At 57.3% G+C, this 68,172-nt stretch overlaps 2 protein-coding genes and 1 long non-coding RNA gene across 4 annotated transcripts; 2 read left to right on the top strand and 1 right to left on the bottom strand.

Annotated features, from left to right (window-relative positions):
- Nucleotides 1–11,636: 11,636 nt before the first annotated feature.
- PHF24 (PHD finger protein 24) lies at nucleotides 11,637–24,826 on the bottom strand. The gene is made up of 8 exons (XM_064438652.1): nucleotides 24,420–24,826; nucleotides 19,069–19,441; nucleotides 17,933–18,118; nucleotides 17,385–17,463; nucleotides 17,093–17,295; nucleotides 14,059–14,225; nucleotides 13,731–13,832; nucleotides 11,637–13,614 (listed from the first exon to the last, which is right to left on the bottom strand). Exons 2-8 carry the CDS (start codon nucleotides 19,435–19,437, stop codon nucleotides 13,518–13,520), a joined length of 1,203 nt encoding a protein of 400 aa, XP_064294722.1. The 5' UTR covers nucleotides 19,438–19,441; nucleotides 24,420–24,826; the 3' UTR covers nucleotides 11,637–13,517.
- Nucleotides 24,827–31,602: 6,776 nt separating this feature from the next.
- On the top strand, nucleotides 31,603–49,206 carry LOC135310491 (uncharacterized). Its single transcript, XR_010370573.1, has 3 exons — nucleotides 31,603–31,757; nucleotides 38,321–38,481; nucleotides 39,113–49,206. It is a non-coding gene; the product is annotated as an uncharacterized LOC135310491 (long non-coding RNA).
- A 7,455-nt stretch (nucleotides 49,207–56,661) lies between these two features.
- On the top strand, nucleotides 56,662–61,878 carry LOC104049024 (C-C motif chemokine 19-like). Of its 2 annotated transcripts, none has more exons than XM_064438229.1 (4): nucleotides 56,662–59,988; nucleotides 60,609–60,729; nucleotides 60,847–61,027; nucleotides 61,347–61,878. In XM_064438229.1, the coding sequence occupies exons 1-3, from the start codon at nucleotides 59,922–59,924 to the stop codon at nucleotides 61,010–61,012; spliced, it is 354 nt and encodes a 117-aa protein (XP_064294299.1). In that variant the 5' UTR covers nucleotides 56,662–59,921; the 3' UTR covers nucleotides 61,013–61,027; nucleotides 61,347–61,878. The 2 variants fall into 2 exon arrangements, with proteins under 2 accessions (XP_064294299.1, XP_064294298.1); XM_064438228.1 differs by having other exon boundaries at nucleotides 61,342–61,878.
- Nucleotides 61,879–68,172: the final 6,294 nt, after the last annotated feature.

Raw genomic sequence — 68,172 nt, 5'->3', positions numbered from 1 at the left:
CCGCCCTGGCCCAATGGTAGGTGGTGCTCAGATGGATGCAGGCAATGTTATGCTGGGGGCAGAGGACTCCACTGGTGCCGCAGTGGTGCTGCATTGCTTCCCTCCCCACCCACAGCTCATAACTACCAACCACTCTGATTTTGCTGCTTCCTGAGCATCCCATCTCCTTGGTCCAGCAGGATTATGGATGGTAAGTAGGTAAAGCCATAAAGATCCCTGTACAGAAGGAGAAGGGAAAAGAAGACTTCCAAGCACCCCGAGTGCTGGAGGATGCTGAGGTGCTCCAGTCTTGTCTTTGCAAGCAAATGGAGACATGTGGGGCTGCCTGGCCCTGGGCATCTTGGCTTATTCTCATGGTGCTGTGTGCTTGCCAGCCCTTGGCCCGGCCGTATGGCACTATACCAGCCCTGTGGTGGCTCTGCGCATATCTAGGTCACTGCCTGCAGTTGGCAGGGAACAGCCTCGCCTGGAGCTTTTTATCAGGAGCCTGAGACAGCCACCACTGTTGAGGTTGAACTGGGAGGGGATGCCGGAGTGAGTGAGCTGGGGATGCTGGCTGGGACTGGCTGAGCATCTGGTGCCCCGGCTGGGGGCTGGAGTAAGGATGTTTTTCCTCTCTGCCCATTTCTCGCTTGGAGACAGGGTATGGGGAGATGGGACTGGGACTGGGGGTGGTATATGAAGTGGCCAGTGGTTAGCAGTGTATTATGGGTCACCATCTGCAAGTCAAGCAGTGTTCTCATGTTTCTGGCCCAGAGGGCAGTCCTTGGAGGTTTCTGTTTAACCTGGTCTCCCTGTGTGCCCATCACCATGGTATCTGGGCACTTTCAGATATCTGGGCACATTCATCCTCTTCTGCATGGCAGAGATGTCTGTAGTGGCTGCTCTGTGCATGTTTTTTTTGCTGGATGAATTGCTCTGCTCCTTGGGGAAAGGAGTTTGGTCTTGCCTGGGTGGCCTTGAAGGCATCCACTAACCTGCTCTCCTGCTCCTTCCATGCTCGGGGCTCCCACTCATTGCCTGCATCACTCAGGTCTGGTAACACCACTTGGGCTCAGGCTGTGCTTGCCACATCTCTCTCTGAAACACTGACTTGAGGGGGCACCCCAAGAGCTGAAAGAGCGGAGAGACCCCCGTGCTCTCCTCTCAGCCCAGACCAATGGACAGGGTGGGGGGTTTGGTGGTTCCCCAGCCTGCACCAGCGCTTTCCAGCAGCCTTGTCAGCTGGGGCTCCAGAGCAGCCAGACCCCTGGGGATGTGAAGGTGTCTGGAAGCCGTGTGCAGCTGGCCAACTCTGGGGCCACATCTGGAGCACTGAGGCTCTAGTTCCCAAAGCCATGTCCCATTGCCCATGGTGAGGATTGCAGAGAGTTTTCAGCCTGGCATGTGGTACCCAGAGCTGCTGCAAGGCACCCAGATAAAGGGGGTTGTGGTTGTCTCTGGCAGGACCTTCGCAAAGCAAATACATCCGATCCCGGGCTGGGAGGTGGGTGGGTGAAGGTGAAAGCCAGGCGCTGGAAACCCCACCCTCCAATTTGTGGGAAGAGAGTGAGCAAAGGGAAAAGTTACAGAGCCACGTAATTAGGGAGCAAATGAGGAGAGCAGCAGCATCTCCGCGTGAGAAGGGGATGGAAGAAGTAACGCTTAAGAAAATGCAGCCCCAAACTAATTCCCTGCTTTGCTTCAACCTTCAGTAAGGGCAGAGGTACTGAATATACAGCCTGAAGGAGGGTGGGGAGTGGGAGGGAGGCGGGGAGGAGAAATTGCTGCTGCTGGAGGGGAACAAAAACATAGAGTGCTCAATGTGCAGGGCTTGGGGAGAGGGGCTGAGCTGCACCACCAGCCCTGGGATTGCTGCCGCACACTGTGACAGTGGTAGGGCTCCTCTTCGGCAAACTGCCGTCCTCAATGCATTGCTCAGGCTGGGGTGGTGTTGCATGGCCTGTGTTTGTGAAGGAAGAGCAATCTGGGCAGATGCAAGCCCCTGTGTCTCATCTCAAATTCTAGATAAGGTTGAGGAAAAATAATATTCAAAGTCAAATGGAAAGAGCAGCCTTTGAGGGGGCAGGTAGGGACAGGGCACAGGTTCTGGGCTGTGGATGCTGATGCTTTTCCTTCCTCAAGGCGCGTGGTCCAGTGCCCACATCCCTGGGTCATGCTGATGTGGGCAACAGTCCCCACTGCAAGAAGCCCTCCCTGTCCGACGTAGACATTGGCACGTGCCTGCGGCAGTGTTTAGAGGGGGAACTGAGCAGGGTGCCCGTCCCACAGGTCCCAAGGTGCCTGTGGGTACATCAGCATTTCCCTCCTCTACAAGGGGCAGGAGGATAGGATGGGGGACATGCCGTGACAGCTGACCATCCTGGATACCAGGACCCATGGTGTGAGCACCAGGACAGGAAAGGAACCCTGGCAAGGGCGCAATCCTGCACTCGTGGGTGCTGCCGATGCCGTGCTGGCTGCGGCGGCTGCACCAAGGCTTGGTGCTGCTGGGAGCCTGCCAGGTGAGGGGGTGGGGGGTGGAGATGGGATGTTTTCTCGGGCACCTCACAGGGCTTAAATGAAGAAGTTATTCTAGGAAAAGAAATTAGCTGAATCCGCTCCATCTCCCGGCTCGGTGCGGTGCCTTGTCCCACGCTTGGCTGGAGTTATGTAAGGACACAGCGGCAAAGCGGGGTCGCACCAGGGAGCAGGCAGGCAGGCTGCAGGCATTGCACTGCCCCACTGCTGCCTGGCCACGCCTGTGTGTACCCTGTGTGTGCCAAACCCCCAAATGGGGTCTGCAGAGCCATGCACTGCGGACCGTGTGCACATGCGTGTGGGCAAGTGTCGTGTCTGCCCAGGCTTGCACACAAGTGTGTGCTGTGAGCCTGTGCGTCCCAGGGGAGTTTTGCCAGGTGACAACTCCAGGCCAGACCTTCCAGCTTAGAAATGGAGGTTTCTGTCCATGCACAGACCATGTGGATGTAGCGCTGGGCATACACATGTTGCATGCCATGCACGTGCATGTCCCCATGCCATGCATGTGCTGTGCCCTGCACGGCTCCTGCCAGGTCCTGCTCAAGCTTTTGGAGGGACCCGCCTGGCCATGCTGAGGAGTTTTTGCTACAGCTGCATCCCCTGTAGAAAGGTCTTTTCCGAGCTGTGGGGGCAAACATGGGTGGGAGTGCTTATGCTGTGTGCTAAGGGGGCATCTCCCACATGCGAGTCTCTGGATTTGGGACAAAAAAGTGGCAGAGGAACTTCCACCCCCCAGAGAACATGAGTCACCCCATCACGCCATGAAAGGGGTCACATGCAAAATTTGCTTCAACCAGGGTTTCCCACCTGCAGAGCTGGGGGTCGTGTGGAGGGACACGCACGGCCGGACTGTGCTTGCATTTCAGAGCAGGTGGTGAAGGTAGTGGCTGGGGGGGACCCCTGGAGGGTGTGGGGTGGGCGCACGTGTCTGCCGCACATGCCTCCCTGTGCGTATGCTTGCATGTACGGGCATAGCTTCCGGAGAGGGTGAATGAATGAGGCAATTCACTATTTCAGCACTAGCTCCAGTGAGGCTTTTCCTTTAGAGGCAGGCGTGCGCCGGCGCGTGGGCTCCTGCCTGCGTATGCGTGTGGGCTCCTGCCTGCGTGTGCAGGTGGGTGTCGAGGGGGCTTCGGGAGATGTTTGCCACGTCAGGGAATTCACTCCGGGGGCTGGCATGTGCCCCCGCCTCACTCACTGCCTCGTCTGCTTGGCGCAGCATTGTGTAATTTCCGATGCCCCCACCGGATCTCCTTCCCTGGGAGAGAGGGATGCTCCAGCTGCCCTCCCTGCCCACTGCTGGGGACGCAGGGTGAGGAGGGCAGCGTGGGGATGTTATCCCCTGCCTGGGGATGGCAGTGCCTTTTCTCACCCCTGCAGAATGGGCTAGCCCCAAGCAGCCAGCCTGCTCCGGCAGACAGAGGGACTGGCTCCAGAAAAAAGTCCTTGGCAGCCAAAAACCAGAGGGACCATTTTCCTGGATCGCCCAAATTTATGCACCTCAAACCAGGTATTTGCTGTGGAAGCACTAAGAGTGGGGTTTGGGTCTCCCTCCACAGGGGACCTGCAAGGGACACCTGCGTGCTGGCGCAGCTTTCTGGGTGTCAGGACCTGCGAGACCTGGGCTGAGACCCACTGACTCATCTCATGCAATATTGGGCAATGGGGAGAAACGAAGATAAGGCTGGAGGAGCCTCTCATGCCCAGCACCTGCAACCCATTGGAAGTACCTGGGGGAGACAGGTTAGCTTTACTGCTTGAGGAAGCAGAGAGACAGCTGAGGCAATGGGTGATCCGCCTCACATTTTTTATCTCTCCTACAGCAGCCACATTTCCATGCTGGTAGTGCTGTTTCCATGCCGGTACAGCCGTTTGCATGCCGGTACTGCTGTTGCCAGGCTACACTGAGGGTGTTGGAAGAGGATGTCAGGTTGCTTTGAGGATGAGGGAGACAGGAGATGAAGCCGGGGTGATGCAATGTCCTCTGAATCCCACCTCGCTGCCAGGCCAGGGACCTGCTGGGCTTGGGCGGCTTGGAGGGGGCCAGGTGGTGACAGGCGTGTCGCTGCCCGTGGGAGCTGGTGCGATGGGTGGCAGTTCCCAGGAGTGGGTCCTGCTAGGTTGCTGGCTTTAGGTGATCCCCCGGCATTGCTCAGAGCTCAGTTGTGCTGGAGGGATGCCCTGGCAGCAGCCCACTATATCCATGGTGGTGTTTTAGCAACTGGATTTATAGTCATCAAATAAAGAAGCCAGGATTATTTGACAAGCCCTGTCGAACACATGGGCATGAAATCACACAGGGTTATAGCCCCTTCCTTAATTTCCTTTCCTGCACCATCCTGGGCTGTGGTCCTGCTCTTGTAGCCTATAGATGTTCAACTGACGGGGCTCATACCCAGCCTCATCCCCACTCCCTGACCATAACACCCACATTTCCATTCTGCGCCATTGAAGTGAGCCAGAGCCCCTTGAGGCAGTCTTGGCTGCAAGTCTCTGTGGCTTTCTGAGTTAGAAATGCGCTCCCCTTGCAAACATCCTCCTGGGCTGGAAGGTCTGGAGGGCACACAGGATCCTCGGCTCTGCTCCCCATACAAGGAGCAACCTGCCGGCTCCCACAGATTCATGTGCCAGGTGAGTTGGGATGTTTGTGTCCCAGTTACACTGCAAAAATCTTTGCCGAGCAGGGAGAAGAGTTGCAACCTGCAGGTCAACAAGGCAGGGTGGCACAGCTGAAGTATCAGCAGGACTTGTGAGTACATGTGCTTGACTTGCTCTTCTCCATCCTACTGTCAGCCCCTAAAGCACAGGGTGACCCCAGGAGTTAGGTTTGGTACCAGTTGGCTGTGGGAACGGCTTATGTGGTGGGGTCCTTTCCTTCCTGGGAGAAGGGATTGACCCTAGAGGATGCAGAGCCCCTGGGTCTTAGCATTCCCTCCTCCTGACTTTCATTTTTATTGTGCACTAGGTGCTTATGTGAGAGCACTGCTGTGCGGGCTGGAGCTCAGGAGATATGCCACATAGGGGGGTATTTTTACCACCTTTCTCTCCCCAGCGATGGAAATTCACCTTGTGCGCACTGAGGTGAATTTTTGCAAGGCTGGTGCCTGCCTGTCCCCGAGCAGCTGGCCCAGCACAGCATGGTGCGGCCCATCCACAGGCATGGGGCGGGCCCCAACGTGGCAGCAGCATGGCCCCGAGACCATCAGAAATAGCTCCCACCCATAGACCACTGTCCAGCTGCTGGCGTGTCGCAGGAGGGCAGGGATGGGGCTGTGCATGCCTGGGGACCTGCCCTGTGCAGGCAGCTGCTGGGCGTTTTTCCGTGCATCGGGGATGCTGGCTGTCCTTCAGTGCCAATGGCAGGTCTCCGAGCCAGTGAGCCAGTGTCTGGCTGTGGGGTTGGGGCCAAGGCAGGACACCCCTTTGACTGCAGGTATTTTCTCCCCAAAAAGTGAGTCGGCAGCTCCCAGTCCCACAGTGCTGTTTCTCACCAGTCTGGTACCCAGTGTCCCTCCGGCACAGAGGGAGAGCGCTGCCAGAACATCCCACCCAGCCTCCAGCTTCCCTCCACCCATCTCCTTCCAGCCCCCCTCTCTCCACCCCCGCGCTCCAGCCTGAATAATTCCTCCTCTGCCTGGTGGTGTGCAGACTGCTCTCCTGTCCTTCCCTTAGTCATCGCTCAGCCAAGTGAGACAGATATAGTTGTGTGCGGCTCCTCGCGGATCAGTCACTCCAGCCCCCGGATCCTTTTGCTGCCAGGTCGCAGGGTGCCCCATGCCGAAACGAGGTGCCTCCCCCTTTACTACCCCCATTGTTGCTGCCAGAGCCCCTAAACTCTGGCCTGGGGAGCAAGCGGCTGCATCAATGCCAGGTAGGTTGGCAGATAACCCAGACGGGACTCTGTGTCCCCATCCAGCTGTGGGCTTGGTGCCTCTGCCAGTGCCAAGCACGGTGCTGTCTTTCTGGGGTGGCTTGGGTCCAAATCCCTGCTTTCCAGGTAGCTTGGCTGCCTTCCTTCTTCCCTGGCCAGCCAGGGTACGCCTTGGCCCCGTGGGTCTCCCAGATTAGTCCTGGACTGATGCCTGGTTACCAGTGTCTGCTTCAGGTGCCTTGACTTGGAGGTGTGGGGGGGCAGAGGGGACCGCATGTGCTGGCTTTCAGGTTCAAGGGCACAACCCAGATGGAAAGGGGATGCTGGGGTGTGCAGCACACGTGTTGTGCAAGAATGGGTGCTGGGGCGCACTGAGACATGCATGGCACCCTATAGCCCTGCACCTGTGCTACCCGGAGGGACCGGCAGCATCTGCTCCAACAGCAGCCGTGGGGCCTGGAGCTGTGCAGCTGAAATGAGAAGGAAGAACCTTTGCTGCACCCCAAACCATTTGCCTCCCCACCATATTTGGCAGCTGATGGCCCCTTCCATGCCAGCCCCAGCACTAGATAGTAGCTGCTTAGGGGCCAGCAAGGCGCAGGTGGCTGTGGAGAGGGGAACAGCAGGGCATGGGAGACCCAGGGAGCCCAGGGCTGGGGCCACCATCCCAGGTGCCACCTCCTGGTCCCACTGCAAGGCCAGGGCAACAGGCACAGGGAGGCACCCAGGGCTTGTGGTGTTAATGCATTGCTCCTATGTGGCCTTACACTGAGGCAGGAGAAGACCCGGACACCTTGCCCTGGTGCTGCGTGGGTTGCTAGGATGAGTCACAGCAAAGATGCTGCAGGGAGCAAGATGCTCACTGTGCTCAGCACCACGCCGTTCCCCCCCTCATCCCGGGGCCGCCTCTGCACCCCTTGCACCACGCAAGCACCCCGTGTCCCCGCGCACAGCTGTGCTGCGGGGAGGAGAGCGGGAGTGAGCATGCTGGGAACAGGAGGCAGCGTCTGGCAGCCCAGCGCTGTGTCAGGGCCGCCGAGCCAGCAACGTGGGGGTGGCGGGAGCCGGCAGCTCGGCATGCCGGCAGGAAGCCGCACACAGCCCCCCTGCGTGGGCTCCCATGGGTGGCACAGGCCGTGCGCATCTTCCCAGGAGAGGAGCACGCCACCTCCAAGCCGGGGTGCCTGTGCGGGGATGTGTCCTATTGAGGCAGCTCGTCTTGCTGCTCCTGGCAGTGTGCTAGGGCAGATGTTTGGGAGGGGACCCCATTTCCCACTCAGGTCCCATATGGCTCCCTCTGGGCTGCCCTGTGGACCCATGCATGGCTGGTCCCAGCTGGCACTGGTGGGCAGCACTGTCCCTACCTCTGTCACCACGCTCAACGCCTGGCTGCATTTCCATCGCTTGAGCATCATTCCCAGCTCTGTGGCAGTGTTGGGCGTGGACAGACCCTACAGCTGTTAGGGGGATGCAGTGGCTCTGTGCAGAGGAGAGGGGTGCCCAGGAGTCCTGCCACAGGACACAGAGAGGAGAGGGGTCCGGCTCCCTGTGTATCTCATGGGAACAGGGTGCTAGACCCAAGAGAGCCCTGGGTCTGTCCCTCTTCCCCAACGATCTTCCAGCTCCTGGGTGCTTCAGAGGATGGAGCCCACCCCAGACTGCAGGAGCTGGGGGCTGCCCAGGTTGAGTCCTGGCTGCTGAGGTGGGGTGCGTGGCCCAGCACTTGCCCACCACAGGGAGATAAACACAGAGGAGGAGGGTGCTATGGGATGTAGGCTGGGGTCAGAGTTGGGTTTGGAGCAGGAGGTGAAGGGAGTCACAAACCACCCTACCAAATGCTTTCTGGGGACTGAAATGCGTCCCTGCATCCCTCCTCTGTGTGCTCTGATGGCTGTGGGACCAGAAGGTGGGCATGAAGATAGAGACATGGCCGGCACTGTGATGCCAGCCTCTCCGCTCCACCAGTATGGCCTAGTGGCATGCTTTTGTTCCCCTCCGCCATGCCGCCCAATGCCCCTGCCGCCGGCGTGGCGGCCAGGCATGGCCCTGTGCAGTGTGCAGGTCTGAAAGTGGCACTGCCTGCTCCTGGCATGGTGCAGGGGCGACACCCTGTGGTCACTGCTCTTCGGGAGACACACACTTTTCTTACGGCCCCTCGCATCTCTCCCCAGCCTCCTCTCCCCTCAGTCCACCCAGAGGTCTCACCAAAGGGTACTGGTCCCTCTGGAGACCCTGGCTAGGGGTGGGAGTCACTTCTGGGCAGTCCAACCTCCTCATCTCAGCTCTGTGCCCCAAATCCCCTCATCTTCCCCCCTTCTTTCCCCTGCTCACATCTGGGGTGGGGAGGATGTTGATAAATGGGGACATTTGTCCCCACTCTGCATGGCCACTCCTGCTCTGGCCTGGAAGAGGAAGGAGGGTTGAAGGCACCAAGGTGGCACTGCCTCCAGGAGCTGTGGCTGTCACTGCCACACGCTGTCCAGAGAAACCCCTTTTCCTGCTGGCACTGATGGGATGGGGCTCTGGTATCTTGCCCTGGTGATGGCCGGGTGCTACGGCTTGTGGTGACACTGTCTCAGCCCAGTGGGTCACCCCTGTCGCCCCCGCCCCGTGTCAGCATAGCTCCCCGCACACATTCCCCAGGGTGGGCTGGCTCTGGTGCAGGGCACACCGTGGTCAACCCTGTCTGGGGCACATCAGACCTGATGGCACCTGGCCAAGCCCAGGGGATGCCCTGGGAACATGCAGAGGTGCCCGGGCTTGGAGGAGGCTGCTATCCTGCACCCTAGGGTACAAAACCGAGCACCCATCTTCCCCGCAATCAGAGGTTTTTGGGGTGGGTGGCAGCCCTGTGCAATGGCCATGCGTCCCAGCAGAGGGTGCAGCCTCCCCGCAAAGTGGGGCACTGCTGACCCCACCACCACCCCCGGAGCCCCCATGGACAGCGGAGACACCCGGAGCCGGGCAGGGTGGGCAGCACGAGGTCCTCCGGATCCCTTGCAGATGGCAGGGCCACCTCGGTGAAGGGTGGCTGATACACTGACTCGCTGCCTGCTGCAAAACATAGCACACAAGACAGACCTGGCACCCAGGAGCCCCAGGCCCCAGGCTGGCTGATGCTGGGCTGGAGTTCTGGGGCTGGGAACCCCCACTGGGACCACAGCACCCACTGTGTGGCACCCAGAGGTGAGTGATAGACCTGGGGCAATGGACACACTGGCTGCACAGACACTATGGCTGCAGAATGAATTTTACACCCTGGGATTTCCTTCCTTGCGAGGTCTCAGGGGTGGGCTCGACAGCTGGCTCCTGCCCCAGCTGTAAATCCCACAGAAGAATCCTAATCCTTTGGTTTGGCACCTCTGGGACTTTCACTGGGGAGGTTTGCACCACCATTCTGGGGAAGGTTTGCACAAACATTCAGTCAGAGGTTTGCACAAGCAGCTGGGAGCAGGTTTGCTCCAGCGTTCAGGGGGACTCAGGGAGAGGTTTGCATCAGCGTTTGGTGACATGTTTGCATGAGTGTTCAGGGGAGATTTGCACCAGCATTTGGGTGGTGAGGAGGTTTGCACCAGCATTTAGGAGGGTGGTTTGCAGGCCATACAGGCTTTCTGGGGACAGAGTCTTTGAGGTCACCAGTCTCAGAGGAGCAGGTGACAGCTAAGAGATACCAGGGCAGCACCCTGCCCATTGACTCACCCCATCCTCTGGCTTCTGCCCAGACCTCGAGGATGTCTGTGCAGAGACACAGCTGGCTGGGGCATGCTCTGCCCCATGGCGGGCACTCGCTTGGGACCTGCAGCTGCAGGCAGAGCATGTGTGCGAGGCAGCTGGTGCTGTGGTGGTGACAGCACAGCCCTGCAGGACAAGGGCCAGCCCCACCACCCACGGCCCTCGTTAGCCAGGTCCTTGGGGACACCAGCTGGCTGCATGCTCAGGCAGAGGTGCCAGGCTGCTGCAGGGGGTGGCAGGATAGGCTGGGGCTGGGAAAGCCGCTGACACCTTGTCCCCAGGGGAAGGGGTGGGTGCAGAGTGGGGCTGGATCAGGGTCTGCGGGGTTCTGCTCTCCAAGCTTGGATCCTGCAGGGTGCTCAGAGCGTGGGTTTGGAGTGCTGCCGGCAGTTGCTTCACACCCACGGTCCCCAGGACCTGTGCTCTGCCCCAGCTCAGTCTCCAGCTCCGGCAGCTGGAGCAATAACACAGCAATTAACATCATCTGCTCAGGCGAGGGATTCCCTGAGCCTTTCCTCCACAGGGAGACCCCAGGGCATCACCCACTAGTGGCATCCCAGCTTCAGGCATGCAAACCACTGGCCAGCTACTCCTTCCTCTAGGTGTCCATCCTCTTCCTTGAGGTGATGGGTGCCTCTCCTCCGAGCTTTTACAGTTTCCAGGGCCTGAAACACTTGCTGGATTTTCTCGGGGGGGGGTCAGCTGGACACCACCACTGTGGTCTGGACCCAATGGCAGCTATGGAAATGAGCTGCAATATCCAAGTCCAGCTTTTGGCAACAAGCTGTGAACCCCTATAGACCCTACGGATGCTGCCAGGGCAGCTTCTCCCTCCTAATTTCCCCCCAGATCCACTTGTCAAGCCCCCTTCCCCTCACTGCTGCAGCACAGGCGCTGTTCAAGAAAGGACCCCCCAGGCAGGTGAGCCCCCTTTGCTAGTAGCCTGGTTGCCACAGACCACGTGCCACCAGCAAAAGCCACAGCTTTCCCTGGGATCTTCATGGATGTGGCTACTGGCAAGGCCCCCAGCCATGGGGACCACTCTCCAGTCACCTCTTCCCAGGAACCCTTGGTGACTCTGTGGCATTATTTTGGGTTTCCCAGCACTGCTGCAAACAGCCTGTTCCCAGCGTCCAGCCATCCCCTGTGCCCAGTGCTCTGTTTGCAGCCTCCAATGCCTCCGCACCCAAGGAGTACCCTCATTCCAGTGGATGGGTGTCCCTCCTGCTGCAGGGGCCAGGGTAGTTATGGGGCCAGCTGGGCAGTCTCCCCACTGTCTGCTTTCCTGGCAAGATGTGGGGCATGCCAAGTTTGCATGGTCCTTGGTGCACCCCCTCGCTTCCCCCATTGCTGCTGCAGGACACTCTAGGGATGCGAGGCCAAGCCTGCCTGATGGGACAGGGACCCAAGGCTGGGGCAGGGTGTTAAAGACAACCGGCAGCTGTGTGGTCCCCAGAAACCCCTCAGCAGAAGCCAGAAGCCCTGTAAGTACACCGGCTGGAGGCTAGTTGGACACAGCTGTTTAATGGACACTTCTCAGTACAAAGCGGGCATCACGACCCACACACCCCTGTCCGCCTCCTTGCCATGGCCATGGCTCCGGCCCTGTCTAGGACCTGGCACCTGAAATATCCCCGTTGGCCTGGCACACCTGGGCGGTAGAGGAAGGTGTCGCAGCACTGGCACATCTCCCGGTCTTGCAGCGGGGAGAGTCCCTGGAGAGGGTCCCTGGGTGGGGCAGGGGGGCTGAGCGGGGTGGTGCCCCCATCACACTGGGGGTGTGGAGGTGAGGGAGTGATGGGGCTGCCACAGATGCATCTCAGGTCTGGGCACGCCATGGGGCACTCTGGCTAAGCCAGGGCACGCCAGGCAGGCAGAGGCTGAGAGCACCACGAGGATGGGGTCAGAGGGGCAGGGGGCAGCTGCTGGGGCTGCCGTGGGACCTGGGCATCCCCCCATCTGGGATGTGTGGGGTTCGGTCCCTGCTCCTGTACCTGTGGGCTGAGCGCATGCACCCACCTTAGGGCCACTGGCCATCAGCCCTGCCCAGTGAGTGCCTCATCACTGCAGCTGACAGCCTGGGTTGCTCTGGGGTCTGCCTCCTCCTCCTCGCTGTGAGCACTAATGCCCTCAGTGAGGTGGGGATGCCTGCTCACCGTGCTGGAAAGGGAGTGGGAGTGAGTGGGGCTGGTGCGGGAAGGGAATGCTAAGCAGGGGGACAGCATCCCGTGGGACTAGCGGTACAGGAGGGGATGAGGGATGCAGGAGATCACTCCTGTACATACAAGCTTGCCCTCTTGCCCCCCGGTGGTTTCTGTTCTGGGTGCTCCTTCCCACACTGTCACTGTTGGCATTAAATGGTCGGTCCACAGCAGGGCAGGGTTGAGCCCAGACACGGCCACAAGCTGTGGGTGCAATGATGGACCTACATGGCTCCCCTGTTGGAGCTGGGCAGGGATGTGGAAGAGGCCAAGTGGGGGTCAGTCACATTCTCCCCCCGCGGATTCACCATGGTGATGAGCTGAGCCGGTGCTTGCCGTAGATCCCCAGGTGCTGTGGCTGGCAGCATGCAGAGGCTCAGCCATGCTGCCCCATGGCGCTGTGGGAGGCTTAGGATGCACGACTGCTCTGGGCTCTGCTTTCACCCTGTAACTACCCACACCTGGCTCCAGGACCAGGGCGAGCCCCACTTCTGCTAAGGGGCAGACCCTGCTCTGGCTGCAGGTCCCTGGGGACAGGTCCCTGGTGGCTCCAGGTGCTGGTGGGTGAGGGGGTGCTGTGGGACTGGGGGTCATGGGGGCAACAGGTTCCCTGCCCTGTGCCCCAAGGTGTCCCTGGGCACTGGATAGAGGGGTCTGCAGTGGGGTCTGTGGGGGACACCCATGGGCCCCATGGCATCCCTGGGCACTGTAGCCCTCTCTGCAGTGGGGTCTGTGGGGGATACCTGTGCACCCCATGGTGTCCCTGGGCACTGGACCCCTCCTTGCAATGGGGTTTGTGGGGGACACCCGTGCACCCCACAGCGTCCCCGGACAGTGGACCCCTCTTCGCAGTGAGACCTGCGAGGGGCACCCGTGCGCCCCACGGCGCCGCCGGGCACTGGACCCCTCACTGGCTTGGGGTCTGTGGGGCGTGGGAGGGCAGTAGGGTCACTCCCTGCCCCTCCCTACTTCCCTCCCACCAATCACTGACCCCAGAGCCACACACGTTCCCTCAGCCAATCAGACCGTGGCACCCGTCCTCTTCACAGCCAATCCGGAGTGGGGGTAGGGGGAGGAGGCAGCGTGACCGCTTCCCGGCCAGCCAATCGGCGTCCGGCTCCGCCCACAGGGGAGGGCGGGGCGGGTCTCGGTGGTGGGAGAAGCCTCGCTGCCCAAGATGGCGTTGTTGGGGGCTAGGGCGGGGGCTGCAGGTGGAGGGCGGCGCTGTTGGGGCGGGCGGCCAGGATGTAGGCGACGTTCTCCCGCAGGAAGCCGGGCCAGTCGACGAGCCTGCGGGCAGACGCGGGCTCACCGGCCGCCCCGACGCCGCTGCTCCCCCGGCGTCTCCTCCAAAATGGGGGTGTCGCGCCCCCACCCCTCCCCCTTCCCCAAACCACCCGGCTCACCTGGCTTCCTCCTGCTCCGTGACCAGCGGGGTCTTCTCCTGGCTCTTGCCGCTGCTGCTGCTGGCGGGGCTGCTCTCTGACATGGGCCCCACGTGGCTGATGCTGTGGGGAGGAGGAGGGTGCTCTTCATCCCCCTCTGTGCACCCCCAAATGGTGATGGCGCAGGGGGAAGAGGGTGCACCGGGCAGGGCTGCAGGGCCATGGAGGGGGAGGTGGCAGGAAGCGGGGGGCACCCATTTGCACGCCAAGCCCTGTCGGTGGGTGCCGGGGCTGTGGCGGGAGCGCTGGTAGGGGTGTCGCCCCCACCCCAGGGTGGGTGCCGCCATACCTGACGTTGCAGGAGGGCGTCTCCTTCTGGTGCTTGCGGAACCAGGTGTGCCGGGCCCGGCGGCACTCGCCATCCCCGATGAAGCCGTTGCCGTCCTGGTCCAGGGCCAGGAAGGCTGCCCGTGCTCGTTCCCGCTCCTTGGCCGTCAGCAGCCGCAGCAGGGCATTCTGGGGGGCAGAAAGGGGAAGGGGGAGTGTTCGCCCCACAGGAAACCCCTGCTCCCACCCCCAGTGCTGTGGGGATCTCCCACCCTGGGTGGCACAGCCACGGGTGCCAGTTGTAGAAGCCATCCCTGGGTGCTGCAGCTGTGGGTGCTGGTCATGGGAGCTGGCTGTGGGTGCCGTGGCCATGGGTGCTGGCTGTGGGAGCTGGTGCTGGGTGCTGTGGCCGTGGGTGTTGGCTGTGGGAGCTGGCTGTGGGAGCTGGCGCTGGGTACTGTGGCCGTGGGTGCTGTTGACGTAGGTGCTGGCTGTGGGAGCTGGTGCTGGGTGCCGTGGCCATGGGTGCCGTGGCCGTGGGTGCTGTGGCCATGGGTGCTGGCTGTGGGAGCTGTGGCCGTGGGTGCCGTGGCCGTGGGAGCTGGCTGTGGGTGCTGGCTGTGGGAGCTGGCGCTGGGTGCTGTGGCCGTGGGTGCTGGCTGTGGGAGCTGGCGCTGGGTGCCATGGCTCTGGGTGCTGGCCTTGGGAGCTGGCGCTGGGTGCCGTGGCCGTGGGTGCCGTGGCCGTGGGTGCTGGCTGTGGGAGCTGGCACTGGGTGCCATGGCTGTGGGTGCTGGCTGTGGGAGCTGACTGTGGGTTCTGTGGCCATGGGTGCTGGCCGTGGGTGCTGGCCGTGGGAGCTGGCCGTGGGAGCTGGCGCTGGGTGCTGTGGCCGTGGGTGCTGGCTGTGGGGAGCTGGCCGTGGGTGCTGTGGCCGTGGGTGCTGTGGCCATGGGAGCTGGCCGTGGGTGCTGGCTGTGGGAGGTGGCGCTGGGTGCTGTGGCCGTGGGTGCTGGCTGTGGGTGCTGTGGCTGTGGGTGCTGGCTGTGGGTGCTGGCGCTGGGTGCTGTGGCTGTGAGTGCTGGCTGTGGGAGCTGACTGTGGGTTCTGTGGCCGTGGGAGCTGGCGCTGGGTGCTGTGGCCGTGGGTGCTGTGGCCGTGGGTGCTGTGGCCGTGGGTGCTGGCCGTGGGTGCTGGCCGTGGGTGCTGGCCGTGGGAGCTGGCCGTGGGAGCTGGCCGTGGGTGCTGGCCGTGGGTGCTGTGGCCGTGGGTGCTGGCCGTGGGAGCTGGCGCTGGCTGCTGTGGCTGTGGGAGCTGGCCGTGGGTGCTGTGGCCGTGGGTGCCATGGCCGTGGGAGCTGGCCGTGGGTGCTGGCTGTGGGAGCTGGTGCTGGGTGCTGTGGCTGTGGAGAGCTGGCTGTGGGAGCTGGCCGTGGGTGCTGTGGCCGTGGGTGCCGTGGCCGTGGGAGCTGGCCGTGGGTGCTGTGGCTGTGGGTGCTGGCTGTGGGAGCTGGCGCTGGGTGCTGTGGCTGTGGGTGCTGGCTGTGGAAGCTGGTGCTGGGTGCTGTGGGTGCTGTGGCCGTGGGAGCTGGCTGTGGGTGCCGTGGCCGTGGGTGCTGGCTGTGGGTGCTGGCTGTGGGAGCTGGCGCTGGGTGCCATGGCTGTGAGTGCTGGCTGTGGGAGCTGACTGTGGGTTCTGTGGCCGTGGGTGCTGGCTGTAGGTGCTGTGGCTGTGGGAGCTGGCGCTGGGTGCTGTGGCCATGGGTGCTGGCTGTGGGATCTGACTGTGGGTTCATTGGCCGTGGGTGCTGGCTGTGAGAGCTGTTGCTGGGTGCTGTGGCTGTGGGAGCTGGTGCTGGGTGCTGTGGCCGTGGGTGCTGGCTGTGGGTGCTGGCTGTGAGAGCTGTTGCTGGGTGCTGTGGCTGTGGGAGCTGGTGCTGGGTGCCGTGGCCGTGGGTGCCGTGGCCGTGGGTGCTGTGGCCGTGGGTGCTGTGGCCGTGGGTGCTGGCCGTGGGTGCTGGCTGTGGGTGTCGTGGCCGTGGGAGCTGGCTGTGGGAGCTGGCTGTGGGTGCCATGGCCATGGGTGCTGGCTGTGGGAGCTGGTGCTGGGTGCTGTGGCCGTGGGTGCTGGCTGTGGGAGCTGGCGCTGGGTGCTGTGGCCGTGGGTGCTGGCTGTGGGTGCTGGCTGTGAGAGCTGTTGCTGGGTGCTGTGGCTGTGGCAGCTGGCTATGGGTGTCGTGGCCGTGGGAGCTGGCCGTGGGTGCTGGCTGTGGGAGCTGGTGCTGGGTGCTGTGGCCGTGGGTGCTGGCTGTGGGATCTGACTGTGGGTTCATTGGCCGTGGGTGCTGGCTGTGAGAGCTCTTGCTGGGTGCTGTGGCCGTGGGAGCTGGCTGTGGGTGTCGTGGCCGTGGGAGCTGGCGCTGGGTGCCGTGGCCGTGGGTGCCGTGGCCGTGGGTGCCGTGGCCGTGGGTGCCAGCTGTGGGAGCTGGTGCTCGGTGCTGTGGCCGTGGGTGCTGTGGCCGTGGGTGCTGGCTGTGGGAGCTGGCTGTGGTAGCTGTGGCCGTGTGTGCTGGCTGTGGGAGCTGGCGCTGGGTGCCGTGGCCGTGGGAGCCGTGGCCGTGGGTGCTGGCCGTGGGTGCTGTGGCTGTGGCTGTGGGTGCTGTGGGTGCTGCCTGTGGGTGCTGTGGCTGTGGGTGCTGGCTGTGGGAGCTGGCTGTGGGAGCTGGCTGTGGGTGCTGGCTGTGGGAGCTGGCTGTGGGAGCTGGCGCTGGGTGCTGTGGCCGTGGGAGCCGTGGCCGTGGGTGCTGGCCGTGGGTGCTGTGGCTGTGGCTGTGGGTGCTGTGGGTGCTGTGGCTGTGGGTGCTGGCTGTGGGAGCTGGCTGTGGGAGCTGGCGCTGGGTGCTGTGGCCGTGGGTGCTGGCCGTGGGTGCTGGCCGTGGGAGCTGGCCGTGGGTGCTGTGGCTGTGGGTGCCATGGCCGTGGGTGCTGTGGCCGTGGGAGCTGGCCGTGGGAGCTGGTGCTGGCTGTGGGAGCTGGCCGTGGGTGCCACAATCATACCTGCGGCCGTAGTTTCTGCAGCAGCTGGATGGACTCATGGGAGAGGAAGTCGTGCCACTCGATGTGCCCCTTCTTGTTAGGGTCAAGGGCCGAGAACTGCAGGGCCGCCTGCTCCTCCTGCGCCTCAGCCATGGGCTGCTCAAACTGCTGCTTGTGCACCAGGTGCTTGTAGTGCAGGAAGTCGTCCAGGGTCAGGCAGGTCTCTATAGGGGACAGATTGTCTGCGTGGTGCCCAGGGAGGGGTGACTTGCCTCCCCAGCCACCCAGGACCCGCCGTGGGGAGGGTCTGTACCTGGAATGATCTTGCACTGCCGCAGGGTCTCCATCAGGCTGTACATCTCTTCCTCCGTCAGCAGGAGATTGAGGTTGTCCTGTGGTGGGGGGCAGGGAGGAGCCATGGGGGAAAGGCACAGGGCAATGTGAGCAGCCAGCTGTGCTGCAGCGCCAGGATCCCCTGAAGGAGTGTGGGTGTGGGCATGCAGAGAGGGACAGTGCCGTGTGTCAGCCAGGGGTGCCACAGCAGGGTGGCTTCATGCTCCTGGGCTTTGGGTGCTGTTCCAGCCCTGCCACACCTCCTCGTGCGCACCTCCCCTGGTACCATGTCTCCTCACCAAGGTCTGGCTGCCAGGGTGGGGAGGCAGCAAAGGACCACTGTCCCCTCCCTGCTGGTGGCTCCCCACCAGGCCAAGGCAGGTGGAAGGAGCTGGGGAGCAGCAGGTCCCCCATCGCCCTGGGCCAGGCTGCAACATGGGACCCTGCTCATGTCCCTGTGGGGCACAGCTCCCCAGGGAGCATCCACCCCCCAGCAGAAGCCCAGTGTCCCCGATGCCAGGCACTCACGCAGTAGTAGCAGCTCCATCCCGTCTCGGTATGCGCTGTCTCTGTCACCTCCACAGTGCTGTCATTCTGCAGGTAGCCCATGCGGCGCAGGCAGCCGTCATGGTACACCCGGCTGCAGACGCGGCAGGGGAACAGGCTCTCAGCCGTCCACACCTCACAGATCTCGCACATCTCGTCATTGAGGACCTGGGGAGAGATGGCCAGCTGCTCAGAGGGGCAGCGTGGGCAAGGGGCTGGCTTCTTCACGTCAGGGTCAGGGTGGTGCTTTGGTTGTGGGAAGGACGTTGCGGGGCAGAGGGGATGGGAGGGTGGGATTGTGTGGGTCTGGAGTAGGGAATAGGTGGGCGGTGGGGTTGTAGGGGATGTGGCTGGTGGGGTTGGAGGAGGGTGGATGGGTTTATGGGGAGGAATGGAGGGTGGATGGGTTTATGGGGAGGAATGGAGGGTGGATGGGTCCAGCTGTAGGGCTGGTGGGTCTGTGGTGTTGTTGGTTCTCTGGGTGCAGCTTTGTAGGTGCGGATAACCGGGCTGTGGGGTTGTAGTTGGCCGGTCTTTAGGGTTGTAGTGTGGATGGGTAGAAGTGCTGATGTGTGGGTTGGCTGGTTGTAGGTGTGGACAGATAACTGTAAGGCCGTAGGTAAGCTGGGGTGTTGGCTTGTGGGGGTGGGTGGATGGATGAGTAGGGTCATGGGTGTGGGTAGGTGGGCTGTAGGATTGCAGGCATGGGTGGATAAACTGTTGCACTGTAGATGGGCTGGGCTGTAAGGGTCACAAGCATGGATGGAAGGGTTGAGCTGTAGGCTGGCTGGCTGTAGGCTGACAAACACATAGATCAAATTGTCCTTCTCCCTTCCCCAGAGTTGGAGTTGTCTGTACCCAGCAGTGACCTCTCCTCTCCAACACAGCCCAGGGTCCCTCCAGGGACCAGTCACACCCTCCCTGCGTGGCACTTCCAGCTGCCTAGCCCAGTCCCTGGCCCCCTGCCCCACCGAGCAACCTTCATGGCGCTTGTGCCCAGGGAGGCTGTCACTGCCCAGCAGGCACCAGGAATGCTTGCCCATCCCTGAGCAATCCCCTGCTCATCTCCAGCTCTGTCCCCATCCCTCCCTCCCCATCCCCACGCTCCATCTGCTCGCCTGCTCCCGCTGCTCCAGGCTGATGTTGGGGGGCTCGTCATCGTGCAGCTCCCGCTTGGGCCGGATGAAGGCAGGTGGCGTGAACCTGTTGGCTCGGTCAAACTCCTCCGGCTCCACGCCCCGGCCATCCCGCAGCCGTTCCCAGGCCGCCTTGCTGGCGCTGCTCTCCTCTGGCTGGGAAGGTCCTGACGATGCTTCCTCTTCTCCCTCCTGCACCTCCTGCTCCATCGTCCCCCGGCGTGTGCCCCCCACCTCTGCCCGCCGCCGTGTCGACGGCTGCTCCCGCAGCCCGTCCTTAAAGGCTGACACGGCCAAGCTGACCTTCTGCACCTTCTCCACCGTCTGCCTCCTGGACATCAACACCCCCATGGCTCTGCAAGGGGGAAGGAAGGTCATCAGTGCTAAGGCCTCAGGGTGCAATGCTGCTCCCCACTCTTGCACCATGGCCCTGGCCCCAAAAAGGTGTCCCGGTGGCTTTCCCCCAGCTCAGGACAGGGAGAAGTGGGCGCTCCTTGGCAAGCTGGTGCTGGGCTTATCCATGGTGGCCACGGGGAGATGGACCCAAAGCCATGTGGACATCTGGCCATGGAGGGTCGGAGTGTTGGTGGGGGAGTAGGACAGCAAGCAGGGACCTGTTTTGGGGACACCCTGCCACCCCTATCCTTTCTCTATGGGCTCCATCTTAATAAGGAACACATCCAGGCCATTTCTGCACCATATCAATAAATCCCAGAGGGATTGGGACTAGCTGCAACCCTGCCCCTTGCATGCATCTCCTTTCTGCCTTGGAAAAAAGCCTCTTTGGTCAGCCAAGGGTGAGAGGTCTCCTCCGGGCAGCTCTTCCCAGGGCTGGGTCATAGCAGAGCTGGTGCTGGGTCTCCTACCTTCCCTAAATTTCAGTCCACCCCACAGTCTCTCTTGGGCTCATGTGCTTGTGTGTATGTGTGTGTGCTGCTGCCCTGATGGCTGAGCATCCTGCATCCTGCAAGGAGCCATGTGGAGAGGCTGGGCCAGCCAAGGGAGAGATGTGAGGGTGCTGGAGGGAAAGGGAGCAGTGCATGGGTCTGAGGCTCATTGGTCCCAAGAAGGGGATTTAGGTGCAGGAGTGAGGGAAGACCATCTTAGGGTAAAATGGAAAGTAATAGCATATCAGGGTCTGTCTCCATGGGGGTCGGCTGAAGTTAGGGAGAAGCAGGGTTTTGTCTCCAGCGGTGTGGGGCACAGCATCACCCTCCGTGGTTCCTGGCACTGCCCCTGTGCCCTGCTGGGGCTGCATTATGGACGATGCTGCAGCCAAGACCAGCAGGCAGCACTCACTGCCTGTGCAAGCTGGGGGACATCGGAGCAGCCATCTCCCGCCCTGCCAGCCTCAGCAGAGAGGTCCTCAGGTAGTGGGATAATTAGCAGCACACGCGCACATGCCGGGATCTTGCGGCTGCAGGAGGACACAGCGCTGCGGGCACTGCTGTGGCAGGGAGCCTGGGCAGGGTAATTACAGCTGCCCCACATCAGCGGCGCCGAGCAGAGCGTGCTGGCAGGCAGCAGCTCGCTGCCCTTCGCTCATCCCTACACCCGCAGACGCCCGGACCCACGCTCTCACCTCACGACCCCGAGCTGCGTGGGCTCCGTGCACGCGCACGCGCAGGCATGCAAACCCAAACACTGCTGCGCGCACTCGCATGTGATTTCCCAACCTCCCCCCCCCCCCCCATGGGACCATCTGCATGCAGATTCCCACGCACGGAGCCCAGGTGTGCAACACAGGTGGGCCTCATCCCACGCATGGGGGTCTTGGCAGCAGGCATGTGTGGATGGGGGTATTTGGACCCATTGGCCCCCTTGCCTGGCTTGGGGCTGGTGCCTGGCGTGCTGCAGCTCCTGGGGTTTTGCAAATGTGGGAGCAGGGAAGAGCTGGAGGCACATGTCCAAGCTGCAGCAACAGCATCGCTGTGTCTATGCCTGCAGCGGGAAGACACCTGGGTGTTTCTGCCTCCGTGCCATGCTGTCACCCCCTGCCCGGGAGGTTTAGGATCCCATCAGCCATGTGCAGGATCAGCTCTGCTGCTGGGCAGCATTGCGGATTTGCAAGCCAGCGAGCTGGGGGCACCGCAGGTACATCCCCCCCGTTGCAGGTCCCTGCATCACCGAGCGTGGGCCAGATCCTGGCTTCATCCTGCCAAAGGCTTTGGTAGAAACGGGGAGGAGAGAGCACAGAGGGGCTGGGCTTATGGAGGTGAGCCAAAAGAGGGGCGTGGATCCCAGCTGTCAGCACACCAGTCCTCTAGTAGCCACAGTGGTGATCCTGATCTCCAGTGTGCTGGCAGCATCTCTCTGCAGTACTGTGGGGCTCTGGGTGGCCCATCCCCAGCCACCCTGTCCCACGGCAGGGCAGTCTGGGCAGCAACGGGGAGGCTGGTGTATGGATCCCCCCAAAAAGAGGTTCCCCTGTGTGTTCACACTGTGGTCGCCCCCCTGCCTCTCACTGCTGCTGGAAGATCCCAACCCATCTCCCTGTTTCCTGTCCTCTCCCATGGCCATCCCGAGTGTCTCCTGCCACATTCGATGCCACCGGCTTCTGTGTGCCTGGAATATGGGGGCTGTCACTCCTGTCTCAGCTTGTGTCTGTTCTCAGCTCTGCTGGCTTCCCTGCTGCTAGTGCTGCATGACTGGATACTGCCTGCACATCCAGGGGCTGAACGGCCTCACTCCAAGCTCTCTCTCCAGCCCCTGCTGCGTTTCCACAGGTCCCGAAGCTCCCTAGATACCCCAAACCTGCTCTGTACTCTCCAGGACCCCTTTTTCCCCATGCCCTGCATGACTCATCGGCTGTGCAGGCTGGGTCATCACCCCCACAGTGAGCCTGGCCTGACTTAGGGTTCTGCCAGGTGTGGGGGGTCCCCCTTCTCCCAGGGACCCCTGGACATGGGGAGGGGGTACCAGCGGCACCCTTGCCCCATAGCACCTGCTACCTGAGTAGCCCCAGATGTTCCCAGGGGGAAGGTGCCTCTGCTGCTATTTGTGGCCACGCTCCAAGGCGCCCATCAGTCGAGACCTGGTGCCACCACCCAGCTCACCTTGGCCTGAGGTGCCAGGGTGTCAACCTTCCTGCTGGATGCCAATCTGGGGGCTATTTTTAGGTCGCCCCCATGAAGGAGCTAAATCTGGGTACGGACCAGAGCTGCCTGTGAACGCCCAGCTCTGCCAAGCCCTGCCGGCACCGGGTGCTGTTACAGCAGGTGCTGGGCACCTTCCCACCCCCTTCCTTTTCTGGAACTGGCACTGGCCCCCTGCACCCCTGCCCTGTCTCCTGAGCAGCACCTGTTCCCTGTGCTGTTCTGGTGGGGATTTGCTCCTTGCTACTTCATCCCTGCAGCAAAACACTGAGCCAGAAAGCACTTCACCCCCCTAGCACGCATGGACTCCTCTTTCTCAGCCCCACGCAGCTCTCTGCATGGGGAAACTGAGGCATGGAGCAAGGCTGGTGCAGCTGCCATGGGGATCAGCCTGTCTTGGGGGGCAGGATGGGGGCACTGGCATGATGGAGCTGGTGGCCAGCATGGAGGAGGAAGCAGAGCAGACCATCCTGAAGCAGAACTACCCGTCCCTGCATGGCTCCAAAAATCTCCTCTCCCCTGTGGCAGCGAGAGCAGGGAGCTCCCGTGGCTCTTGTTGGTGTTACAGGGTGACAGGTTTGTCTGTGAGGGCGGTCGTGGGTGCAGGGCAGCAGGTGACGTGTGTGGGTGGGTGGGTGTATCACAGCGCGGTGAGGATGTTGTGGTGGCTGGGAGTGCAGGATGGGTGCGGTGGGGAGCAGCACGGGCTGGATGCGTTACGGGGTGGATGCGTTACAGGGTAGATGTGCTGTGGTGTGGCTGGCAGCATGGGGTGGGTGTTACAGCCTGGTGGGGGGTATGCGGGCTGGGGAGTTGCAGCAGCTCTGGGCATGGTGTGGGTGGTGGCTTTGGGTGCAGGGATGTTGTAGCAGCTGTGGGTGTGGAGTGGTGGCTGGGAAGCTGAGAGCGTGGGATGGATGTGTTTCGGGGGCTGTGGGTGCAGGACAGGCTGTTGTGCTGTGCAGTGGTGACACAGGGAGCTGGCAGTGTGGAGTCATAGGGCCCATAGGGCTGGCCATTGCCTCCCTGCCTGTCCCCCACTCAGCCATGCTTGCCTGCCCCATGGTGTGTCCTCGGTGCAAAGCCCCATGAGCAAACCAAGGGTCAGCAGGTGCTTGGGCTGGTGCACGCCATGAGCAGGATCCGTGGCACCCCCTGCACCCACCCTCAAGAGGATGCAGCAGGGGTGCACCAGAAGCAGGACCCCCTCCCAGGATCCCCATGTGTGGGGATGGATGTGCCTGGTCCCCATGGACTCCCCGTGGACCAGGCTTCCTCCCTGCCCTCACCAGGCTCCCAGTGTTTTTACCCTGCAGTGCTGCACCTTCCTGGGAGCAGCATTAGGGACCTGGGGGCAGAGGGGTGGGTTATTGATGGGGAGGACACCCTGAGGACCCCAGGGCCCATGGCAGCCTGGTCCCAGGGCTAGGTCTGAAGGGCATAAGCAGGGCTGGGAGGAGCTGCTGTGGCTCCGGCACAGTCCTGCACACCCTGCCAGCCACTGCCTGCCTGGGCGAGGGAGGGGCGGAGGAGTGCAGGCAGCAGGCTGTGCTTGGGGGACTTCACATCCCACCTCCCTGAGATGGCTGGGGGTGCTCAGAGGGGCCCAGCAGCATCTTCTTGACCCTCTCCCTGGCAGATGGCATGTGCTGGGACTGTGGCACTGCTGGGGCTGCTGCTGCAAGGTGACCTGGTTGCCACAGGGCAGGGGGGGTCTGTGGCTGATGGTACCCTCCCTCCTCTGCATGGCTGCAGGGGCCTGGCAGGGAGGTCTGGGGTGGGGGGGTGGCCAGAGCCTCAGCTGTGCTGTGTCCCTCTCTGGGACACCAAGCTGGTGGCTGTGCTCCCTGCCAGATCAGACTGCCCGTCCTGCTGCACCATAGCAGATTTTATAGGTGTGTCGCACGTTTCCATCTCCCAGAGGGGGATCAAAATGCCGTGACAGCAGAGTCCCTTCCCCTGCAGCACACACGGCTCCCACCCAACTCCCCACTTCTCCTCCTGATCTCCCTCCCCAGCCCCTCTCCCCAGCACCCACATCAGGACCCCGACACCTGGACAGGACCCTCCCACCCCATCTGCATCCCTGCTCCCATGCACCCCATCCCAGGAGTCCCGGTCACCCTCCCCAGGACCCCGGGGGCAGCAAGGGGACCCACCCATGGGTGTCACAACCTGTGGCCAGCCCACGCCGTGCACTGGGCAAAGCGCCACCACTGCCAAAAAAAAGCCACTTACCAGGGTCAGGGTCCGTCTGGGGAGCGCGAGCCCTAGAAAGCTGTCCACACGATGCCCATTGCCAGTGCCTCTGGCCACGAACCCCCTTCCTACCCACGGGTACTCACTGCATCCCGCACCCTGCGTGCAAATCCCCGCCGGGGGATGGAGCAGCGAGGCTGGTACCCAGAAAGCCAGAGCCCTGTGCTTGCTGCCGGAGGATGCAGGAGACAGCGAGATGCTGGTAGCGGATGCCTGTGTCTAGCGCACACTCACTCACACACACACACACACACACACACACATACACGGAGGAAGCAGGGCGCTTGTGACTGGGGCTGAGCAGATGCAGCCTGGTTTGCTGTCCCTGTACCAATTGCTGCCTGAGCTGTGTTAAACAGCTCTCTGAGACATGAAGCATTTTTTTATCCGGGCTGACGTTGGCTGGGAGATACCAGTAAAAGCTTTCCCTGTGTCTCCTCTGGCCCCTGGGGATGAACCGCCTTTCTTTGAGACAACCTCAAGGACTACAGAGATGGGGCTGCATCTGTGGAGGAGCAATGGTCTCCCCTGCCCACCGGCCAGGGTCTTCCCCAGGCCTGGAGCCCCGCCACAGGCTACCTGCAACCTCTTTAACCTATTGCCTGCCAGTCAGTGTTGCAGGCAGGCTGCCCTCCCCATGCCATGGGGCAGCGGGAGCATGGTGACTCCTGGCTACATGCAGCCCTGTGTGCCTGGTGCAATGCAGCACGAGGCGTTTCAATTCTCCTGGTCCCCAGGACTGGATGCCACCTGGGTGTGAACTGCAGGGCTGCAGCAGGGCTGGGGGCTCACTGAGGGCACGAGGGAGTTGATGGGACAGGGGGAGAATGCTGGGCTGGAGAGGAGGGCACAGCCCTATAACATTTCTGAAGGTGGGATATCTGCTCCACGTGCAGCACCAGCTGCCCCACACCAGTCTGGTAGAGATGGTGACTCAGCCCCCTGACTCCCTTCTGGGATGGGGCTCCAGCCAGGCCTGCCATTATCTCTGAAGGTCAAAGCAGAGGGGCCTGGGCAGTGGGGATGGCTGCAGGGCTGCCCTGCCCCTCGGCCAGGCAGGATTCAGCGGTTCCTCTCCTGGCTAGAGGAGAGGGATGCTGTGCCCTGCCCACCCTGTGCTGTTTCTGCCCCCAGGATGCTGCTGCAGAGGGAACACCACATCCCAGCCTGGCACCCCAGCCATGCCAGCCCCTGTGCCCTCCATGGGGCAGGGCCTGACTGGCTCCATGCAGACCTGCCACCCCATGGAAGAGAGGATCTGTGTGTATGTGTGCAGCCTGTGTTGGACCCAGTGTCCAAAGACCCTGCAGTGCCCTGCCTCCCCAGGAGCAAGAAGCTGGGGCAGGGCAGCCTCATGGGGGCTCCCAGCACTGTATTTGGGACAAGTTTGCTTTTCCTACAGTCTGTGCCACACAGTGGTCCCAGGCTGGTCCCTTGTCCCTCTCCAGGCTGGGGTGACTACCAGCAGACCTGGAGCTAGTGGCCCAGTCACTTCGCACCTCGTACCAGCCCTCCCCTAGATCTGTGGGTGCTGACACTGGTGCCACAATACCAATACCTCCATTACAGATCCTTCCTACTCTCTCACGTCTCAGCAAGGAGTGAGCTGAGACCATCCACAGCTCATGTCACCCACAGGCAGAGCCGGGGGCTGAGTAGCATCTGGCTGTGGTGCCAGGACCTAAGCTGGTCTGCAGCTCCCTTCCTTGCTGGGTGGAGATGTGCAAAGCTGGGTGCAGACAGGATTTATCTGCTTTATGCTTGCAGCTGTCATATCCTGTCTTGCTTCGCTCCATTGGCTGTGGGAGCCTTGCAGGGAGCCTCTGGTCGCCCTGGCCTGGCCTGGGGTACCTCTCTGTGCTGCACCCTTCCCCAAGGATGCTTCCCTTTAGGGTGAATCACATTTTGAGTTATTTGGACCGAGAAGCAAGGTGGGATGCATGTAGGTTGGAGAAAGTGGAGGCCAACTGTAAATTGGGCCAGAGGAAAATATCTCCATGGATGAACCCGGGCCCCAGAGGACTGGGGAAAGGGGGAGGCAGTGGAGGAGGAGTGTGCCAGCAGGCCGTGAAAGCTTTAAGTGCCTCTGTGGGGAGAGCCCTGCCCTGTTGGCCTGTGGCTGAGTGCAGCAGTTCCTGGAAAAGCAAAGGCAAGGATGAGCCCCAGCTCTGCTCCTGCCCACACTGCTGAGGGGCGTGGGGGTCCTACTGCCATCCGCCCTGGTGCTCTGTGGTGCCTTCTGTAGCGTGGCCAGGCTGTACTGCTGCAGCAAGGCTCCATGGATGGGGCTGACTGAGCCTGGGGGATGGCAGCTCCTCACTAGCCCTTGGGTGCACCAGGCACCAACTGGCAGATGTGGTGTCCTACCAAAAGAGAACTACAGCCCAGACCCATTCCTGCAAGGGGCATCCAGAAACCTCCACCTTGTGCAGGATGCAGGATGCTCTTGAACACCCTGGGAAGAAGGAAGACACAGTCCCATGCCCTGACACCCCTTTTTGAAAAGCCACAGCATGGCTGGGTACCCATTGGAACAGCCGTGATGGCAACAGGCTGGGAAAGCTCTTGGCGGAGCTGGCAGTGCTGGGCTACTGGAGGAGGGCGTCAGGGGTGGAGGTGAGAGCTGAGCTGCAGCAGGAATGTGCATTTTCGTCAGCTCCCCACCCCCCCCCAAAATCTCGCATGACGCCCGCGTGTAGGTCACTGGCTGCTGCAGCGACGCGGCGTGTGGGCTCACCATCTGCGGTTGCTTCTGGAGCCTGCTGCCTGGGAATGCCACCCTGTGCCACCCCGGATCATCCTGGCTCCTGTCCGGCCTACAGCCCTGAAGTCACCAGCACCCTGGGGGGCTGCAGGGCGAAGGGTTTGCTCTTTGGCAGGGGGGGACTCAAACCTTTGCCTCCTGCCAAGAAGCAGAAGGAGCAGTGGTGGGGCGCCTGCGCGAGCTGGCGTTCCTGCCAGTCAGTGGGGGGTGATGGAAAACAGAACTTGTCAAAATAGCAAGATTTTTTTTTTCAGGAGATTACAAGTTTGGCTGATGGAGATAATAGTGTTGATGCTCTGCGGGGAGGGTTCGGAGAGGCATCGGCACACCTCATGGCAGCTGGTTCACGAGGGGGGGATGATGCCAAAATCAGCATGAAATGGGATAAAAACCGGCTGCCTGATGGGCTGCTGTGTAAGACTGCAGGCAGAGAATGGCAAAGCATTGCCAATCACTGGGAAGAAGCAGTGCAGGAGCCAGCCTGTGAGTGAGGGAGACCATGCCTGGCTCCCTCTAGCTGCCCCAGCCAGTGCCCTCAGGCTGCATGGGCTCTGCGCAGGGGAAGGGGCTCAGGATCCCACCCATGGACCTGATCCCAGCTGCAGACACAATCCCACTCTCCACCAGCACCCAAGCAGGACACCTCCTGATGGCTGTCCCAAGGCCACCTGCTGATCGCTGTCCTTCAAATCCACCGACAACTGTCCATCATGCCCACCGATGGCTGTCCGTCACTGCCCTTGGAGATTCACACGGGCTCATCAGTGGCTGTCCCTCACGCCCCTGGTCATCACCACAGGTGCCATGCATGATGCTGACAGCTGTCTGTCATGCTCCCACCATCGCGGACAGCTCATTGACACTGCCTGTCACACCCCCAACCATTGATACATCTGTCCTCCACTGCTCCCACACCCCGACAGCTCAGCCATCGGCCCCCACAGCCTGCAGCTCCCCACAGCCCGAGCCTGATGGTGGAGGGGGGCTGTGCCCCCCAACACAAAAGGTTCAACCTGCTTCCCTTGGCGGGGCAGTTCCCTGGAGCAGCCCCTTGCCCTATGCTGCTCTGACACCTTCCCACTCACGCTCCTGTCCCCACCCACAGTCCCCCCCCAGGGGTGTGTGTGGGGGGGCTGCAGTGCTGATGCCACTGCAAACTGCTTACAGGGTGGCAGCTGCTCTGTGGCTCCTGCACCCCACATTCACCCTGCCATGGTCTCGGGTACAGGGACAGGGACACAGATGGGGACTGCAGGTCCTGCCTCTCCCCCTGCCCTCGATGGCCAGGGTGACCTGAGCAGGAGCCGCCAGATGCGGCCCAGCAGGGACACAGCCCCTTCTTTGGCCCCTGTCAGCAGCCGCGTGGTAATGAACCCAAAGTAGGTTAAGACACTGTGGATGCTGGCTGACTGCCTTGCAGCCATGGTTCTGTGTTTGTTTGCTCTGAGTTTTTCCCTCCCATCCTGGGGCTGGAGTGCAGAGCTCTTGCAGGACATAATCACCGAGCAGCCTTGTGCACACTATTGGGGTGCAAGGGCTGGCTCTGTCCCCTCCCCAGCAGCTTTCCCAGCACCCAAAAATCCCAAATACAAAACTCTGGAGCAGAATTTGCCTAAAGAATATATCTTCAGCCCTGCAGCTTTGCAGGACCTGGGAGTTTGCAACTGAGGTCTGTCTGGGTGTGTGTGGCAGCCAAAATCCCAGCCGGAGCAGGGCCAGGCACTGGGCTGTGTGGGGAGGAGGCACCTCCGCTTCATCCAGCTGCAGGTTTGGGCTGAGCTTCCACTCCAGCCCAACTGAACCTCCCCTTCTGTGGCATGAGCACATTGTGCTGACCAGGGCAGTTTGAGCTCCACTGAGGGCTCTGGCCTGGTGCAGAGCTGAGTGCTGCTTCCTCCTCATCCTCGCCAGTGTCTGACACAGCCCTGCCTCATCACTGCGTCCCTGTGTCTGCTGGGCTGAGCCGTGGCAGCCCCAGATCTGCTGGATGTGCAGCCCTGAGCGGACAACGTACCCCACCAGCTTCTCCAGCTGGAAGGAGGAGATCCAGCCTGCATCCCACCCATCCATCCTCTTGCATGTCCATTTCCAGGTGAGCCCTTGGCTGTGTGCTGCTGTCTGCTCCCTGCTACTGTCCTGCAGTCACAGCTTGGCTGTTCCGTTTTCCCTGTACAAGACTGGGCTCTGGGGAGCCTGAGGGAGAGTGTGAAGTGCTCAGCACCATGCTGCCTCATGCAGCCATTTACCCATGTTGCTCTCTGTGAGCTGCCTTCACCCCTGTGATAAGGAGGAAAAGCTGGTGGGGACCAGTGCCAGGACCTGGGGAGCTGGTGCAGAGAAACGACGTTGATCTGAATGTGTGGATGGGTGCTGAAATGCCTCAAGGGTAGCCGGGGGAAATGTGCTGGGGTGAGGGAAGCAAGGAGATGAGAGCAGGCAGGAGGAAGCTGACGATGCATCCTCCTACAGGCAGGGATGCCCCAGGGTCCGGGGTCTGAAGGAAGGTGGCTGCCTGGGCTTACTGTGGGCTGCCCTTCCTGCGGGTGGCATGTCCCTGTGGAGAAGCCAGGGGGCAGAGCTGTGGGTCTTTTGACCCAGTCCCTGGTGGTGGCAGCTCGCCAAGGCTGGCCCTGATCCTCCCTCCGGACACATAATAGTCAAGCACTTTAGAGCTCTCTAATCTAGGAGCACTCTTGCAGGCATTAGCTAAACGACGCTCTTCACAGGGCCACTGCAGCCAGCTCCCAGTAAGCAGCCATCCCCTCGAGCCTGTCCTCTCCCCTCCACCTGAGAGTCCCTTGCAAGGGCTTCAGGCCAGGCCCCACAGCTCTCCAGGGTCTGGTACCCCGTGCCCTAAGCGGGGACATGGGTGTACCCAAACAGTAGAGCCTGATGCAGGGATGAGTTCCCCAGGACACTGCAGGACTCTGGAGAGCTGGATTAGCCCTAGGGCTGGGCAGAAGTGTCGAGGCTGGGGCTGGACCATGGACAGGTGCTGGCTATGGATTTGCAACTGCAACATCCCAGTGCCAGCCCCAAAGCACCTGCATCCCCATAGGGAGGCACGGGCAGGGATGCCAGCCCTCCCTGCTGCCCACCCTGCCTGCCTGTCTGCCCTGCTGCAGCATCACCCCTCCCCACATCCTCCCGTAGGGGTGCCATCTCTGCTGCAGGCCAGTCAAGCGTTCTCACAGAGGAGCTTTTCAAGTGGAACGGAAACGCCTAATGAAGGCCGACTTCACTAACCGGGGCTGTCACGGGGATGATTGCTGTCTTCCTGAGCTGCTTTATGGCCAATAAAGCTGTGGGAGAGGAGAGGAGAGGAGAGGAGAGGAGAGGAGAGGAGAGGAGAGGAGAGGAGAGGAGAGGAGAGGAGAGGAGAGGAGAGGAGAGGAGAGGAGAGGAGAGGAGAGGAGAGGAGAGGAGAGGAGAGGAGAGGAGAGGAGAGGAGAGGAGAGGAGAGGAGAGGAGAGGAGAGGAGAGGAGAGGAGAGGAGAGGAGAGGAGAGGAGAGGAGAGGAGAGGAGAGGAGAGGAGAGGAGAGGAGAGGAGAAGACAGGACAGGAGAGGACGGGACGGGAGAGGAGGGAAGAGGCAGAGCTTGCCCACATGCCTCTGCCCTGATGGTGAGGGCACTGCTGTGTCCCATTTTGGAGGCTGGGAGCAAGCAGGCAGCCTCTGGGGCTGGAGGCAGATGCAGAGCCCATTTGGCTCCAGGGGAGTGTGGCTCAGTGGAGCTGAGAGCCAGGGGCACTGAATCCCACCATTGCATCCGTCCCTCTGGGGCACGGCTGGGTCCTGTCCTACTGTGGAGGTGGGACGTGGCGTGACTCGCACCCAAGCTGGGGGCTACACAAGGCTCCTGGGTGCTGCTATTTGGACTGGGGAGTGGTGCTTGCAAACAGGTCCAGCAGCCTCCATGTTGCTTTTGGTGTCTCCGTCAGCCCCATTCCCAAGCCGCAGCATCTTGTTGGAAGGCTTCATGCAAAGGCTTGTCCCCAGCTTCTCCAAGCCTGGAAACCCAGACCTTTACCCACGTGAGGGGCTGTGCATGCTCCTTGGGCTGCATCACAGCACTGGATGCCTCTCACCCCTCTTGGGGACCCCTGAGCACCTCTGATGGGGTGAGCGGGGACAGCCCCATGGAGCAGCAGAGCCCCAGCATGCCACAGGCCCACGCTCACCTCTTAATCAGCTAATTGTGTGTTTGGGGTTTCAGGCAGGGCCCCAGCCTGGCGTTGCCATACCAACTGCATCAGCATCACTTTCAAACATTTACAAAGCAGGCTTGAAATGCCGGGGGGGGGGTGGTGGGGGGTGGTGGTGGTGGTGTGGGAATGCGGGAAGGGGGGGATTAAAAAAGGAGAGGAGGCCAAGCAGAGGGTTGATGGGAGGGGAGAGTAAAAGGGCTGTCTGCGCCTCTTTCATTACGCCGCGTGGAGTCCTGCAGGGCAGAAAGCTCTGATTAAAACGGCTTTTGCTGCGATTCAGAGGATTTTGGGGGAAAAAGAAAATGCCCCTGCCTGCTGGAGTCTGTCTGAGGCACTGTTGGTGGTAGGATCATCTCGGTTTCTTCAGCAGGGTGAGGGAGGGGTATAAGACAAGGGGCCCAGGTTGTATCCCCGGGCAGAGAGCGCAGGGGTGGGTGGTGGATGCTGGACCTGGCGACCCATGGTCCCCAGAGCTCGCCGGGGGCTAGTGGTGCAGCCAGCTGGTGCAGTGGCTTGGTGGAGGAGGAAGAAAAGGTGGCTGGGGGGTGAAGTGAGGCAGATCTTGCAGCTCAGAGAGGATGGCCCACACTTGTCCTTGACCTGGCGTCATCCTGGGATATGGGGCAGGACCCCACACCTGGCACCTGCCTGCCCTGTTTTCTGTAGCTGGGTTGCATGTCTCCTGTGCTCCCCAGCTATGCACTGGTCCCTCCTCTTTCATTCCAAATCCACCTCTTTGCCATCCTTAGCCTTTCTGTGTGCTGGATCAGGCCTCTCCAGCACTTCCTAACCAATCAGACAGGCCCCGGGCTGCTTTTCCTTGCCAGCACCAGCATGGCATGAGCCCTCCCTTGTGTCTGAGCCCCCCTCCATCCTCTCCTGGCAGTGACCAACCTCATGCAGGAGAGGGAGCTGCCCTGGGTGGGGGCCATGGAGGCTGGTCTGTGTTCCCACTCCTGCTCACCCAGCTTCCACTGCAAACCCATTTAACAGATCAAAATTTTATATGCTGAGCCAAGCTAGAGCCCAGAGCACAGCACGGTTTTTCAGATTTTAGTCAAAGGAAGGCCGTGTCACAGGCAGCAGGCATCAGCTGCTGCAGAGATGTGGGGGACACAGGGAGAGGGGAGGGCAGGTCAGAGGAAGGGGGAAACCCAGTTTTTGAAGGTGACACATGGCCTTTTTGGCATCCTGTCTTGTGGGATAGCCATTGCTGTGGCATCTGAGTGCCTCTGCCCAGCTCCCCTCCATCACAGCATCCTCTGTCTGGGCTCTGAAACCCACCTGAGCGGCATGTGAGCCTAGTGGCACAGGGCCATTGCCCTGGCTTTGGAGAAGATGCAGCCAGTCCCTTCTGCCTATTCATCACCAAAGCTTCAACATGCAGGACTGCTTCCTTTCAAATCCCTGCTCCTCCTCCTCTGTGCTGAGTGAATCGCTCCATTCCTTGAACGCTGGCGATGCGGCTCAGCCATGAATCACTGTGGGCAAGGCTGCTCCTTGGGCATTTCTCGGTCTCCAGAGAAGAGTCCACGCATCATGCTCCCTCCTGGCCTTGCACCTCCACCCTGGCCATGCTTTGCTCCTCAGAGCCCCCAGGTCTCTTGAGACTAGCCCTTGCCAAGGGAAGGGGCTGGAGGGAGGCAGAGGGCTGTTTGTCATGCATCTCTCTTTCCCCTCCCAGGTGTCTATGTGAGCACCGCATGCACCAATTCCCATTGTAGTCAATGAGAATTAACCAGCACCACCAGAGAGGCTGTCTGCTCACCCTCGTCATGGAGGGTTGCAGGGACATGTGGTCTGCCTAATGCCCTGGGGGGACCTTGCCCACCCCATAGCTCCTTCCAGTGGCATGTGGATCCCCTGGGAGCCCCACATCCCACCCAACATTTCTGTGGTGCTGAGAGCTGCTAGAGATGCCTGTGGGCTGCAGGGTGGCTGCTCCAAGCCTCAGGCTGGACACATATGCAGAGGTCAGTGTGGGAGTGTGGCTCAGGCTTTCCTGGGGAAGTGCCAGGATTGTCTGTGCTGCCTCGGGCTTTGCAAGCAGCTGTGAGATGACTTGGCGGGCACAGTTAGTGTGGTGCCAGGCCCTGGCTTATCAGCCTTGCTGAGCATCTCTGAGTGGTCCAGATGGCTTTCTGCTGGCAAAGCGTGGCCCTGGCAGCTTGCATCTGCTGCAGACGGTGTGCAGACAGACCCCCTGCCTCCTCCTGTGCAACCTGAGGTGCTGGTGTGCTTAGTGTCTGGTACTGGGGCTTGCCCGAGCTTGCCACAGTGCAAATCAGGGCATCAACAGGGCAGGAAGGTAAATCATCCTCCTCCAGGCTGTGTGAGTGCTGCTAGCTGCTGCTGCCCCTGCTTTAACAGAGCAATTGGGCATGTCTCAGTGGGATGCCCTGCGCTAAGATGTGTGCCTGCTGGGAGTACCCTAAGGTGTCCCTTCTGGATCCTGCACCCTCCCTGTGGCTTCTCAACTATGGACCAAGCACCAGCCCGGAGCTTGGACGAGCAAGGGCATCCCCTGTCACAGCCGCTAGGACAGGCTATGTCCTCCTGGCTGCTGCCTGCTTTGCCTTGCTCAGCTGCAAACATCATGGTTTGTTCTCCATCCTTACCAGGTGTCCTTTTGATAGGGAGAAACCTCCAAACCATTATCCCCTGCAGCTTCAGAAGGAGATGGCCAGAGTGACATTTGTGCAGGTGGTAGGGAAAGGGGACATGGTGTCCCAGGACCCTACACCCCACCCGAGGAGGCCTCGAGCATCACTTGCTCCCATGCAGTACTTCTGGGCCTTTGAGGGCTGGGTGCGAGGCTCCTTTCTGGGCAGCTCCATCTGTGAGTTTTACAGCTGCCTGGAACATCTCCAAAGAATTGATTTACTGTAATTCCTCTGGAAAGCAACTTTTGTGATTGCTAGCCTGGAGATCTCAAGCTGGACTTAAACAACAGGATCCTAAAGAGGCCATGAATAATTGAGCCTAATAAATATTAATAACTCGCCTGCATGGTGGCAGGGCATGTAATTGCAAGGAGGATTCTGGAAGCACAGCTCCGCAGGCAAGTGTGTGCTCACGGCAGGGCCAGGGCAGAGCCCTGTTAACACTGATGCTGCCGGGCCAGGCAGAGCCATGCAGAGCCACAAGTCCTGACACTCCCCTGGGGCTAGTTGTGGCCAGGAGGAGGGGTGCTGGGCACCATACGAGTATTTAGATGTCCTCAGTGGGCCTCTCTCACATGAGTTGGTCTCCTGTTGAACCCGAGTAGACTTGGCAGGGATATTCTCCACCTCTGAGCCATCATCATCCCTCAGGCACCCTGGAGGACCTGGGACCTAGGACAGCCCGCACCTGCCTGCCCTCCTGTACAAGCCAGATGGAGGTGTGTTCCAAATTGTAGTCAGCTTGTGGATGCTCCCTGCTTTTTGTCCCCAAGGACCGGGTGGCCTGTCTGTGGCCAGACTTCATACAGGACTGTACCATCCATCATAAAACTGGTGCACTGCAAAATCCAGCTCACAGGGCCAAGTGATACCAAGAAGGCACAGTCTAAGCTTTGTATAACCCAACAAGTCCTCCAAAGTTTGAGTGCAGGTGGGTTTGGGTGAGTGAAGATATGAATGAATTCTCTATTTGTGAAAAGATAGTGATGGGGAGTGCATGTGGCCACCTCTCTAGGCTGAGGGATGTCCATCAGGGAAAGGCTGAACTTGTCACTTGAACCCTTGTCTGAGCAGCACTAAGCCATTGGTCAGACCTTGTGCAGGTGTAGGATCCTGCTCAAAGTCACTGGGTTTTTTGGATGAAATATAGCTACAGAGCTCAAGACAGAATCCCTCTGTTCTCCTGGGGTGCTCTAGTCCCTCACTGAATCACATGCCTGAAATAACACTCAATGACTGTGGCTTTTCCAGTGCCCGATCAAACCCAGCATTTCCCAGACTGCTGCTTTTCAAGGAAGATGAGGAAGAGGGGTGTAGAAGGGATCACAAGCACATGGAAGGACACAGTCTGCTTGGCTGTGAAGTCTCAGCAGTGCTGTGAGTGGGGTAGAAACAGGTACACGGAGGCTTTGCCAGAGATTTCTGGATATTGCAGTTCAGGGTGGGCAGTATGTAGACCTGCCCCTTTGCAAGCTGCTGTTGACTTTGCTATCTGAGGCTGATACCCTACATGGCTATATGGAGAAACGGGACAAAGAAACCCTGAGCTTATGGCAAGGGCAGGGGGGAGTTTGAGTAGGATGTTGCCCACAGGTCTGCGCTTGAAACTGTGGAGCTTGTGCAGCTGAGGAGAAGACCTGTGAATGCTTGGCAAGGGTATTGTGAGGCTGTACCCTCTGCAGGAACCTCTCCTACACTGAGCAAGTGTTTCTTTTCCCCAAACTGCCTGTCTGTTGAGATTGCATCTTGCAAATGTGGTTTCAGACAATAACAGCTTGCAATTATGCAGTGCTTTCAAAACCAAGATATCCTGAATTTTGTTAGCGTCTTTGTATAAAACTAGCTGAGGCTGCTGCTGGGATGCAAAGCTCCAGCCTGTGCGGAAGCGTTGCAGCTGGGATCACCCAAAGCATTCCCCTGTGCCACACTTCAGATGGTTTATCCTGCAGGAGATTTTTAGGGCACTGCTGACAGCCTGAGACCCAGCACCTGGGCTGGCAAGCCAGAGCAAAGGGGGCACAGAGACATCTTGTGGCCTCTGACCCTGATTTCTGTGTTTTCTATTGCTATATGTTTGCAGAATGAAGACTGACTGGTGGTGGGGATTATCCATCCAAGAGTCAAAGGGCTCTGTGCTCCCCAGGGAAGGGAAGACGTGACTTGGCGTGGATCAGTAAAGGGAGCGGTAATTGCTGTAAGACCCATTATGGAGCACAACCCCTCTGAAACAATTTCTGAGCACATAAAGGGCAAGCAGGGTTTTCCCAAGGGAAAACTGTGCTGGACTCTGAGGGTGGGCACCAACAGCTCGACAGCCGATGGGTGGCCAGTAACAACTGAAGCACCCTGGGGCTGACACAGGGCTTGCCATCAGCAACAGGAGCACTGACACAGGATAAACCTTCAGCAAAGCCTCAGGTGCCACGAGGTGAGGGTGGCTGACACCTGACACAGCCTCAGTCCGGGAGGGATTAAATAAATGTGAGCAATGACCCCTTGAAATTCAGTGAGGGTGATACAAAGTGCAGCACCGAGGTACAATAAGCCCAGGTTGGGAGGTGAGCACCAAGCGGCAGCGCGGATGGGAAGGGCCCAGGGTTATCGTGCGCACTGGGCTGAATATGAGCCAAGAGAGCACTCTCATCACGAGAAAGGCAAACCACATCCCGGGCTACATTAGGAGAAGTGTGGCCAGCAGATTGAGGGAAGTTATTATCCCCTCTCCTTGGCGCTGGTGAGGATGCACAGATCACGGAAGCGATTCTTGAATAGCTCCTAACAGCAGTTCTCCCTCAGCTTCCTCTGTTGATAGAGAGATGAGAAAATACAGCAAATGATACAGGGGTTGCTGCAGGAGCGAGAAAAGGGAACAGTAGTGTTATCCCAAGGCACTTGGAGCACTTGACTGGGAAATAGATGGTCTTTCTTGAGGGTCCCATATCATTCAAATGAGACAAATGGGGAAGCAAAGAGCTTTACACTTAGATATTAACTTCTCTCTTGGTTGAAAAACTAATGAATGGCTTGGCTGAACAGAGTCTGGGTTTTTTTCTGTGGTCACAGATACCCCAAAATATGAGAATACTGAAATGCTTCCAGTTGCTCTGTACTGCTGTGCAGCTGCTCCCCCACTGAAAAGCAAGAATACTTTGTCTGCTGGACTGTTTGCAGGGTAGTGATGAATCTGCTTCGGCAGTACCTGCAAGTGTGAAAAATAGCTCAGTATTTTGACTTCAGTAGTCAGTAGCTTCACTGATCATTGCTACGTGCAGCTGACAGTGTAGGGGTAACTCTGAGAGGTCTCACTGTGTCTGCAGGGAAGCAGACAGCAGAAATGAGTATTTTCCTGGGGCTGACTGCCCAGCCTCTGTATTAAGCAGACCCTGCTCACATCAGTGCTTTTTCAGGACTTTTTGTTTTTTTCTAGATATGGCCAATTCAAGAGTTTTGGATGAGACCCATCTGTCGTGGACTGGTAGCAACACTGCAGCACATTTTTCCGCAGGGTTAACTTCATACTCTGTGGTTGAGAAAAACTTAAATAATTTTGGGGGTACTTACAGCTATCTATGCACTGGGTGAAAACTACTGAGTTGCATTTTAAGACGTCTGAAAGGCTGGTGACACCTGAGAGGGGTCTTACCAATGGGTGAAGTAATTACCATGCTGTTGTCACTTTGGAGGGAGCTGGTGTCATGTGGCCAGGCTGGCAAGGAGGCACTCACTGGGGAGTCCGTGGCATGGCCAGGCTGGTGACAAGCAGCTGGGGAGAGCCTCGTTCAACAGGGGAACTGAGGCAGGATTGCATGCCCTGGGGCTCTTTCGCACCCAGCTCCTGCCTTCACGGGTGATTGCAGAGCATTGATTCCCAAATCCTCTCCACTGCTCAAAGCTTTTAGGCTCCCTGGGCTCTGCTATGCTCAAAGGCAGCTGCATGAAAGAGTATTTTCCCTGTATAAGGAGATGCAGCAACCTGCTTAGCATTGATCCTGTGAGGCTGGGCTTCAAATTCAATTTGTTTCCATCGTACTTGTGAAGAATTTGGTAAATTGATTTTTAAGAATGAAAATGTATTGAGAGTGATTACAACTGATAAATATAATTCTAAATAATGAGAAGAGGCTTATATCACTGAATTGTTCACCTGAGGGGTGCAAAAATGTACAGTCAAGAAAACCATATTTCTCTAAGACACTGACCTTCATTTTTCATGAGGTGACTCCAATTCCCATCTCTTTTTCAGGGTATGAAGCCCTGGAAAGTCACAGAGTGCAGCCAATGATCCCTAAACCTGCAATTTATGCAACTGCTGTAATCTTCGCACAACCGTAACTGATGAATATGCATCATATCATTTCTATGCACAGTGGAAAGTAACCTACTTCTGGCCCCCAGCAAGCTGCGGTAGGTCTGGCTGCATCTTTCTGCGGCTCTGTGCCCACGGTGGGGCTGTGGGATTTTGGGCAAGGTGGGGATGCTGTGGGAAAATCTTAACACCCAGTCTTAACACCCAGTCTCGGTGTTAAGACCAGCTCCACCTATCCATACCATGGGTGCCGGGTTTGCTGCTCTGTGCCTGCCTCCTCTTTAGACCCATTTAATGCAGAGTTTGGGGGATAGTGAGGTGGCAGCCTTTGTGGGGTGGGAGGATGATGGCCACCCCAGAGGCAGCCCCAAATTATCATTTTGAGCAGAAGCGGCAGAGATGTGATAGACGCAGAAGAATAGCCAAGTGACACTCTAATGAGTGTTAAAGGGAGGCAGGAATTAAATCCTGCTGGCTCATTAGCATGGGAAGAGGTGCCATCTGCCATGGCTGGCAGGTTCCCTGCTGATGTTTTGAGGGGGGGCTGCTTCTGCAGGGATGTGGGTAGAGGAGACCAGTGCCCAGGAGGGTCCATGCTGCTTTGCCTGTGACAACCAGGAGCCAGTGCTGGGGAGTATCGTGTGTGACAGCTGGATGGGGGCTGCCTTGGAGGGAGGACGAGTCCCTGTGCACTCTCATTTTGTCCATGGATTACCCGTCCCTTTCCAGCCTGGCCAACAGGACTGGGAGCTGAACTGGCAGGAGGGCAAACGCTGATCCTGCCAAGGGCAGATGATGGCCTCTCTGTGAACAACCCCTGCCTGGACTTTTCTGTCCCAACCTGCTGACAGTGGCACGGGGACACCAGTGGGACTCCCCAGGCAAAGCCAGTCCGTTCCGGACCTCATTGCCCCTGAGCCCTGCAGGACTGAGAGACTTGGGGCTGCAAGCCAGACAGTGGGGCTGGAGAGCTGCCTGCTGGGGTCTGCTCTTCCATCCAGCCACTATCACTGGGGAACATCCTGTGTGAGATACTCCTTCTCCTGGACTGAGGGAGAGTTGCTATTGCCTCCTCCTCTGTCCGTGGTCCCCCTAGCCCTTTCCAACATGGCCTGCAAGGCAGCAGGACCTGCAGCAGGACCACCTTTGATCCTGCCAACAAGAGATGACAGCCATCAGACTGACTTTGACACCCCATGCTCATGCTTGGTCAAGGACGGGAGCCAGCATCGTGTTGCAGCACCTGCTGTCTTCTCAAAGCTGGAGCTGAGGCAGGAGGTGTGCAGCAAGCTCTGGTTGCACACAGCAAGAAAACGGCTGGAGATAAAGCTGTGAAGCTTCCCCGGGGCAGTGCAGTGGTCCATAGAAACACTGCATCAGCTGCTCACCAAATTCCTGCAGGTAGTGGCTGGTCCCCTGCAGCCACACTGCACCTGTGTCCCCTTGCTGATGTCTAAGTGCCTCTTTAAGACAGAGCAGGTCAAATAGCAGCAGCTCAGGACATCGCTGTGGGGCCAACATATACCCTGCCCTGCAATGCATCCTTTGCCCAGCTGATGCCCATCGACTATCATGGCAGCAGCTCCTCCAGCTGCAGCGAGGCTGCTGACTCGGCCCAGGGGACCAGTCACTGATGACCCTTCTGCTCCACACCTCTCCCTTTTCCTTCCTGCAGCATGGTCACTCCTGTGAGGCAGAGCTGAACCTCAGTTGCTCTGAGAGCCTGAGCAACTTGGACCTGACCCTGGAGAGAGGAGCCCCTGCAGAGCTGGGGTCTGCCTGCTCCCTTGGACCTCTGCATGACTGTGAAGCTCCTTAAGCTGTAAAGATGTATGTGGCACAGAAGGACTGGAACTGTGGCTGGGGCCATGCCTGTGTTGGTGCAGGGGTCCCAGCAGTGAGCGGTGCTGCGCAAGGCTGCCCATCCAGCCAAGACTTATCCATCCAAGGATGACCCAAGCCTAGGCGTGGCACAGGTTGTGCCCCTCACTGCATTCACTGTGGTATCCTCGGCCCTGGTCCATGGGATCCTTGCTATGAGCCTGAGGCTGGAGCCCTGGTGAGGTGCACCATGGATGCTTTGGATGACCAACACCAGGAGCACACCCAGGAACACAGACTTGCAAGGGAGATGGACACAGGGCGGCCTCCCACAGGGAATACCATGCCAGACAGCTGTGCCGCCTCCCAGCTTAATGTCCTCCAGCCCAAAAGAGACCCCCAGCCAGTACAGCTCATCTTTGCAGGAGCAAACTGCAGTGCTCCTGCCACCAGGCACATGTGCTTGTGCTACCTGTACTGAGATAATGGCATTCAGGGTACTGTGATGGTGCTGACCAGCCATAATCTCTGCTTGGTCTGGGGAAAGTGATGGATAAGGAATTGGCTGGAGGGCTGCATCCAAAGAGTTATAGTCAATGGCTTAACATCCAAGTGGAAACCAGTAAAAAGTGGTGTCCCTCAAGGGTCTGTACTGGGACCAGTACTCTTTAATATCTTCATCAATGACATAGTGGGATTGAATGTACCCTGAGAGAGGTTTGCAGCAAGCAAAGCAGCTTTTATTACCAAAACACATCCTCAACTTTTAAATCTGTTTCCAAAAAGAATGGAAATGCTGTTACACAAGACACAGAAAGGAAGGCAATATCTGTAATCAGTGTTTGGGAAGAAGCAAGGAAGGCTGTGAAATACTTTCCAGTTTATTGGGCAGTAGAGGGGATGCTAGAAGACATACACTGAGGGCAAGTATTTCAAAAGTAGCAGCCCAGATAAATTGTACCCAAGAGCCCTGAAAGAATGGGCTGAGGGATCTTAGCTGCAATGGTATTTATTTCTTATACAGCTGGAATTTCCCTGGTGTTCCCAGGAGATGCTTGGGCAGGCAGGCATCTGCTGGGTATCTCCCTGCTCAGGCATCCACGTTCCCTGGAGCACAGTGCATCCTTCATGTGAGTCAGGCACACAGGGACAGCACGGCTGTTACTACAAGTATCTTGACAGAAGAATGGCTGCTTGCTCTTTCTGGGAAAAGCCCTAGTAGAGTAAAGCAAAGCCGATGCAGCTCCCACATGAGGTGTTAAAGGGGGAGTGGGAGCACACCCCATGGGAAGGAGCCCATTTTGGCCAGCTCTCCACCTCTGCCTCCTCCATCCCTGGGATGGTGAATAAATGTGAGCAGCTTGAGGAGAGAGGTCACTTCTCCCTGGACTCCCTGGACGTGGGGGCATCCTGTGAGCTTGCTGCTGGAAGACAGCATCTCCTTGTGGTATGCGCATGGACTCGATGTTAATGGTTCTTCTCTTGTCTGCAGCCCTTTGAGGTATGATCACCAGTCTGGTGAATTGCCCTTCACAAGGAAAACATCCTGACTTCGCTTAGTTGCTGCTTCTTGCCAAACTGTCTCACAAAACAAAGTCTCCAGAATAGCTTCCAACTTACTTTGTCCGTTCTGCATTTTTTTGCAGATTCTGTGATGTTTGCACAACTTAAACTCAGAGATCTCTTGTAACCTTGTTTGCAAGCTGTGCTGCTGTTTCTTGTCCTGCCTTGTGCTGTGAAGGTTATTACAGGTACCCTAGGAAGTGTAGCAGAAATGGGAGTCCCTGCGGCAGTTTGGGGACTGCAGGTTGCCCTGAGCTGAGGAGGGGCAGGAGGTGGTTTGGGACAGCGTGTGTGATCCCAGGCACAGGCAGCCACCTGCAGGGAAGTGGCACCTGCCAGCCAGTTCCTCCAGGACCAGTTCTGGACCTGAAAAAAATTCAGCATGGTAGAAAATTAATATTAAATGTGTGTAGATGAAATCCACAAGAAGACAAGCAAGGAACTAAAACACTGCAAGGACTGAGCAGCTACACTACTGGCAGCAAGGCTCAGGGCTGTTACAAGCTGATCTGATGGCTCCCTCTGGCCGTAGGCTTTGTGAGTCTGTGGAAAATGCATCCTGCTGCTGCTCTGTTCCTGCAGAAGTCCAAAGAGCCAGGGAACCTGCTTCTTTTCCAGACTTCTTGTCTGCAAAATGTCTCCTCCACTGCCTTGTCCAGTGAGTTTTTGGGCAATGCAGAAACATGGGGCTGGTGCTGGGCTGGGCATCACCCACAGATTCTTGCTGCACACAGGAGCTGATCATTGTTTCAAGCCAACCAGAGCAATAGTTTTAGCAATGCACTTGAGTTTCTGAAAGGCTGAAGGGAAATTATTATCCTCCTCTGATCAGCACTCATTACACTATGCCTGGCTACTGCGTTCAGGTTCGGCCACCCCAGTACAAGAGAGGCATTAACAGACTTCAGCGGGGGCCGCTGAAATGGCGGGGGCTGGAGATCCTGCCCAGCGAGGAGAGGCTGGAGGAGCTGGGCTTGTCCAGCATTGAGAAGGGATGGCTTTGGGGAGACATCCCTAACATCTATGGGGAGATTACTGAGAAGACAGAGGTAGACTTTTAATGTAAGTGTGTAAGAAGATGAAAGAAAGTGATCCAGCTTGTAGCCTGGGGAAGTTTTTCCTCATGGGGACAGTCACGTGTTTGAAGAGGAGCCTGGAGAAGAGGTAGGACCTCCAGCCTCTTGGATTTCAAGACACAGGTGGGCAAAGTCCTGTGCAACCTGGTCTGATGCCACTGCTGCCCCCGCTTTGGATGGGAGGTTGCAATTGAGTCCATGTTTGGTTTGCGAGTCCATGAGATGGATTTGTGGATCCGTGAAGGAAGTGGGTAGAGACTGAGGACATCAACAGCTGAAAATGGTCTTGGGCAGAGGGAGCCTCAAGGAGGGATGGGGGACTGCCTGATGCGTGGTGGGAGGAAAGCCTGATTGAGCCCAGGCAGTCCCCAGTACCCAGTCTGAGCCTGGACGTGACTTGTCTTGCCAAGAGCACAAGCCTCTTGGAGCTGGTGGAGAAGTGTGGGACCAAACAGCCTGATGAGTTGGACAAACTTGGATAAGAAATGAAGCCAATTTCTAGCACTTCTTTCTGGATTCAGACTCATCCCAACACGCTCTTCTGCCAGCTCCGAAGGAGATGAGAGAAGGGAAATTAATGGAGCTGCTTGGAAAGTGTTTGTAAACGCTTTGGCCTCACGCAGAGGGCTGTGGGGCAAGGGGCAGAGAGTGGCGTGGGGCAAGGGTGTCCAATGCAGGGCATGCCCTGGGGCTGGGTGCCCAGCTGTATGGGCGGCGGGAGGCCAGAGCTGCCTTCCTGGGGAAAAAGCAATGGGATGCTGACATCTGCATGGGGATGGGAGCAGGGCACAAGGTTATGCCTATGTTTCAGAGGCAGGAGGGTGTAAATCAGGGAACGTGTAGGGTGCACAGGGGAAGGAAGCTGGCTGGGCTCTCTCAACCCCTGGTGGGACCCATGCCGGTCAGTGATTAATGAGGCCACCACTGGGTCTAGACGAACTGATTAAGCATGTGCGGGAAGGCCACCAGGCACCTCGGCCAGCTGGCAGGGAGCAGCCTGGGGCCAAGCTCTCTCGCCCCCGAACAGAGAGGCCGCATCCTCCATCCCTCGAGGATGGTCCCTGACCCTGCTCACCCCTATACACTTAGCTTGGTGCTAGCTGGCCTGGCTCAAAAGCATGCGAGGGAGCATGCACACAATTTATCAGCACACACAGTGATGTTCCAGCGGTTCTGAGCTTTGCTTCAAGAGTACGCCATTGCTCCAGGGACTCTGCAGTAATAAATCAGGAGGCATCAATGCAAGAGACTTTTCTGAAGCAATAGGTGATCCCTGGTTTTGTGGTTGAGGTGCTGTGATACTGAGGGCTGCAGCTATGGAGAAACCAGCGGGGAGAGGGACAAACTGTATGGCCATCGCAGTTTCTCTCTGCCCAACAGCCGCTCCCACTACGTCATGAAGTTGGGAAATCAGGTCTATGTGCTTTCCTCTTGCTCCATTTATCCTCCCTTGCCCCTCATCCATGGACAGTTAGTCACCCAAAAAGCTTCTCAATCTGGTCATATCCCTATGATTTTCTGCGATGCTTTTGTCCTTCTTACTAACGAGAAGCAGTCGCCCCTCTTACCACGGTTCATAGTGAGGACATTCGTCAGTGCCGCAGGTTCCTGGGGTCGTCTGGTCAGCACAGGGTCCCTAGTGCTCCTCTGGCAGCTTCCCTGGCTGGAAAACCCATGCCTTTCACCCACGTGCCTTTCAGAAACATGCTTATCTTAAAAAAAAAGAAAGGAGAATTGAAAGTACTTTTCCTGTTTCTTCCTCTGATTATGCTCCTCACTTAAATTAATTAAGCTGTTTGTTTCAAAATCTTCCCTCCATAAATCTGAGCAATGTTTCTGGTTCAACTGACCAGATTTTGGTTCCAAGTTGTCCTGTTTGTGTTATCGGCAAAAGCTTTGGCCTGTCATGCCTGGAAGACATCGCCCTGGGAACAGCCGGCCATGCCGAGAAGGAGATGGGATATTCTCTAGCTGAGATGCCACAGGCAGGACACCCAGCAGGCTCCCTGCACCCGGGTCATCTGGATCCCTGCTTACCTTGTGCCCTCCCAAAATCTAGCATTGCTTAGCCTGAGCTTTGTGCTTTGCAACAGTGTGAGCGTTGTCCATTGCCTACCTTCAAACACTCACTGGCAGGCAGAGAAGGTCCTGGCCTGGCTACAAGCGAGGCCAAAAGTCTGCAGCCATTTGAGCTTGCTATAAATCCCCTCCGACTGTGTTGTGCTGGCTCTGGAGAGGATGAAGGGGCTGGTGGCAGGGAGGGGAAGGATGGCAGGACAGACCTTCCTATTCAAAGTGCATGAAGCTGGACAGGCTTGCTTGGGTCTATGCCTTGCGAGGGGAATGAGCTGTGTGCTCTGCTCCTGCCCTGGTGTTGGCACATCAGCCGCCCTGAGTCCCCACAGCATATGGGCATCAGGGCGGTGCATTTTAGCCCACTGTCACATTCTTGTGGCCAAATTGCCCAAGGAAACATCTTCCTCACCTCAAAAGCAGCAATACTGGGGGAGCTTCACCACACTGCCACACTGGGGGAAAACAGTGTGTTTCAACCACAAGCCCCTCTTATGGGAGCATCTGGCTTCTCTCTCCTCCCCAGCTCGCCCTCATGTCCTTCCCTTGGGACTCAGTGCTGAACGGCTGGGAAGGGTCATGTCTGTCAACTGTCCATCACATACTGCAGTCCATCAGGACCCCCAGATGGCTGCACCCCCTTCTTTCCCCGTGCAGTCACAGCGAGGCCAGCTGCAAGCTGCTTGCTTCATACAGAGGAAACATGGGGCTACAGATGGGCTGGGGGTTCAAAGTGATTCCTTGAGCTTGTTAGCAGAGGCAGGACAACCTGTTTACTTTGACAGGGAGAGCGACTTGCTCAGTGGGTGGCTGCAGAAACCTCAGCAAACAGCTGGGGAGATGCAGGAAGGCTCCTCTGTCATGTTGGCTTGGAGTCTCCTGGCCACGACTGTTCGAAAGCTGAAAAATCTGGAGTCAATCTAGTAATGAAGAGCTCCATCCAGCAGCTACTGCCTGCAGCCGCGGGGCAGCATGAGGACAGGGAGACTCTGGCTGGGGGTACTGGGGGCTGGAGACTCCCCCCTGCCCTGAGCTGGCTGTTCAGCTCTACTATGCCCTGCTGGTATGGTGGGGACCCCCGCTGAGGGAATTGGTGTGGTGTCAGGCTCTGGGGGATGGAGGTGACAGCTGGGCAGACCTCTTGCGGGGACAGGGTACACGAAGACCCAGGCTCCATGGTGAGATATATAATGGACAAAAGTCTTCTCTCTGACAGTTCTGGGCACCTTTTTTCCAGCATTGTGCCTCCCTTAGCTTCCCCTTTGAAGGACCTGCGCCTGGTGGCCCTGTGGTTTGCGATGTCCCTAAACTGGGGGCTGGCTCCTGGCTGGGCTAGGTTAGCAATGAGCCTTTTTTGGGAATTCCCTGCACAGATGCCATGGGATTTATTAGCCCATGTGCTTTTGTGCAGGAGTGTGACTGCAAAAGCTGTTTGCAGAAACAGGCTGGAGCTGTTTGCAAACCTTCCAGGCTGGGACTTTGCCTTAATCTCTGTGATTAGCTCAAATGGGAAGGAACAGCTGGGCAGCTGGGGAGCCTGAGAAGTAGGACAAACACATGTGAGATCCAAAGCTTCCCAGAAATTGCACTGTGTTGAGTTTAGTGCTGAGGGACTGGAAGGACAGCTTTTTATGGGGGCATCCTTAAGAGAAGGCAGCTGGTAGTGTGTGGTGCACTAGTGGCTTTGGCTAGCAGACAGTCTGGCAGCCAGTGATGGGCTGGAGAGCCCTGGCTGTGCCGTGAGGACAGAGGAAAGTGTGGGTGCCACATCTCCCCTTGTCTCTTGCTCCTCTGAGCCTCTGCATACAGGGTGTTTAAGGCTGCAGGAGACCACTGGGTTGCGCAGTCTTAGCCCTGCACAGTGCAGATCACAGACAACTGTGAGACTGCTGTAGGGCAGGGAGGCATTGCTGCCTGCATGGAGAGCCATGAGGGATGCTCTGATCCCCCGGTGGGTTTGGTGGCGGGTCCAGGCTGCAGGTCTCAGCTGCAGTGTTCTGCACCCAGCTTTTCTTGTGCGGCTTGGGGCCAGCATGCTGGGGTGTCTCACAGACAAGAAGCTGTGGCGGAGGTGGATGGACACTGCACACTGTTTCAGGGAGGTCCTTGATGGGAGGACAATCTTAGATGGGCTGCGCCACCCCAGAAGAGCTCTTCTAAATGTCCTGCGTCACTCGCTTTAGCATATATAAAATGCCTATTCCAACAAAGCGTGCTGAGCACAGGCACAGGCCAAGTCTCAGGACGGCGGGGATTTCCAGAAGATTTAGAAGAAAATGTTATGCCAACATTTGACAGGGGTACAGGGGTGACCAGAAAGATCATGCACATGTCTGGGGAGACACTTAGCCCCTAGCACATCCCCATGCTGGAAGACGTCTCTGGTAATCGAACATTTTTAAATAAAACAGGATTTTTTCCTGAAATTTGTGTGTGACCCAGGAGGTCCCAAAGAAGATAACATCAAGTGGGAAGAGAGAGTGACTTGACCTCCAAGGGCTGCTTGGATGTTTGGAGCATTATCCTTATCTTTGCAGTGCTCTAGCCAAAGTGGCTCTGTGCTCAGCAGCCTGGAGACACACTTAATCTTTTAATTCCCTGTGACACATGAGCAACTGCAAATTTCAACAGGTTCTGGAAAAACCTATTGTCCCAGGCAAAAAGGCTAATATCACGAGGATAGAAGATGAAAAGGCACTCAACAAGAGGCAAGGAGGAGATGCAGTTAGTGTGATAGGCCTGATGATGGGAGGTGTGGGTCCCTTGAATGGAGGGTACTTGCATGAGAAGCTGGAGCCATGCAGAGGTGCAAGGTCAGCAGTCACCATGGCTGTTCCAGCCTCACCTGGAGATCAGAGTGGTTTATGTGTGCTTTCGGTTGTAAGCATGCTAGCTGGCCTTTGCATTTGTACTCCAAACACTCTCCCCAGACCTGCTTAGACCAATCTTTATGTGTGATAGTGCTGCCATGGCACAAGGACAGGGAAAGACAACCTCCCCAGAGCATCAGGGCCATTGCAGATGGGAGCAGAGGAAGACAGGGGGGTCCTGCAGCCCAGGGGGTTTCAGGGCATTCTGCCAGACTGCAGTGGGGCCGTGCTGAGGCTTGTTCCCTCATTCCCTGCCCCTGAGTTCCATCACCTCTCGGCAAGGAGAACTGTGGGGCTGGCGGATCTTACCGTTTGGAAGAGAAAATACAGATGGTGCTTCAGAGGAAATCTGCTTTGTCAACAAAGCACTTGGTGCTTCTTTCCATGATACTGGAGGTATCAGACAAATAGAGGGGTATCTGTGTGGGGTCTGAAGCCCCTTTCCTGCAGCTCTGAACCCTGCAGCACTGCCAGCAAAATGGGTAACTATGTCCTTTCTCCATGCCCACATGGGAAGCAGCAGGAGATGCTCTGAACTCTGTTCCCTACTTCTCCTACTCTCAATTTTAGCTCTAGCATTGAGTTTCCCTCTCTGTCCACAAAGCTTTGGCTGTTGGATCATGAAGGGACTCTACATTATGCGGTGAGCCTTTGGTTTTCCAGGCTTAGTGCAAAGGCCCTTTCACTGGGCAGCTGGCACACAGCTTGGGGTGGGGGAGCTGGGCTCTGGGCTTGCAGACCCATGATGGTCCTGCTCCCAGGGGTAGGAGCACAAGGCAAATACAAAGGGAGCAGGAGAATCCCCAGAGCTTTCGGCACTGAAATGGCTGCTGGTTTGTACATCTTCCCCCTCTCCCTCCAGCGAGGCTGTTATTTTGCAATGCTGGCAACTCTCACAGAGACCTTCGGTACTGGAGCAGAGCCCTGTGCAGATGGGAATTAGGGCCATGGCCCTTGTGGTCTTCCTGGGGGTGCAAAATCCCCTTCCTGATTGCAACCACAGTCAATTACTGTTGGGATACATGGGGCATGATCTAGTTGAATCTCATCTTGGCAGCCTTGAGCTTCTCCAGACCTCTGCAACATGCAGGGTCTGCTCTGTTGTCAAGGCGTCAGGACAGGACCCATCGGGGGAGGCAGGGATGGGACCTCTGGTCCTAAGATGGGGAGCAGGACCTTCAGAGTGCACACAGTGCAGAGCCCCATGGGTATATGCAGAGCCAGCCAATGGCATAGCCACCAGAGGTAGGTCTGCTTTGAGTGCACAGGGATGTCTCTCTATCCAGTGTCTACATGCCAGAAAAGCCCTGCCTGTTAAGACCATCATGCTGCCTCCATCACCCAAGCACCAAAAACCTGGGAATTCAAGAATGGCCATTTGACTTGGCCACCAAACTGGTCTCCAGGAGCAGGCAGAGGGGAAGAGGCACCCGCCAGGGTACAGAGAAAATAGTGTTTTGAGCCATGACTCTGAGATGCCGCAGCTGGACGGCAAGCATCGCAGCTCTTTGGTTCAGCAGGTGGCTGCAGGTGGTGTGTGATGGACTGGGAGCAGTGTGAGGGGCTGGAAATTCCCTTTGGGGCTGAGGATCAAGCAAGACGGCTGTTCACAGCATGGGAAGAGCTGCAGGGCCAGAAGCCGGGAGAGCTCCCGGCATCATCTGCCAAAGCGCTGCACACCCTGCAATGGCAGCTCTGGGAAAGTCACCCAGGCAGTTTGCAAGCCTCTCCTGGAGGGTGCCTGGCTAAGGCATCAGGAGGAGGGGAAGATACACTACCGTACCCCCTCAACGGGTCCCATCCCAGCGCCTTGGCAGCAGAGCAGACCACGCACGTTGCAGAGGTCTGGAGGAGCTCAGGGATGGCAAGATGAGACTAAATCCAGGCCCTGTCCTGTGTCCCCCAGAAGTGACTGACTGTGGTTGCAGCCACAAAGGGGTATTTATCTCCTCCAAGAATACCACAAGTTCTGCAGTCCCAGTTCCCATCTGTGCAGGGCTCCACCCCAGGCCATTTGACAGCTGCCAGAATTGCAAACCCTCACATGGCTGCACCAAGGCAAGGTTACAGAAGTAAGAAGGAGGTTTACAAGACCAGATGATATGGTTGGCATTACTCGATAGGCAGGGAAAGCATCCTCAGGATGTGCTAGTGTCTCCACTGCCCAAAACTACCTCCCATCTGATACCTGATTGTACAGAGAAATACCACAGTCCCTGAAGCCCTTCAGGACGCAGCTCTGGCAGATGTTGTCCATCCCATGTCCCTTGGGTTTCCCTCTTCACTCAACAGGGAGACAAGGCCAGATCCAAACCTTCCCATGGGTTTCCAGAGACAGATCATTAGCTGCCCATTCCCATTTCTTCCCACTCATCAGAGCCTCATTAGACTCAGGTTTAACACTGCGTTGGGCAGGATGTGTCCCAGAAACAATTCACAGCAGTGGCTTCAGCATTTCACCACAGCCCAGGGGTAGCACAGCTTTAACTTAAAAATAATCTGATCTGCTGTAATGGGTTAACCCCAGTAAGCAGCTGAACCTACAGCTTGCTCACTCCCCTCCCCAGGTGGGATGGGGAAGAGAATCAGAAGGGTAAAAGTGAGAAAACTTGTGGCTTGAGGTAAAAGACAAGTTAATAGTAAAGCAAAAGCTGCATGCACAAGCAAAGCAAAATAAGGAATTCATTCACTACTTCCCATTAGCAGGCATGTGTTCAGCCATCTCCAGGAAAGCCTTCATCACGCTGATGAAGTAAATACCTTCATCACGTGTAGTGGTTACTTGGGAAGACAAATGCCATAACTCTGAATGTCCCCCCTTCCTATTTTTTTCCCCGGCTTTTATTGCTGAGCACAACGTTGTATGATATGGGATATCCTCTTGGTCAGTTGGGGTCAGCTGTCCTGGCTGTGTCCCCTCCCAGCTCCTTGTTCACCCCCAGCTTGCAGAAAAGGCCTTGAGACTGCAAATACTGTTCAGCAATAGCTAAAGCATCCTATGTTATCAACACTGTTTTGGTCATAAATCCAAAACATAGCCCCATACTAGCTGTTATGAAGAAAATTAACTCTATCCCAGATAATACCAGCACATTCTCCACCCCTTATTGCACAGCATTCATGTCATGTTGAGGTCCCACACCATCCAATACATCCTCATTAACCACCACATTCCCTCCCATCCTTTGATTTACACACAGGTATCGTTCCACTAGTCCATGGACCATCCATGTGAAATGTCCACAAAATGTCCACTGAGTTCATTCAGCCCATGATTTTGGGCTCCATCTGTTCTGGTGGTCGCTCAGGACAGGAGAGGTGGTGTGTTGTGTGGAGTTACTGGGCACCAAAGCCAGCTCAGGTCGGGTCACTGCTGCACTTGCAGTGCTTCTTGTAAGGCCAGTCCTCCACTGGTTCAGGTGGTTCCTGCTATAGCAATTCCCATAACACACAATTCAAACCATGGGTTTCAACAAGATAAAGGTGCATCTATGACAATCTCTACCCTCTGGTCCCTGTGGACCAGACCATCAGGTTTAACATTGCAATGAACTCCTCCCCTTGCCCCTGCTCCTCCATAGACTTATCTCCATGGGTCACAGTGCCTTCAGGGGAGAACCTGCTCTGGCATGGCCTTATCGGTCGGCCACAAGCTCTTAGAGGTGTCCTTGCTCCAGTGTGGCCTTACCCATAGCTGCAATCCCTCTAGCAGCATAGCCGCTCTGTCATGGCCTTATACATTGCCATAGATCTTCAGTGTGTACTTGCTGCAGCATGGATGTATCTGTGGCCACAGACACTTTGAGGTGTACCTGCTCTGGTGTGGACTTATTCACAGGCCACAGTCCCTTCAAGTTGAGTTCACGCTGGAGTTCCAGCCTGCCCAGTGCAGCAGCACAGGAACAGCAGCGATGCCCAGGCCATCTGCCAGCCCAGGCGCCTGGCCGTTGCTGATATCAGTGTGCTCCCAGGCACAGCACAGTAAGATGGCAAGCAGTATGGCAAGCAGCAAAAGCAAAAAGCAGCCACTAATGAGCACTAGACTCTACGGTAAGGCAAGCAAGCCTCATGGCAAGCACAGGAGCCTTCCAATTAGTAGCTAAACTAGCTATAAATTCAGTCTAGCACGCTCCAATCAAATCCATCATTATCTCGAACCCTTCAAGCCCCATGTTAGGTGCCAAAAATTACCCTAACCCAGCCAAAACCAGTACCTCTGCCATATCCCACATGAACACCTTTCTATTCCCTGGTTAAAGGTTCACCAGCCCACTCCAGTTCTCCCCATGATGCTGTGGAAGCCTCAGGTGGAATCACTGCAAGCACAGACTGCAAAAGCCAACCTCCTTCTGACATAGACGCTAGCCAAAATACAATAGTCAGGGATCTTTATTTTGATAGACATCAAGGTCAGAAGCAATGGTTATGTTGATCCTGTCTGACCACAGGCCAGGAGCTATCGTTGACTGAGCCCACTGTCATTATTGATCAAGTCAATTCCTCTTCCATAAGCACAACCCAGATAGCCGTGCTGTCCATCGTTATGTCCAGTCTCAGTAGTTTCAGCAGGCAAAATAATTTTCACTTAGAAAAAGTGTGGCTGGCACTAATGCTGGGAAATCGCAAACAGGGTATTGGAGTTGATATATGCTTGTGCACTCGTACACCAGCAGACCACTGCTGACACCATCTAGCTCTGGAGTCACCCCTTCAGAAAAAAAAAATTTATAAGGCTTTGAAAAAAGGATGAGGAGGGATTTATAAAGAGATTTTAAAATAGTCTCATATGGCATATCCAATACAGTACCTCCCCTTTATAGCACTGGGGAAGCTTTAGTAGGTGTCTAATGGGGCAAGAGACTGGGGTGCAGCCTTCACAGGCACACACCTTTTTTCCCACCAGATTTGCCCCTCAGCAGTACTCATCAGGCACATTTACTGACCCAAAGCTTCAGGGACAGACCAGAGCGTAGTAAGCAGTTCTCCATCTATTTGGTTGGCCATGGCCAACAGTTTGTTCCTCACAGTAACTACGATTATAAGGTCTCTCATGTCTACAATATCCAGTTTCCATGAGGGACACCCCAGAACAAGAAATATCAGATAAACCCTCCACCCTATACTCCACAATGGGCAGGATCCTTTCCAAGGATGGAGAACTGGAGGCACTTGTGGGTATTGCAGAGCATTTCCACAGTCCCTAGTGAGCTCCAGGCTGCTCTGGGGATGCCACCAGGTCAGAGCTCAGGAGGAACCTGGCCCACATGTCCTGCACTCATAAATGACGAGCTGCTTCTCACTCCACAAGACCAAGTTGCCCTAGAAAAAGCATCTTGGCTGAAAAACAGTGAGAAAGTTGGCATCTTTTCTGGAGAAGAGCCCCAAACCTTCCTCTCTGACCTGGGCAGATGTATGAGCAATCTGCCTTGGCCCATGTGGTACTTCCCACAGTCCAGAGTTCCTCTGTCTCAGTGGGCTGGTGTGTCCTGCCTCCATCCTTGTGATGTGTCTCCAGAGCCTTGGCAGGCAGATGATGCCGGGAGCTCTCCCGGCTTCTGGCCCTGCAGCTCTTCCCATGCTGTGAACAGCCGTCTTGCTTGATCCTCAGCCCCAAAGGGAATTTCCAGCCCCCCACACTGCTCCCAGTCCATCACACACCACCTGCAGCCACCCGCTGAACCAAAGAGCTGCGATGCTTGCCGTCCAGCTGCGGCATCTCAGAGTCATGGCTCAAAACACTATTTTCTCTGTACCCTGGCGGGTGCCTCTTCCCCTCTGCCTCCTCCTGGAGACCAGTTTGGTGGCCATGTCAAATGGCCATTCTTGAATTCCCAGGTCTTCGGTGCACCTGGCTCAGTCCCCGCTCTGTGTGCCTCGGTTTCTGTGCATCTCGTCAGTCTCCTTGGTAGTGCAGGGCATCCTCTCTGCATCAATCCTGTCTGTCCATGTGCCAAAATGACCCTCAGGTCACTCCTCATGTCTTCAAGTGCTGTGCCCATGGTGGAGTCAGCTACTGCAGGGTTTTGACGACTCTTTTGTTTTGCTCTGCTGCTCTGTATTACTGTTAATGGCCAATTATATTTATGTATGGAGTATACAATTTCTTCCTATCTTTTCATTATATCTGGGCAGGATGAGACCTGCCCTGTGCAGTGCGGAACTCGGCTCCCATTTCCATGCCTTCCAGCAGCTTTTCCTTTCTGTGCAGGCTGCTGGGAAGAGTTGAGCCATTGGGATGCCCTCCTGGCACCAGTGCTCCCTTTGATGCCAAGTCCAGATGCTCGTGGCCCATGAAGTTGGCACTCAATGTGGCGGGTCTCTGCTGGGTGTCAGGAGGTGCCTGGCAGCATCTAGCCCTGTGATGCTTCACCTCCTTTCTCTTTGCTTTTGCTCTGCCTTTTGCATTTTCCACCACTGCCTGGGCATTGGGTGGCTGCTTCCCCAATTAGAGCAGCTGGCTGGGCCACCACCAGGAGCAGAGCCCTCCTCTGGTGTTTTTCAGTCTTGGCTGAAGCATATCCAGTTACTAGTTTACTTGTTGCTCTAACATCTTCTGCAAACTCTCCAGAGCGTTCTCATGTTTTGCTTCATTTCCGTTCACTGTCTTTAATTTCTCCTTCTCTGTTTCCCCTGTCTGGATAAGCTTGCTGCATGTGCCAGCTGCTGTTTGCTCTAGAGGCTGAATCTGGGCTCTCCAGCCCATGGAGCAGAACTCGTGCCAGAAGTGTGGTGCAGAGCCGGCTGCTGGATGGACACTGGGTGTCTGCAGCAGAGCTCTGCCTGGTGTCAAGTACAAAGTCTGATGTCTCTCAGCACTGAGATGGAGAAGGAATAGTTTCCTCTCCCGCAACACTCAGCCAGCTTTTTTCCCAGCAGCTTCTTGAGTCTCTGAATTCACACACCAGGATGATGCCTTTGCACAAAGCATACACGTATGTGCATCCCTGCTCAGACAGAGCCCAGCCAACCCACCCGTTCCATACTATGCGGAGCTGCTGGCTCGGCTGGCATGCATGCCGTGCCTTGCTTTGGGGGCTTCTGCTCACTTTGCCATGAGAGGATTTATGACTTGTTACATCCCCACTTTCAGTGAAGGCTGGGTTGGCGCCAGCTGTTTCCACTGAGTTTTACACTGCTGTACAAGGAACTATGGGATTTCTGGATGGAGGATTGATGTGCTCCTCAGTGGAAGGGGGAGGGCTGTGACTGTGGTTGGTGGAAGAACTGAGAGGGGCCCAGTTTCTGGAGGGTTATGCAAACACCAGTTGACCCACTCTTCCCTGCAGCATCTGCTTCTCTCTGGCTTAGCAAATCCGCCAAGAGCAGGAGCCTCTCATTGTGTCCCCTTTCCACCATGAACCTCGGTGACCCCACAGAGGTCTCTGCTGTGCCATGGAGGGGCAGGCTTTGAGCTATCACCCCTTTCAGCACTCAGTATATTTCCTGGTGACGTAGTGACAAATGTGCACACTCACAACAGCCCAGTCCCAAAGGATCCTGTCTGTTGGGTAATGCCTGGATAATGAAGGGTGAGAGCTGAGCAGCTCTGACCATGTGCTTTCCACAGGGAGACAAAACACTGATCCTGTCCATCTCCTTGCATTTAGATCTGAGGGAGAGCTATGGGCAGCGTTGCATGCCACGCAGAGGATGCTGTAGGTGGACAGCATCTTGCTGCAGCACAGGACCTGCTCAGGTTCCTCTTCAGCCCACTCAGTACCCCCCTGCGCTTTTCCAGCGGCGAGCCTGTACTGCCCCAAAGCAGCTGAGCAACCAAAGGGTTAACTCCTTGTACCCACACCCAGCTGAGAAACCAAATTTCCACCTGGGGCATTCGTGCAGAGTGGGGGGAACGTCTCTTGATCGAAGACCCTCTCCAAGGCCAGCTGGCTTCTGCGCCCATGCACAGGGAGGGGACTCCTGGGGACCTGGCTTCCCTGCCCTTCCCAGCATGTTGTGATCATCCTGCTCTTCCCATCAGGCTCACTGAATGCCGGCGGATGGTGCAGCATCCAGCGGGGAGCCTGCCTGGCTCGTGTGCCGTCAGCTTCCAGCAATTCTTTCCTGCTTCCTGAGGACCATTTTGCTATATGGCATTTCTATATGGTGTGCCTGGCAGGCAGCCCTCTCCCCTTCCCAGCCATGGGGGTTTTCCACACTGGGCTTTGCAAACTACCTCGGTGCTGGGTCCTGGGAATCAGGGCCTCTGCAGGAAGGAATTTTCTGGTCAGCAGGGTTGAGCAGAGCTGTACGACCCTGTTCCTGTTAGCAGTGACTTTAACTTGGAGGCATCATCCAGAAGGATTTGGAAATTCCCAGTCACCCTCGTTGGCTCCCCTTGATGCCTTCAGTCCGTGTGCGTACCCAGGGAGCCTCTGTTCCCAGCCCCAAGTCACCTGGGGAGCAAATCCCTCCATTTGGTTAAGCAGGGCTGAAGGGCAGCACAGAGCTGGATGACCAGAGGGCTCTGAGGTCAGGAGAGAGGATCTCCTGGCATTACAGGGTGAGATGCCAGGAAACTGAGATGCTGGCAGCCAGGGAAGTAATTTGTAGGCAAACTCAAGGCTCTGGTGCTGGGGTGTGGGGCGTGAACGTGGGAAGCATTTGGGATGGAGCCTTGAGTGAGTCCCTACAAGCTCCCACAGTGGTTTCACTGCCTGGGGAAGGTTCACAAGCAAGGTGGTTTGGTGACTTTTGCTATGGTCTCACTGTTTTTGCACACTCCATGTATGGGAACTCTGTAGTCTCTGCCTAGGACACCCTCCCCTCTTCCCACAGTCTGGAGGTCCCTCCAGCACAGGGATGCACAGAGAGCTGGAGCTGGTCCACCTGAGCATGGGGGAGTAGCTGGAGGCACCACTGCACAAAGCCCTGTTTCAAAGGCTCTGTAAGGTGTCTGACACAGACTCTGGGTCCAGAAGGGGGGGCTACCTGTAGGTGAGACACCACAGAAGGTCATGCTGCCTTGTTGTGTCCCACTGCCTGTGTCTGTCTCCATCCTGTACCTCTGAGATATGGGAAAAGGCTGGAGGTTGCAGGACCCCAAGCTGGTGAGAAATAGGTTTATGTGGGTGCGTGCAAGAAATTTTGCCTGGCTGAGCAGCTGCTGGAGGCTGCTGGTGCTGGAGAGCCCTAAAAAGCCTTGCCTCCACCCCCCACCCCTGGCAGCTCCTCTCTATCCTAGAAGTTCAGTCTGCCTTGTAACCCCCTTGCAAACAGGGGTGCTCACCCCTCTCTCGTTGCCAAAGCTCCCTGCTTTCTTCCTGAGCTGGGGGCACAGGCGATAGAGCATGGCACGTGGGGAGAAAGGCATGAACTGGCGGCTCTAAGGGAAGGGAGGCAGGAGGGGAGATGGGGCATGGACCTCCATGCCAGTTTCCATGAGGCATTGCTGGTCAGGCACACAGGTGTGTCTGAGTTGCTCAGCCAGAGCAATGGCCAAGTACCCCTGCCCTTAGTTTGTTCCCTCCTAGGACCTCTCCAATCCACGTTCCCTGCAGGGATTGAAGTGAGGGTGTGCTCAGCTGGCTGTTTTCTTTGGGGTGCAAATTGCAGTAACCAGAGGCTTGCTGAGGATTGATGCCTGTGAAGGGAACACGTGCCCTGACCCTCTTCAGCAGCTCAGACCGTGTTTGGGGCTGGCCTCCGGCCAGAGGATGCTGCTGCGGTGTCTTGAAAACACGCAGAGAGCCAGGGACTTTCCAGGCGCCTGCTGCCATGGCTGGGGTTGGGACTGAGCAAGGAAGGGCGCTAAGCTTTGTACTGGGTCCCCGGAGCTCTCCTGGGCTCCTTCAGGGGTGGAGTGAGCCCTGGGCTGGACTGGTCTATGCTGGGGGCAACCTGTGACATGTTTCCCCTCCCTTCACATACCTTGTCCTCATACCTCATGGGCTCTGGGAGACACTTCACCAGGGTGGATGGCTACTGGATCAGTGGTCCCCAACCTTCTCCAGCACATGGATCTGCAATGGGACAGTGTCCCAGATGTGCCAAGGGCAAGGGTTCAACCAGGTGCTCAGCTGGGCACTGCTGCCTGGAGAAGTTGCAGAAATAAAGGCTGCAAAGGCAGTAAGAGCCAGTGTGGGTCTCCTTTTCTTGCCTTGTCCTGATGCCACTGGAGCTTTGGGGTTGGAAGGATGGGTGACAGCACATAAGATGCCTCCAGGGACCTGTTCCCCATGCTTCCAGACACCCTGGGGAGATGGACCCAGAGGTAACCTGCTGCTGCCCATGGCCTGTGCCTGCTGCATGCCCCAGGGGAGGCTGCCTGAGACCACATTGACCTCAGTGCTGCATGAGTGCATGGGGAGCTGCCTCCCTGCCTTTGGGCACTGGGCATATGGGTACTCCCAAGCATGGGAGCTCCCTTTCTCTTTTGCACAGGTGATGGGGGAAGCCACAGGAGTGCAGCTCTGGATCCTACACTGCCCCAGGCACCCAACTTGTCCCCAAGGAATTCAGCGAGCCACTGCAGTTTGCCGGTCTCCTTGCCTGGGAGAGGGCTGCAGGGCAGTTGTTGGTGAGCATCCCCACCATGACACCAGTGTTGCCCTCTCCCTGCTGAGGGGTGCGAGAGCCTGGGCATCTTATCACAGTTCTGCTTTCTACATCAGCTGGGACTTTGGTCTCCCCCTGGTTTACTCATTGCCCTTGATAACTGTTTATGAGGGTCCTTATCAGGAACTGGTAAAAAGTGCTGGGGCTACACCCCAGCGCTCAGGCAGTGGAGCTGGGGAGGGGGCTCAGACCCCAGTGGCATTGGGGAGTCCCCATCACACCTCTGTGTCCTGTTGGGGCTCCTGGGACATGGCTGACACAAGCAGTGGGAGCAAGACTGACCAAGTAGCTGGAGGCCAGGGCAGGCGAAGAGGGGCTGTTAGTGGTGGGTTGCTGCAGCTGGGGATGGGACAGTGAAGGGGGCTCCTTGCTGGCTGCCTGGGGAGGCTGGAGAGACACCAGTGCCCAGCTCTTCTTGGAGTGGCCTTCGGGCAGGGTGAGAGGCAGTGGCATTGGATGCAGCAATGGAAATTCCAATTAAATAGGGGGGGAAATGTTTTCAATATGAGAACATTTCAAGCACTGGAACAGGTTACCCAAAGTGGTTGTGAAACTTCCATCCTTCATCTCTTCCGGACCATGCTCTGGCAAGCACATGAAAACATGGAGCCATTCCTTGCTCAGAGCAGGACCAGCGTTTCACCAGGTTGCTCAGGGCTTGATCTAGCCACGTTGGCCTTCTCTTTGGGTAGACCTTGCCATGACAGGGGTGCCCTGAGGGCGCCTGTTCAGCGCCTCTGTGTCCAATTCTGCATAGCCCCTGTCTTGCCAGCTGCATGGCACCACTCCATCCCACTGTTAGACTTCACATTTTGTCTGTGTTAAACCTCAGGAGGTTCCCATCAGCCCATTCCTCCAACCAGTTGAAGTCCTCACTCGTCCTCAGCTCCCCACAATTTGGCATCAGCATCAATGCACAATGGACTGTGCTATCTCTCCCAATCCCATTTGCAGTCCAGCCCTGGCACATCAAGGCCCTACAGATGTGTTCAGCTTTTGGGGAGGTCCCTGAGGCAGCTGGACAGGGATGGAGGCTCAGGGGGCTGGGATGTGAGGTCACCCTGGAGCCCCTTCTCACCTGTGGAGTGGGTGGCTTGGCTCAGGAGCAAAGCATGAGATGGCAAAGCAAAACAGATTGACTCCTCGCTTTGCCTAATTTCTTGGCCACCCGCCAGGGTCCTTGTCTGGGGAAAAAAAACAGGCAAGCAGCAACACCGAGCCCACCGAGAGCAGGTAGTGGCAGGTTGCAGGACCAGATAGGAAACAAGAGCCCACAAACTCATCTAGCCATGATGGGAACTGTGCCTCCGGTCTGCCCCCCACCTGGCACCTCTTTCTGTGATGGGCAGCTAGGAACAAGACAGGACATGTCGGTAAAGAGGGGCTCACAGCTTACAGGAATCCCCCACCCTCCCACTTCTCCATCACCCAGCCTTCTGCTGGCTGGTGGGCTGCCTGCCAGGCTGGCCGAAAACGAAAGCAAAGCGTCCAGAGATAAATAGAAGCAGCCTCGGCACAAGGCAGCAGTGTGTGTCCTGCTCCCCAGCCTTGCTGAGCTCAGCACCTGCAGCACCCGCCATGGCTCTGCGCCTCCTCCTGCCACTGCTCCTGCTGGCTGCTACCCTCCTCATGGCTCAGGCTCAAGGTGAGGGGCACGAAGCCCTCGTGCTCACCTGTGGGTTGGATGGGGCAGGGGATGGGTGCTCCGCTGCTCCAGGCAGCTGAGTGGTGTGGTACAGTTGCAGTGCACGGGGGGTATTTGTGGCGCATTTGAGTGTGCACATGGCTGGGGGTGTGGGGTTTGCAGTACAGTCGTGTGTGGGGGTGTGTGTGTGTGTGTATGTGCATGCCTGCTTGATGTGTGGTTTTGCTTTTCTTGCTTGGCTTGAGAGCATGTGTGCGTGTGTGTGCACGTGGGTGGTCGGGCAGCAGAACTCCAAGTTGAATGGTGCAGGCAGGAGAACAAGGTTCAGTTCCTTTGCAAGGAGCCTACCTCTGCCTCAGTTTTCCCTCTGCTGGCAGTGAAATTGTTTTAATTCATTATGAATTCACAACCAATTCCAACATGAATTGGTGTCACATAACCCCAGGGCAGGGTCTAAGCTGCAACTGGGTATTGGGGTTGAGAGCTCCCACTCCTACGTGCTGTCCCAGCATCTCTCCCATGAACGACACCAAGCCGGCCGTGCCGTACTCCCCCAGGACTGGGAAAGTGCTCTGGCTTGGTGAAGGTCTGAAAGCCCACATTTTCCACCTTGCCTCCAGGCATTGGTAGCTCGGCCTCGGACTGCTGCCTGAAGCACAGTCAGAAACCCATCCCTCACAGGTGGGTGAAGTCCTTCAGCCACCAGGGACCTGAGACGGGATGTATGCTGCGTGCTGTCGTGTAAGTACCCCACCATGGTTGGGACCATTGGAGCAGTCTGGCTCCAGCCAAGCTGTCCCTCCCTGTGTCCTCCCCCCTGTCCTCCCCCCCAGCAAACCTTTCTGCGTGCACCCCCAGGTTTACCACCAAGAGGGGTAAGAAAATTTGCGCCTCTCCCAATGACCCTACCATTCAGAAGCTGATACAGAACCTGAACAAGGTGAAGAATGACAAGAAGCCCAAGAAGGGACGTTCCCCACGTCCTGGGGGCAGACCCAAGCGGCAGAAGAGGCAGCAGGTCTAAGTCAGGCCTGAAAAGGTAGGTTGGGGGGGGTGAGGTTGCTGCCCCCCATCCCAGATCCTTTCCTGTGGGAGGGTGGGCATCCAGCTCCTGGTGCCAGACCTGGGAGGGTTGTCACAGCTGTGGCTGGAGTGTGAGGTGCTTAGGACACAGCTCCCTTCTGGTCTGTGCTTACCTTAAAATCAGCTTTCTTTCTGGAGCTGCTGAGGAAAGGCAATGCTTGGGGACGGGCAAGGCACGTTATGCCAGGCAACGGCACCCTGGCTGGGGCGGGTGCTCTTGCTGAGACCCTCCCCACCTCACCACCCCCTCCTTGCTTTCCTCTCCTCTAGAACAGATTCCTTCCCCACCGATGACCGACCCACCGCCCGGCAATGGACATCCACAGACCGCCCACCTGCCTGCCAGCCCTGGGGTGAGGACGGGGCTGGCCGAGGGGACTGCCCTCTGCTCCGCAGACCCCTCGGCGCTGCCGTGCCTGCTGCAGAGATTCCCCCAGCCAGGACTCTCCGCACCGGCTGGGTGATCTCAGCAGCAGGAGGCACCCAGGTCCTTGCTCGCCCCATGGCCATGCCAGTGGAGACCTGGACCTGTGTGGGAGCTGAGCCATGGCCCTGAGGGGGAAGTGGGCAGCCTTCCTGCCAGAGGGGATTTCTGTAGCTTGGCAGGATGGCAGCTTTTCCTATGACTTTTTGGGAGGGGATTTTATACATTTGTATTTATATTTAAAGACTGTGCTTTCATTCAGTATTCCTGGAGGGCTCTACTTCTGGCTCCTTGTGCTTCACAGAGTACCCTTTATGCTGCAGGCTGGCTTCTCTGGAAGGTTGCTCTTATTTTCCTACCAAATAAATGACGGCTGCGTTTCATTTCCCTCTCATCTGTTTGCTCCTTTTTGGCTTGCAGGGCTGTGGAGGGCGAGGCAGATCCCATGTCCCCATGGTCCTGCTCTGGCTGCTTGCTGGGCACTTGCTTGCAGGGCAATTAATAGTAGCTGAGAGGGACAGTTTGGGGACAGCAGGGGTGACAGGGTGGCTGTATGTCTGGGCTGTTCTAGGCTTTCCCTTTGGCTTTTACAGTATGCTGTTGCAGTGTAGTTTGGAGGAATACAGTCAGTATTCATCCCTTTGATTTTTTTTCCTTAGGTAGAAAATTGCAATGAAATCAGAACAGATTTTTCATTTTAGTGAAATTTATCCTTTTAACTCGCTTGGTTTTGCTGTTGTCGGAGATTCAGATATTATTAATCCAAATGCTTAGTTTTCTGAAAAAAAAACCCCTCTCATATACTTTCTTCCCAAGTCTGAAAAGCCCACATGCTGAAAACAGTACATGAGGCTGTGCAGGTGGGGAAGACTGCAAAACTCATTGCAGACACGCAGCCATTTGAGAACAGCTTGATCCCAAACCTTTAGTAAAATGAAAATTCGCTAACCGGAGGACAGCATAAGGTGAGACTGCAAGTTGAGGGAGAACAGATTCCTGGGACAGGGCTGGCAGGGAAATGGCATCTCCCTGTGCTTGCAAACCCCCTCCAGCATGCTGAGAAGGAGCAAGTTGAAGGGCTGTACCGCAGTCACAGTGCTCTCTGCTTGCAGAGACCAGACATGGACTTTGGTCAGTAAAGGTCTATTAAGTCATATAACTGCAATAATAGGATCTGCAAGGCTTAACAGTATCAGCAAAGGCTGTGTGTTTGCTGGATTAAAGCTTGTAGCTTAGTATTTCTATCAAGCACATTTATCTGGCTTGATTGCTTTATTAGGCAGGCATTTAGGTCTATTATTTTAAGACTGTGTAAGGAAACTGTGAAGTCCAAGATACTGGCCCTGAGTATGGGACAGGAGCTGACCTGGCTCCGTGCTGCCCCCTCCTCCACATGGGAGTATGTGGCAGTCTGCCAGACTGGCTTTTGGACAGAATGCAAAACAATAAAATATATCCTTTACAACAAAACTCACTCGTTCTGGCTGTTGTGATGGGCTTTGGTGGGGTGGGAAGGGTTGCATGTGGGGCTGCTCTCCTGCCCCCCACACTGTCATCCCCCAGGTCCTGGCTTTTGCAGCCCCCCTTGGCACTGCATCCCCGGAGACAGGGAGCTGCTGGGACAGGGAGCAGGACCATGCAAGTCCCCCCTCTTGCAGCTATGTTGCCCAGCAAGGTGAAGCTGTCCTGTTTGCTCAGCCATCCCCACTGAGAGGTCCTGAGATGCCAGCAAACACAGGGGTACAAAATGGTTTTGTACATGGCGTCTTTTGCTCACGGCCGAGCCTCCCCAGCCAAGAACTGCTTGCTCAAGGCAGGGGCTCTCTGCTTCCCACTACTTTGGGAAAACAGCATTAAACCAAGTTATTAATGATGCTGTGCTCTGGCCCTGGCTTTGCTGAGAGCCTGGGAACTGACACCCACGTACTGGGAGTCAGTCGGGTCTGAAGGAGGGCTGGAGACAGCCCTGTGTTTGCTGGGGACGCACTGCATCCAGCACTGCGAAGCCAGACCTGCCTTCTGTGGGATTCCTTGTGCTGGTCGTGGTGTCAGAGGATTGTGAAATGATTGCAAAAACCCCCTAGAAATGAGGCCCAGCCGAAAACGTCTGCAACCACAAACAGCAAAACATGAGCAGACGGCAGGATCGAGCCAGCACGTGAAATGTATCCTGGTGTCTCTGTGGCTGCAGATGTAAACATCACACAGGCGGTTTTTTTCCCATTCAGATGCTAGGTGGTCCTTAGGTTCAGACAGGTTAAAAAACATATACATCAGGGTCCTCTAATTTACCCTAAATTTTACCCTAAAAGCAGGGCTTGTGGAAGAGCACTGGAGTTCATCCCACGCTTGGGCGCTGGTACCTGTGCAGGAAGGTATGCGTTTTAGCACAGACACCGATGCACAGAAACAGCCCCACATGTGCCTGTGCCTACACACACACGGGTGTTTGTACGCAGCTTCCACCTTTCCTACAGAATGCTGCTTTTAAGGAAAATAAGGTGTCAGGGTTAGTGGGAGCCTCTTGCTGGCAAGGCAGGTGGCCGCAGTGCTGCCAGGGTGAGGTGCCACTGGGGAAACCCCTCTGAGGAGATCCCTTCTGAGAGGCTGAAGGGAGAGGTTACTGGCTACTATCTGGAGCATGCAGCAGAGGCAAAAATCCCTTCCCCACAGAAGAGTAGAATCCACAGACCCCAGCTGAGACGAGCGAGGTGAAGAAGGTGCTCTAGTGATGCCACCGCAGTGAAGCAGCAGAGGAGGATTCACACAGTCGTACCCCACAGCAGGGGGTACGCTGCTTTGCCCCACGTGCACAGGCAGGGCAGGGTTGATGCAGTGTGTGCTGGGTCAATGGGTGTGCAAGGGCTGTACAAGCACCCCCAGATATTTTGCAGGGAAGTCAAGAAAACCACAGAGCAAAAGTTAGGAGAGCTCAGCCACCCCGAAGCAGAAAGGCTTTGGTGACAGCAGAACGTAGCCAGGCAGCACAGAAAGCACAGAGTGCAGCCAAAAAAACGGGAAGTCTTGAACCCAGGCCAAACGATTAGCTCAAGTTATTAGCTGGCGCAGATGGTGCTCTGGGCTTGTGCTGGGCTGCAACTCTGGGCTGAGGTCCAGTGAGGCTCACCTGGAGACATGTACACTGGGTCTGTCCCTCTGCCCCATGCTGTTCCCAAGAAGCAGGAGCCGGCTATGCTACAGCAGCCCTGCAGATGCCAAGGGCTGTTCCTGGGGCTGTGTGGGTGTTAGAGCTGCTGTGGTTTCCAGCTGAGGCTCCAAGGTGTTTTTTGGTGCTCTCTCCACCAACACTGCCCTCCTGGGGTCTGCCACAGTCTTGTGGGCAGAGAGGAGTTGGAAGCGGCTGGGGGCAATACGGACTCCCATGCTTCCTGCTCCAAGGTATTTCCCAGTCCCAGCCATCCCTTGACATCCATCCTCTCCTAGATTTCCCCAGCACAGCGCCTCTTCTCAACCCTTCCTTTGCCTACATGTAGCTCCCAAGTGCCCTCCTTCCCCCATTCTCCATACTGCTGGGTGGAGCCCCTCAGCTTAGGTGTGTCCTTGTGCTGATGGTCCTCATCCCACTTGCCCAGACCCCCATATCCCTCCGCTTGCCTCCCATCCCACTCAGGATTGCAGACCTGCTCCTGGGCTACAGCTCTCCAATGGGTGGTGGAAGAGCACCTGCCCTCCTCTGAGGATGTCCTGCAGCCGGGCCAACATCATCCGTGTCCCAGAGCTGCACCAGAACAAGAACCCCACAGCCTCTTCTGCCCAGTGTCAGTCTAAAAGTCAACAGAGCAGTGAAAGACAGCAGTCTTCAGGGCTTTTGGTCCATCCTGTGTGCTTTTACCTCTGTCCACAGGTGAGTTTGGGGTGCAGCCTCGCTGGGCATCCTTCCTGCCAAGCCTCATGGGAGATGGCAAGTACTGATTTTTGCACAGGTGTCTAAGCTGTTCCTCAGCCATCCCCTCCTACAAGTCCTGAAGACAAGCAGCATGATGGCCAGCAGCCAGGGCTGGGGACATCCCACCTGGCTTCTGCCATCTCAGTGTCATCATAGTGTGTCCAAGGACATTTGACATTTACAGGAAGCACACATCTGGGAGGCTGTGCAGCTCAGAGTTAATGCTGAGGGACACGTGCGTTGCAGGGACCTGGGGAGATGGGTGCTTGCCTGGGTGGAGTTGAGTGGGACCCAGCTGAAGGGTCTTGGCTGTGCTGCCCATCACCTGTGGTGACTTCAACATCAATGCCACTGAAGGCAATGAGTATTAGGGAGAGATGACCTTTAAGTGAGCAGGAATTGGCATCTTCTGCATCCCTCTTAGCCAGACCCTTGGGACATCTTTACTCCCTCAGGGCAAAGTCATGGCTTGATTTTTGATTTTCCTTAATTTCATTTAAACCAGATTGACTGGGTTCCCTCAGCTATAGGAGATCTAGCAGGATCCTGAGCCCCGTGGGCTGGAGGTGGCCCCAGTACCCATGCTGCACTGGGACTGGGGCTGCAATAGGAGCTGTGCAGGAGGCTCCCTTGTGCTGGGAGATGCAGGGGAAATTGAAACAACTGCAATGCCTGCCCAGTATTTCCCAATGAGGTGAAGGCAGCCCAGCCAGATCGTGCTTCAGGGACTGGCTGTGCCTGGAATTTGCTGAAATTCCCCATTTGCCCTTTCCAGATCTGTAGCTCAGAGGTGGAAAGCTGAGCACTGCAAGGCACCCCAGGGAGCAGCTGCCCCAGGGGCTCCTGCAGCCGGCAGGTCTCTGGGAGGGTGGCAGCGTGGCTGCTGCTCCCTTAGGAGAGCCTGGGGATGGAAGTGATACTCACATAACCCATTTAGATTTCAAATGTTATATTTCCTATGGGGATCACACACACACCCTACCCCCGCACAGTTTCAACTTTAAACAACTGCTTTACTGAGACTTATGCAGGGATGAGTGCTCAGGAATGCTTTGCACTGCCTGTGTTGTCCTCAGGACTGGAGCTCCTGCACTCCCAAATTGCCCTGGATGAGGTTTAAATGAGTCAGCACACATGATGCTCTCCCCTCTTCCTAAACCATACCAGATCCCTGGCCTGTGCACTGTCTGCGTGTGCCTCTGAAGAGCCTGGACCCTGAAACATCCTCTCTTCCCCATCTTTGCCATCTCTTCTGGTCCCCAAGGCTCAGCCCTGAGAATGGGATGGGGCAACTTCCTTGCATGTCGCAGGGATGCACTTCAGAGATGACCACTCTCTTCTTAGAAATCCCACTGACCCCAGTAGAGGGGGGAAACCCGTCACATTCCCCTTTCACAACACGAGCGGAAAGCCCCTTTCCTCATCCTCCAGTGCCCCTTCTAGGGAGCAGAAGTGACTGAAGCAGCTGTGCTTTCACCTACTTGGCACCCAGACAGCTGCTGGGAGGAGGCAAAGTCTCTCTTTCCTGCCCATGTGTCAACAGGGACTGTGGACAGTGAAAGGCAGGGTGTCCCCTGCAGCCAGAGGGGGTTAAGGGGTTTACCCAACACTGGAGATGCTGCTTTCAGTGTGTGGCCAGCTGGGAGCCAACACCTGGTGGGAGGCCTTTGTGTAAGGAAAGTGGCAGAGCACCTTGCTGCTTGCCGCGATGACCAGAACCCCAGAAGTGCCTGGAGGGGGGTCCCGCAGGATGGGACACCCAGCACCCCTTGCCAGTCCTCAGGCATGCTTTGGTAGATGCCAAAACCACCAAAACTGCAAGGAGGGTTTGCCATTAGGCAGCACCCCCAGCATCCTTCGCCAGTGAGTCAGGGCTCTGCTTTTGGGAACCCCTCTTTGCAGGGGGCTTCAGGCTGTCGGTCCAGCCCCAATGGAGGAGGCAGCCCTGGGTTAGGAGCAGCTGCACCTGGAGGTCTGGACACCAGCATCAGCAACAAGAAGCCATTGTCCTCCTTGCTGTAGCATCTCTTTGGCAGCACCCTAGGGAGATCAAGTGAGGACCGGGTCCCAGAGCCAGTGTGGATCCCCAAACCTGCAGGGAGGCTGGGGCGGATGACTGACACTAATCCTCTGCCACCTCAGTTCCTTTCCGCCAGCCAAGATTTCTCTCTAATAGCTTGTGAGTGCTAGAAGGCGGCAGGTGTTGACTGAAGTTAAGCTGGCACATCCTGTTTGTGTAGCTCATCCTGCCCACCTGCCTCTGCCTAAGCCCTTTGGCGCAGCACCAGCTTGCCAGGACACAGGAGCGGCTGGAGGCAATGCTCTCTGGATGGAGGAGACCATTCCACACGTGAGGCTTGTGCCAGTGCAGGGATGGAGCACCTTGGCTGGTGGCATGGCTGGAGTGTCCTCTTGCTTCTTACTGTGGAGCAGGGAAGGGGCAGAACTCACTATCTTCCACTGCTGAGAGGGGTAGAGGGACCCACTGAGGTCCCTGGGTCCCAGCCCTGTGTCTTGTCCCCGGGTAGAAATCACTCCTGTGGAAGGACTGTGCAGCACTCTCCACCAAGGTGCCAGGACAGACCAAAGCTGGAACAAGGCTAAGGGTGGAGGGATGGAGATCCTGCTGCAGAATTTGTTCACCCTGTGGGGAAATATTTTTCCTCCTATCTATGGGAATTTCCCTGGGTGCAACCACTGCCGCTGCCTCTCACCCTGTCCCTTGGCCCCTCCAAGATGCGCCTGGCTCTGGCATGTCTCCAAACCCCTA

The sequence above is a fragment of the Phalacrocorax carbo genome, chromosome Z, assembly GCF_963921805.1.
Source record: "Phalacrocorax carbo chromosome Z, bPhaCar2.1, whole genome shotgun sequence".
Lineage (NCBI taxonomy): Eukaryota > Metazoa > Chordata > Aves > Suliformes > Phalacrocoracidae > Phalacrocorax > Phalacrocorax carbo.
This window is presented reverse-complemented; position numbering and strand designations above follow the sequence as displayed.

Bases quoted from the DNA above. Each gene is read 5' to 3' on its own strand.
- LOC104049024 (XM_064438229.1), top strand. From the start codon at position 59,922: ATGGCTCTGCGCCTCCTCCTGCCACTGCTCCTGCTGGCTGCTACCCTC. The intron at 59,989-60,608 runs GTGAGGGGCACG...CCTTGCCTCCAG, and splicing joins CCTCATGGCTCAGGCTCAAG to GCATTGGTAGCTCGGCCTCG. The intron at 60,730-60,846 runs GTAAGTACCCCA...GTGCACCCCCAG, and splicing joins TGTATGCTGCGTGCTGTCGT to GTTTACCACCAAGAGGGGTA.
- PHF24 (XM_064438652.1), bottom strand. From the start codon at position 19,437: ATGGGGGTGTTGATGTCCAGGAGGCAGACGGTGGAGAAGGTGCAGAAG. The intron at 18,119-19,068 runs GCGAGCAGATGG...ATCTCTCCCCAG, and splicing joins GCCTGGAGCAGCGGGAGCAG to GTCCTCAATGACGAGATGTG. The intron at 14,226-17,092 runs GTATGATTGTGG...TCTGCCCCCCAG, and splicing joins TGCAGAAACTACGGCCGCAG to AATGCCCTGCTGCGGCTGCT.